The sequence below is a fragment of the Arachis duranensis genome, chromosome 2 (assembly GCF_000817695.3).
Source record: "Arachis duranensis cultivar V14167 chromosome 2, aradu.V14167.gnm2.J7QH, whole genome shotgun sequence".
NCBI lineage: Eukaryota > Viridiplantae > Streptophyta > Magnoliopsida > Fabales > Fabaceae > Arachis > Arachis duranensis.
The window spans coordinates 9,971,713-10,026,756 of NC_029773.3; the positions used below are offsets into that span (position 1 = coordinate 9,971,713).

Genomic DNA, 55,044 nt, shown 5'->3' on the forward strand with positions numbered 1-55,044 from the left:
GAAAGAGTTTCTATGTTGGAAAATGTTCTATCCTCTATGGATGAGCGGTTCCAAAGGATAGAACATGACAAGGAGACCCTCGAGGCTCACGTGTTAGGAGAACTAGATGCTTTCAAAGAAAGCATGCTCCAAATTGAAGAGAAGCTTGAGAACTCCTTAAAGCTATTTGAGGAAGTTCGAATTTGGTTCGAGGAGGCAAAATCTCGACCAACCATTATAAGGGAGATGACAAAGATTGATCTCCCAAAGCCAAAGGAGTTCAAGGGTGTGAGGGACGCTTGAGAGGTGGAGAACTTCCTATGACAAATGGAGAGGTACTTTGAAGGCCAAGGGGTGGTCGAAGAAGTAATAAAGGTACGCACTGCAGCTCTCTATCTTTCTGATAATGCTACTTTATGGGTAAAGGAGTTCACTACTCTCACGCTTCAAATCCCCAACTTAGCATCAGAGGATGCATTGTTCTTCTTCATTGATGGACTCCAACCTTGGGCAAAGCAAGAACTACAAAGAAGGAATGTTAAGGATGTCGATGAGGCCATCGTGGTGGCCGAATCACTCACTGAGTATCATAGGGGAGACTCTAAACCCAAGTTTTCCTCTAATCCTAGTTCTGCTAAATGTGGGGGAGACAAGGGGAAGAGTTTCTCAACCAAGAAGGAAGGAAAATACTCTTCAAAGAAAGAGTACGAGGAAAAGAAGAAGGCTTTCGTACCTAAAGGAGGATGCTTCGTGTGCAAGGGGCCACACCAAATGAAGGACTGTCCCAAGTTAGGGACTCTGGCATCTATCGCCGAGGAACGAGAGGCCCAAACTCAAGTAACTGAGTGTGTTGGATCCATCCAACACATAAATGTTGTGAAGGGCAAAGAGGCAAGCACTGCAGAAAAGAAAGGCTTGATGTATGTCAAAGCCTTTATCAATGAAAAACCTATCATGGCTATGATCGACACTGGTGCTACACACAACTTCATCACGCCTGATGAAGCAAAGAGGCTTGGGTTGAAGATCTTCAAAAAGAATGGTTGGTTCAAACCCGTGAACACCAAGGGTGAACCCCTTAAGGGAGTAGCAAAAGGGGTTGAGATGACTCTTGGTTCTTGGAAGGGCCTTGTAGATTTCTCAGTAGCACCCATGGATGATTTTAAAATAGTCATCGGGCTCGATTTACAAAGGAAGGCAAATATAATACCTATGCCATACTACGACGTAGTATGCGTCATGGAGAAAGGGTCTCCATGCATGGTCCCTACATTCTCTAAAGTTGGAGGACCACCGATACTCTCTGTTATGCAACTCAAGAAAGGGTTCAAGAAGGGAGAGATTACATATTTGGCTCTATTACAAGAGGAGTCAACATCTGAAAGAGAAGACGTTCCTCCCAAAATCAAGGAAGTCCTTGAAGAAAATAAGGATGTGATGCCTCCCGAGTTACCAAAACAACTACCACCTAGGAGGAAGGTGGACCACAAGATTGAATTGGAGTCAGGAGCAAAGCCGCCCGCCTCAACACCTTATAGGATGGCATCGCCAGAACTTGCAGAGTTGAAGAAGCAACTCAAGGATTTGCTAGATGCTGGATTCATCCGTCCATCGAAGGCACCTTATGGCGCACCCGTCTTGTTCCAAAAGAAGCATGATGGTTCATTGAGACTATGCATCGACTATCGAGCACTGAACAAGGTAACCATCAAGAACAAATACCCCATTCCTTTCATAGCCAATTTGTTTGATCAACTTGGTAGAGCCAAGTGGTTTTCAAAGCTAGATTTGAGGTCAGGATATCACCAAGTGAGAATTGCTTATGGTGATGAGCCTAAGACCATGTGTGTCACGAGGTATGGATCGTATGAGTGGTTGGTAATGCCTTTTGGTTTGACCAATGCTCCTGCGACCTTTTGTACCTTGATGAACGAGATCTTTCGACCTTACCTTGATCGGTTTGTAGTGGTCTACTTGGATGACATTGTTGTCTATAGCAATACTTTGGAGGAACATGTAGAACACATACGAACCATGTTCAAGATCTTGCGAGAGAATAACCTATATGTGAAGAAGGAAAAGTGTTCCTTTGCAAGGGACGAAGTCCACTTCTTGGGTCACATCATTAAAGGTGAAACTCTCTGCATGGATCAAGGAAAGGTGAAGGCTATCAAAGAGTGGGAGCCGCCAAACAAGGTATCTGAATTGAGGTCGTTCCTTGGGTTGGCCGATGCAAGAAGGACATCCTATTGCCTTTGAGAGTCTCAAGTTGAATGATACAGAGAGGCGATACACTGTCCAAGAGAAGGAGATGACCGCGGTAGTGCATTGTTTGAGAACTTGGCGTCACTACTTGCTTGGTTCACACTTTATCGTCAAGACAGACAATGTGGCTACAAGCTACTTCCAAACTCAAAAGAAGTTGAGCCCCAAACAAGCTAGGTGGCAGGATTTCTTGGCTGAGTTTGATTTTGAGTTTGAATACAAGTCAGGCAAGACTAATGTGGTAGCAGGTGCGCTGAGTTGCAAGGCTGAATTGGCGGCCATTTCTATGGTTGAAGGAGATATTGTGCACACCATCAAGGAAGGGTTGCATCACGATCCATTAGCCAAGAAGTTGGTGGAGTTGGCTAGAGAAGGTAAGACCAAAAGATTTTGGTTAGAAAACGACCTTCTCTACACAAAAGGGAGAAGACTATACGTTCCTAAATGGGAAAGTCTGAGAAGGAAGTTGGTAAGAGAATGCCACGAAACCAAATGGGCTGGTCACCAAGGTCAGCGAAGGACCTTAGCACTCATTGAATCTTCTTATTATTGGCCTCAAATGAGAGATAAAGTGGAGAGCTATGTGAAGACTTGTCTTGTGTGCCAACAAGATAAGATTGAAAACAAGACACCAAGCGGGTTGTTGGAACCTCTGCCTCCATCAGAGCGACCGTGGGAAAGTGTCTCTCTAGATTTCATCTCTGCCTTACCGAAGTCCGAGGGGTTTGGATCTATTCTTGTGGTAGTGGATCGATTTTCGAAGTATGATACCTTTATACCTGCCCTTACTGACTGCACTGCAGAGGAAGCAGCACGACTATTCTTCAAGAATGTGGTGAAGTACTGGGGATTGCCTAAGAGCATCATTAGTGATCGAGATCCACGCTTCACAGGACGACTATGGACAGAGCTGTTCAAACTCCTTGGGTCGGAACTTCATTTCTCAACAAGTTTCCATCCTCAAACCGATGGGCAGACTGAGAGAGTGAATGCCTTACTTGAGTGTTACTTGAGGCATTTTGTAAGCGCTAATCAGAAGGATTGGACAAAACTCCTAAACATTGCTCAATTCTCATACAATCTACAAAGGAGTGAGTCTACAGGGAAGAGCCCATTCGAGATTGTGACTGGACAACAGTCGCTTATACCTCACTCTCTTTCTTTCTCTTACTCAGGGAAGAGCCCTGAAGCTTATCATATGATTAAGTCTTGGGAAGAACAAGCAGATGTCACTCGTTCTTACCTTGACAAAGCTGCAAAGAGGATGAAGAAATGGACAGATAAGAAGAGGAGGCATGCAAGCTATCAAGTGGGAGACAAGGTAATGATCAAACTTCTTCCACAACAATTCAAAGCCTTTCACAAGGTTCATAAGGGCTTAATCTGCAAATACGAAGGGCCATTTGAGATCATTGGATGTGTTGGGGAGGTTGCTTACAAAGTACAACTTCCTCCCTCTATGAAGATTCACCCGGTCTTCCATGTGAGTATGCTTAAACCATATCATGAAGATCAAGACGAACCGAGTAGAGGTGACTCAAGTCGTGCTCCGCCTGTGGTAATTAGATCATTTGATAAAGAAATCGAAGAGATCTTAGCTAATCGCATCGTGCGACGAAGAGGGGTGCCACCAAGTATCCAATATTTGATCAAGTGGAAAGAGCTCCCGATAACCGAAGCTAGCTGGGAAACTCGCGAATATCTGTGGCAATTCCAAGAACACCTAGAGCACTATCATGAACAGAACGCGACGAGGACGTCTGCGCATTAGGTGGGGGAGAATGTCACAAAAAATTTTAGAAGGTTAGATTTAACAGTGTTTGTATAGTTTTCTGGAGTGTTTGAGAATACTCTAGATGGTTCCGGAACGTTCTAGAATGTCCTAGAAGGTTCTGGAATACTCTAGAAGGTTCTAGAAGACTCTGGAAGGTCATAGAGTATTATAGAAGAGTAATGTATATAGAAGTTAAAGAGTGGTATGGAATAATCTAGAAACATTTAGAGAGTTGTGGTAGGATAGATATTTGTAAAGAAGATTCTGGATGATTAATCTGGACCGTTGATTAGATTTAATCATAACCATCCATTAAGGAGGTGGATGGCTATAAATAGGGGTGAGAGTTAGAGTTTGGGGGTGTGTGAATCATTTGTAACCACACTTGAGCAATAAAGTGTTCTTCCACCAAAGCTTCCTTTCTCTTGTGTTCTCTTGTATTCTTAGCTTTCTTGCTAAGTATTGAGGGTTAGGCTGACTTGGTCTTAGCTCAAGAGGTTGAGTAAGTTCGAGTACCAGCACGGTAGCGTTGGAGTGTGTCCAAGGCCGTGACATATTGGTGACTGCCATTGTGTGAGCCTGGAAGGAAAATATACAACTTATTAGAATAACAAGAGCTTCCCCTTTAAATTTTCTGTTTTATATTTTTTTTATCCCAATTCAGTTCTTAAAAATAATTAATCGAACAATTTAATGTTAAATAAATTTTAATCACTAAATTAATCTATAAATATAAATCTCTAAATTTGTCATAATTTCTTTTTTTAGGATTAATTATTAAAATAAAAAATATATTAAATCATATCGTTAATAATATAAATAACATTATTTATCTTTAATTATTTCTGTATCGTTATTAATATCTATGATTTATATTAATATTATAACTACTAGTAATAAGTGTCCCCAAGTGTTAGAGTTAGAAAATGTTTTAAAGTAGTGTAAAATAATTTTATATATGAATAGTCCATTAGGATTATTTGTAGTGTCCACTAGAGTTTTTTTCACTTTTCTTTTTAAATCTGAGTATCTCTAATTCCTATATTGTGACTAGTAAACATTAACAATTTAGTATGGATGAGAGACGTGAAAATCACCACGTGTTTGAACAACAATTAAAGGAGCATGGTGAGGCGATTATCTATCTTAGAGAAGAGGATATATTTGAGGGAGTGCAATCTTATGCCAATAGCTTAAGAGGGAGAGTGTTTGCAAATAAATCCTTTTTAGTAGGCTCTATAAAGAATGCTCTAAGGGTCATATGGAGAAAATCGGTTGGAGTTCGCGTAATTAGAATTGGCCACAATCAATTTCAGTTTTTTTTTTTATTTGAAAGTCGAATTGATAAAAATTGAGAAAGGCTTTCCATAGTCATTTAAGAATTATATTTTACACGTTAAAATGTGAAGTGATTTAGAGGAAATGAGGAGAGTGGTTATCACAAAATTTTCAGTTTGGACATAATTCTAGGAATTGCCAAAAGGATTCAAAACTTTAGAAATAAGAAGAAAAATTGGTGAACGATTGAAGAGAGTTTATGACATGGAATGTTTTAAGGTTCGTGACAAGGAAATAAGGATTCTCAAAACAAAAATTTTTATTGATGAAGAGAAGGAGATCCAAAATAGTGTTAAAATTGCTGGCCTGGATAAGAAACTAATTGAAGTGGGACTGCAGTATGAACGATTAGGGAATTGTTGCACTTATTGTGCCAGGTTGGGACATGAAGCTAAGACATGCCCAATTTGGATCATAGATTCAGCAAATAATCAGATAAAACAAAACAAAATCGGAGGTTGGATAAAGGCAGATCAAGTAGAGAAGAGGATTGAAGGAAAAGAGGATGTGAATTCCTCCAAATTCAAGTCAGCACATGAGAATGTTCCTGAACCAAAAATGAAACTCACAGCTTCTTGGCTTTTGGAGGGCTTTTTGAAACTAAGTATGAAAAACATATTCTAACATAGGGAATAATAAGGATGACGCTGCCAAAACTAATTCAGCTACTTCAGAAGCTTCTATTCCATCTCTCATGGATGAGCTTAGACTGCCATTAAAGGAGATCGCCCCGAAAAATACCATTGCTCCTATCACTATAAAATAGATTAGAGCTATAAACGTGAAACATTTAGCACGACAGAAAAGTTCAATAAAAAAGTATGTGGGAGACAAAAGAAAGTTGACAAATAAGGAGAATGAAGGTATTCAAAAGAGATTCTGTCCGGATGACAAATGTGTTGCTAACTCTAAGGTGGAGGGTGTCAGTCATCAAATAGCACCCAAGGAGACATGAAGCTATTGATATGGAACTATCAGGGTTTAGGGAGATCCCTGACAGTCCATAATCTTAAAGGGATTATGCGATCCCACTCCCCCCAACTTGGTTTTTTCTGCGAGACAAAAAACTAAGCTTGCTAGGTGGAAACTAAAATACGGTTTGCAGGTTTTAAAAACTGGTTCTTGGTGGACCCAGATGGTATGGCTATTGGCATGGTATTGACATAGAAGGAAGACGTCAAGATCCAAACCTTACCAGTTTTATATTGCGGCTAGAATAAAGGATCCGATTCTAGCAAAGAGCTGAGAGCTAATAGGAGTTTATTTGAGCACAAATGAGCAGATTCGCTATCTCAATTCACGCATTTACAAACTATAATTCAGCAATTCAATTCTAAAGTTGTGGTTGTGAGTGACTTCAATGCCATCCTTTTCCAATCTGAAAAACAGGGTGGTAATGATAAATCTGAATCTTCTATTACTAATTTTCAGGATTTCATTAATGATACCTCTCTCTTGGATTTAGGCATGTCGGGAGGTCGTTTACATGGTCTAATAAACGTAGAGGGGCCAATCTTATCCAAGAAAGATTAGATCAGGTTATTGCTAGTGCTGATTGGATGAATCTATATCCCTCTTCAGTGACGCTTAGATTATCAGATTCAGGTTCAGATCATGCGCCTCTTTTTATGAATTCCAAACCGAGTGTTGAAAGATCTAAAAGAAGATTTAAATTCAAAAAATATGGTGCTTTATGCCAGAGGTTAAGAGATTGTTTGTGATGTTTGGAGGGAGAGAATAGAAGAATCAGCTATGTTTATTCTGGCGTAGAAGATTAAAGTATGCAGACATAAATTAGTACAATGGCAGCAATCTGGCAACCAGAACTCAATAAAGGCAATTGAGCAACTCACTAATCGCATAGAGGAACTGAGATCAACTGGGATTTTTTGTGACACCGAACTGACCGAATTAGAGAGAAAACTTGAGGTATCTTATCATGATGAAGAAATGTACTGGAAAGCCAAATCCAGAGTCAAGTGGCTCAAAGAGAGGGATCAAAACACAATTTTTTCATCAAAAGTTTAAAACCATAATGAAGGGTAATAAAATTTGGAGGCTTGTGAGTCCTGAAGGCGAGGTAGCTACTTTGAGTGCGGATATTGCAGTAGTGGCTAAAAACTACTTCCAATAAATTTTCACCTCAATTTGCCAAGCTGATCCAGATTTATTTTTTACAAACTTCGAACCTAAGGTTGCAACTTTCATGAACTGTTGGTTACGAGGCCTATCTCTTTTGAGCAAGTGAAGAGGGCTATTTTTAGTGTACATCCTCAAAGTGCTCTAGAGGATGACAGCATGACTACGAAATTCTTTCAGCATTTTTGGAATTTGGTTGGTGAGAATGTATTTCGGGAAGTATGTAGTTTCTATGCAGGTGGAAGAATACTGAAAAGTTTCAACCACACACATATATGTTTGATTTTGGAGATCTTAGATGCGTCTAATATGACTTAGGTGAGACCCATTAGTTTATCTTCTGTCATTTACAAAATTATATCTGAAGTTCTTGTCCATAGACTTCAAGGTATAATGAATAAACTAATGAGTCTTAATCAGAGTGCATTTGTTAAGGGAAGGCTGATCTCAGATAATATTCTTATAGCTCACGAATATATGCACTACCTCAAGACTAAAAGACAAGGTTATGAAACTGAAAATGGCTGTGAAGTTAGACATGAGTAAGGCTTAGCACAGAGTAGAATGTCATTTTTTATGGTTTATCCTAAATAAGCTGGGATTCAATGATGCTTTTGTTGGTTGGATTCGAGAATTGGCCACTATTGTTTCTTATTCTGTTGTTGTGGAAGGACAACCCTATGATTTTTTCAAACCACATAGCTCTTTTTCCATATCCATTTCTTTTTTGTGTAGAATGTCTATCCTTCTTGCTATACAAGGCAGAACAAAATAGACTAATTCAGAGCATTCAAGTAACAAAGAAATGTCCTAGGGTGAACCATTTATTATTTGCTGATGACTCCATTTTTTTTTGCAAAGCCTCTTCCGAATCTTGCTAGAGAATTTTGGAGTTGTTGGATTCTTATGAGAGCTTTAGTGGGTAGCAAGTAAATTTAAATAAATCGGCTATATTTTTTTAGTAATAATACCTCCAAGCCAGTTCGTTTACAATTGGCAGCATCTCTAACGATTGGTCATATTAGCGCGTAGGATAAATATCTTGGCTTACCTTCAACTGTTTTTAAATCTAAAAAGGCTACATTTGGAGAAATAAAAGAGAAGGTGCATAAGAAAGTAAATGGCTGAAAAAAAATCTTTTATCAACATGAGGAAGACAGGTCCTTCTTAAGGCAGTAGGAGAAGCTGTTCCAATTCATACTCTCTCCTGTTTTAAACTCTCTGATGGCTTATTGTCTGTTGTCCCAATTCTGGTGGGGTCAAAAGAAGAATGGTTTGGATTGGTTGGAACACTATGACCCAACCTAAGAAGGAAGGAGTTTGGGGATTAAAGATCTCATGACTCAAAATCTGGTTCTATTGGACAAGCAATTTTGGAGACTGGTGACACAAATCAATTCTCTTCTAACAAGGATTCTTAAAGAAAAATATTTCAGATATACTAATGCTCTAAAAGTTGAAGTTGGGAGCTTACCTTCTTGGGGCTAGCATAGCTTATTGAAAAATCAAACAGTTGTTGAAAAAGAATTATTCTGGAGTGTTGGCATGGGCACTGAGATTAGAATTTTTGAGGATCCTTGGCTTCCTACATTTTCATGGTCCCTCCAATTTCACTGTCCTACGTTGCCCAACATCAGTTGTTTTGGGTAAAAGACCTGCTCGATGAATGCAAAAAATGGAATAAATCTTTAGTGTTAGAACATTTTCTCTAGGATATTAGTAGCAAAATTTTATCCACTACAATTAGTGATGGTGATGATAAATTGTAATGGATAAAGAATAAGTCACAATGTTATGATGTTGCTTCTAGTTGAGCCAATTGAATTGTGTCCCCTACTATTGCAACAGAAGGAAATGTGAAATTGCCTTTAGAAACTCTAAATTTTCTATAAGATCAAGATTTTTTGTGAAAAGATCTCCACGAATAACTCCTAGTCCTTCAATTGCTCCACTAGAGATTCTTATCAACTAGGGACACTTGCCCTTCTTTTCATGAAAATCTAGAGAGTAGAGACAATACTTCACTGCTTAATATATTGTAATTTTTTCAAGGAGATTTGGGTGTGTTCTCCCCTGAATGGGTTTCTCCCAGCTATGTCCCCAACTTGCTTTTATTAATGGCGATAAGCGATGGTTAGAACACTCAAATTTAACCCAAATGGTGAAGATTCTGCTCTCTTGGTGATCCTTTTCTAATATAGCTGGAAAGAACGTAACTCCTGGATTTTTGAGAAAATAAGAAGACCCCATCAGAAGTGATTTCCGCCTCCACCAAACTGCTGGTCGAGCTCCAGATGTTACACGCTCCATCAAGTCTTTCTTTCACTTGATTAAAGAATTGTTCTTCTTAAGTTTATTATTTCTTTTCGCTGTAGTGATGTATTTGGGAAGACACCCTTTTTCTTTGCTTGTTTGGTCTATTGTCGCACAACTATATTTTTTTATTAACTAATGAAGTACTCTTTTCTTTGGAAAAAAAGTGTACCTAAGTATTATTATTGCTGTGAATATAATTAGTAGTTCTAGCAGTTGTAACTGGATCATCTTTTTATTCTAAGATGATACAAAAAATAATTAGGGTGCATTTGGTTTGCGTTTTCATTTTTAGTGTTTTCTATTTTCTAAATTTTATGAAAGAAAAAGTGAAAATATGAGGTGAAAATAGGAAAGAGGATTTTATTATTTTTACTATTTTTATTTTTTTTCACAAAATCCAAAAAATAGAAAATACTAAAAATAAAAATAGAAAATGAAAACGCAAATCAAACGCACCCTTAGTAATTCTAGTAGTTATAACTGGATTATCATTTTATAGTTGTTACAAAAAAAAATGTAAGCCCATTTACAAAAAAGTTTTACATTGTTCTAAGGTGTTAAGACTTCGAATGTCCAGCCCAATAAAACATAAATGTGCTCAACTGATAGCTAATGGTACAGTTTCTAATTAATTTAATCAACCTCTCTTTAATCTCAAAAGTCACACCCCATCCACTACCCCATCCACTGACTTCTGCTGACATTGGTACGGCTGCCACTGAATGATCCTCAAAACTTGTTTCTTTAAATAGACACTTGTCAATCAGATGCTCTTCCAACACAAATTTACATGTGTAGATTTATCCTTGCATCTATACCGAAAAATTGGCCTTATCTAAGTATCACATGTGATAATGTTATTTGTTCATATGTTACTAACAATTCATCGATGAAACAACTCAAATTAGCGTATTAGCCCTTGAGTTTTACTAAATGACTTAGTTTAATTTTTTAAATGAAAGGGTCGTGAATCAAATATTCAAAGTTTGGTGGCATTGAGATTGCTCTTAGGATTGTAGATATAATTGACATTTCACAGGATTTTTTTACTTAAATTAAATAAATATAATATTTACAAACATGTATAATATGTAGAAGAATTATAAATTTACATATTACACATTTCGGATATAGAGGCATAAAATTTAATATCACAAACCGAATACTCTATATCCAAAATACACGAAAAAAAATCGAGTGCACCTGAAATATAACATAACTATGGCATAAATCTGATGTATAGTATTTGGGATATAGTCATAAATAATTATAAGACACTGTATCTGTGAGATACGTGCATGAATATATAGGAGTCTCTGCACCCTAAATAGGTACATAAAAAAGAATTTTTTCATAAGTAGTTTCTTGGCTCAACTATTTATCACACTATATTCATTTCAATCCTAGATAAGTACGTAAATTTTTTTTTTCTATAAGTAGTTTCTTGGCTCAACCATTTATCACACTATATTTATTTCAATTTATGAATAGTTATCAAAATTGAATCGATAATTAACCTGGCTAAACTACTGAATTACTAGGTTAATAGTTCAACTGATGGGTTATTAATTGAACCGGTTGATCCGGTAATAATTAAATAATATATAAAATTATAATAAAATGCATAAATTGTCATTCAAAACAATAAATATAATTAGACAATTGTATAAAATATTATATAATATTATTAATGAAGAATAAAAATAATGTTTTATATTATAAAATTTCATTGCTTTAATATAATATACATAATTGATTAATTATTAGTCTTTAGTATGATGAGTAAGTTGTTGGTAACAAAGGGTATTTCTTTAGTTATATATGTAATTATTAGCCTAGCATATAGTAAAGAATAGGGTTAAGTACTTTTTTTCGTTCTTAAGGTCTTGGGTCTAAATCAAAATTATCTCCGACCTTTTTTTCTTATTAAAATCATCATCAACATTATAAAACGTTATCAAATCATTCTTTTGTCCATAAACAATATTTTTTGGACTAATAATATTGTTCAAATCATGGTAAAGGTCCATTATAGAGGCGTGTGTCCCACCGAGTCAAATCAGTTTTGTCCGGATCGATAGTAGAAGTGGTTGGAAGTGTCCCACCGAGTCAAACCGGTTTTGTCTGGACCGATAGTAGAAGCAGTTGGAAGCTAAACTCGGACCGGTTTAGGATCTGGTGAACCGGTCCGGGTTTGATAACTATGATTCTATGTATTCTTCCTCTCCTTGTTTCTCATACAAAGAAGTGATATTTGAGTGCAATTCACCTGTGATGCTACGCACTTGCCGTGTTGATTCTTTAGATGCGTTTAAAAATGTCATCTTGAGCAACATGGGGAAATTGGTTTAAAGAAAGTTGGCAAAGTAGCATATAGATTCCTATCAGCGTTGCCTAGTGGATGTTTTATTAACAGGAGGTTTTGGGTTGAAGCCAATAAGCACGTCAGTATAATGTTCGATGTATATATTAGGCTAATGCCGCAACATGTTATGGAGTGGTATGTTGAGGCTCGTGACGTAGGTGGTGGTTTTGGGTCATCTTCTTCAATACCCATGCAGTCTTAATAGCGAACGAGGCCAATTCACTTCATTGATCCTCGAGATAGTGTTGACATAGAGTTGAGTGAGTTTGATTCAGATTATGTTGCGGAAGCCCAGTCGTCCAACAAGAGTGAGTCGTCTAGAGAGTATGTGACGGATACTCCACCTTGTAGGGTTGCTCAATTTTTTCTTCCTTCTCCATTGGCTATTCCACAATTATAAGAAAATCCAAGCCATTATCACATTCTTAATTTGGATGCGATGTAATTAGAGGACCTTTTCAATCTTGGCAACAGGGAAGATTACAACACGGATGGTGGTGTGAAATTTTGAGTAGGCCATTTAGGAATAGAGATGCTGTTTTGATGGCAGTGAAGAATTACAACTTTCAAAGAAATGTTGAATACAGGATTTTGGAGTCAGATAGACTGAAATACCATTGTCAATGCAAGTCAAGGTTTTAAAAACCGGACTGGATTGACCGGTCAAACTGGGTTAACCAATAACCGATCACTTGGCCAATTCGGTTGACCTAGAACCGTTCTAGAAAATATCGGTAAAAAAACTGATTAAACCAATGGTTAATTGGTGAACTGGCCAAACCGGCCAATTTTTTAAAGGTGTCATTTTTTACCCTAGGTCCTAAACGGCATCGTTTTGAGACGAAAAAAAAGAAACCCGCATAGCTAACCGCCTGACTTGGTAACCCAACCCAACTCCTTATGTAAACTGGAGACCTCAGTCCCCTGACCCCTCACTCCCTAGCCACCGCACCTCAACCCTAATTTCACTTCCAAGCTCCAATATTCATCGAACAACGAAGGCCACCGTCCCTCCCAGTCTACCACAATCGATGTTTTCACTGGACAGAAGGACCTCCAACGGGCGGAAGGAAGTCAGCGTTGCAGATTGAAGCTGCTGCAGCAGCGTCGTCGTCTAAACTCTGAAGTTGTTCTGGTTGTCTGGTCAGCGTAGTCTACTTGTCTGGTCGGCGAAAGTTGCTCTGTCAACGTCATTGGAAGCTACTCTGTTCTGCCGCCGTGACCTAGATGCCTTTTCTGCTCTCTGCCGCGGTGAGTTGTGCTGGTTTTTCAACTAATTTTTTTTATTTTGTTAAGGAATTATATGAATTGATGCAGAGTTCTTTATCTGGTTAATTATATGAATTGATGCAGAGTTCTGCTTCTATATGTAATAGTTGCTGTATGTAATTCAATTTTGGATTATTTGGTTAATTATATGTAATGGTTAATGTATCTAATTCAATGTTGGATTTTGAATTTTGTTGGAATTGTTGTAATGGATGCTGTATATATTATGTAATTCTCTGAATTTTACTATATGTAATTCACTAATTTCAGTAATTTGTAATGGCTGGCCTACTGTATGTAAATTCAATTTTGATTCCTGAATTTTGCTGTAACTGACTAATTATTGTAATGGTTGTTGTATGTATTTCACTGATTTGTAATTTGTGTATATTTTGTTCGAATACTTATAATGTATCTTTTAGTTATAAATTTTGATATTTGAAGTTGTTTATGAACTTTTAGTGATAAATTATGGATAATTTATTATGTGAAATTGTCAAATTTTGAATTTTATTAGTTTAGAAATTACTAAATTTAAATATTTAAAATTATATAGTAAATTTCTTTTATAATTTTACTCTATATTTAATTAAATCAGTTCAACTACGGTTCAACTTCTATTGAATCATTGAACTATTGAACTAGTCACTCGACCAGTTCAATGACCGGTCTGGTTCTTGCAACCTTGATGCAAGTAATTCTTTTCTAGGTGTCCATGGAGTCTTCATGTAGCACTTTGATAAAGTCTAAACTACTAGTAAATGTCGTATTTTATACTTTATATAATTAAAGTAATGTTCATTAAAGTATATCTTAGATGATGAAATTTGAGTTCTTTTGTAGGAAGGTGCAAAGGTTTGCGGAGCCATATACTTGTTTAGCACCAACAATGTCTCAAGACCATGCTCAGTTGGAGGATAGCAGTCTGATTTGTACTGATTCTAACAAAACTTGTAATCACTACTCTAACTAACATTTTTAATCAAATACTCTATGTCACTAAGTGTTGCCAACATTTCTAATCTAACTTGAAGGAAAAAAATTATTTATTAACCTCTTCATTGATGCTATCAGCAATATGGGCAACTCCATCCAATCGATAGATACGATTCGGATCGTCCTCCATGTCTGCAATTTTGAACTTTATTGTTTTGTGGTCTGAGAATTCTCTCTTGCGTGGAGTATGGTGGGAGGAGTAAAATGTGGTTGTAAATCATATCAAGATAACTTGAATCCTTATATACAGTATACCAACATGAAATCGAATCAATTGGTTTCAATTTATATTGGTGGTGTTAGTAATTCGAATCTATTTGATTTGATTTACCTTGAGGATCTGTCTTGTAAACCGAGTTTAATGGATTCGATTTACTATAGGTTATCTATCTATGGTTTACTATGTGCTACCAATATTATATAAATCGAATTTAATGATTTCAATTTATCATGTGCTTCCAACATATTGTAAATCGAATCTAATTGATTTGATTTACATTGAAAAAATATAAATAAAATTTATTTGATTCAATTTACATAGAGTTAAAAAAGACATGCATGTAACTAAATTCAGTTTAGGATATTTATGTAATTTTGATCCCCATTCAATTTATCTGTAAAAATTACATAATATTAATAACACCAACTTGTTTTTTCAGATCTTGTTTGTTTTGCACAAGGTAGTAAAATCGTAGTTTTTACTTCGACCCGAAAAGCTAATGCAAAATCGTAATTCGTAAAATTGTTAGACGAAATGTAAATCTAAGTCGTAAATCATAAAATCTGAAAAAATATAAGAAATATAACAAAATTACACATAATTGAATATAACACTAATTAAAGAAGCTTCATTAAATAATTCAAAGAAGATATTTATTTAACCATTTAAAAATGTAATCAGATTCAGAATATTATAATAGAGTATATATTCATAAAAAGAAATGATTTGCACATTCAAACCACACATTAGCAAATTCACTAATTTAAATATTTTAGAACAAGCAGATTTACTAGGATTCTATTTTCTTTTTTTTTTTTTGGACATAGGTTATCCATCCCCATCAGACACCCTTTCCCATTACCATCAGACACCCTTTCCCAACTTGGTTCCCCCAACCTAGATCCCCAACACTCACTGCAACCCAAATACTCCATGAACACGCTTACGAAACTCCTTCCAATGGAAAATCCATCTTCTTTGGCGTGTTGAGCATATTATCAATAAAATCCCTCTGGAATATCTTCTTTGCACTCCCCTCCTAGGTTTTGGGTCACTCAGTTTTCATGAAGAAACACCACGAAACTGCCGCATGAATGAGATGTTGGTGTTGCATTTTCTTTCGCCTTCCTCGCTTTTCCATTCAAGCTCCCGATTAGCCCTCATCCACAGAGGAGAAAGACAGCGCCAGTCGCCTTGTATGTGATGCCTCGGCTTCTCTCTGGTTTTGGTTTGAAGAACGCCCTTGTTGTAACTTTATTCCATCCTAGGGTTCCTTTTCAGCTTTCTTCTGTACGCGCTGGGCCTGGATTCGGGCAAATTTTAAACTGGGTTAGGAAACAATGGAACACCACTTATAGATCAGTCTTCTTTCTCTCACAAGGGTCACCAACAAAATCATGATTCCAGTAATTTTGTAACTTTTCTTGGCGATTCCACGCAAACAGCACTGCTCACACTCGAACAATAAAATCGGAACGGAGAGGGGTGCAAAATCGCAAAAGCGTGTGATTTTCCAAGTTAAGTCACAATTTTGACTACCTTAGTTTTGAAGACCATTAGCAAAACAACGTTTTCATCAATTTGAAAAGTGATAAACCAATAGCAAAAATATAGAATAATTACCAATCATGTTTTAATCAACTCGGGTTAATCAAGTTGTTGGCTCGCTTGTCTACTTATGTAAGTGTCGAGATTTGAATATCGCTTTGTGTATCCAGCAATTCATCAACTAGCAATAAATCTTTAAATAGAACTAACATCCTTTAGTCCTTGACCTGTCTAAATGAAAATATCATAATAACAAAAAAAAAGCAATATTATTTGTTCACATTTTAAAATATGAAAATGAAAAATACTTTTTAATAAATAAAAAAATAGAACATATTTTCTGAATATAAATACACCTAAGTAGTTACTAAAACTCACACAATCTTTTTTTTATAATAGATATAATTAATAAATACAGATAGAATTTTATTTTATTTTTAAAATGGGAAAAAATACAAATAAGTTCTTAACCTTTTAAAATTCTGACAAATCGGTCTCTCACAAACTTTAATTACAAATATGTCCTTGACATTTCCATCCATTGGCCTCTCCTAACACATGTGTTCATAATGGAATTACATGTCTGTTACAGTGCTATAGTGTAATCTCCCCAGAAAAGTTAAAGGGCATCAAGGTCCCTGTGCTTCTAAAATGACATCGTTTTGAGAACTGTCTTAAATCTTCAAATTCTAGTCAAATCCAAATCTTGCGTGACCCGAAGATGGAGATTCCGTCACCATCGGAGACTCCATACCACCATTGGAGGGCTTGTAATGGTGGACGTGGATGTTTTAAATGATCACATTCAAGGCGTATTGGAGCGTGATGTAGCCGTGATCGGTGACGTGGACATTGGTGCTGCAGTCGTCCACCGTCTTGTAGTTGTTGAAAGCTTGTTCAACTTCAGAAAAGAATTTCTTCTCAAAGACGATCCACGTTCCAAGGGTGAACGCAATTGTTGTTCTGTAGTGATACGGACTCGACCCGCTCTTACCCACTCCGGGGCAGCATAGCCAATTTACCCATGAAGAAGGACTGGTCGTCTGAAAGCTTTGGTTTCGCCGCCCTTATTTCACAAGTAGATCTGGCCGCCTTTCTGCCCATTGCGTTGCACCCGAAGCCGATGCCACAATCGGCGAGCTTCTGCCATTTTGTTGACTAGTTTGGGTCACACCGCCAATAGTCGTCGACGTAATTTTCGGTGAGACAAGCGAATGATTGGTCTTTTGAGAGAAGCTCCCTTCTTGAAAGTGAAGCATTGACATTATTGCAAAATGCGAGGATTTAATTCCATCCAATACATGAAAAAAAAGTTGAATTTTTTAGTGTTTGGATTACGAGAAAGCAGCTAAATATTAAGTTTTTATAAATGAAATTCTAGTTTAGCATAACAATGACAATCTTGTTCATGTGTTGAGGTTGAATTGAAAAAGGGCTTATCTTTGAACTTGATGAACGACACTGCAATGGAGTTTGACTAGAATTTGAAGATTTAAAACAGCTCTCAAAACGGCGCTGTTTTGGGAGAACAAGGACCTAGTTGTCCTCTATTTTTTTTAAGGAGATCACACTTTAGCATTGTAACAGACACATAGCTCCGTTATAAATACGTGGGTGATAGTTCAACCATCTCTGTTTGTTTTAGGAGAGACAAATAGATGGAGGGACGTATGTGTCTGCCATTTACAAATATCAAAAATGTATTTATAATTAAAATTTGTGAAGAATCTATTTGTCAAAATTTTAAAAGGTCAGAAATCTATTTGTATTTTTTCTTTTAAAATGTAAAGCTCATGGATGGAATCTTTAATAATGAAAGATGTCGACAAAATAATAAAATCACCATTACAAATAACTTAAAATCGAAGCCATATAAGCATAAATGTGTAACACAAGATATAGCTATGACTGTTCTTCTCTTATTTTAGTATTCAACTCTGTCTTTTTTTTTTCCTTCGATCCCCTCGTCATCCTCAACTTGTGTTGTTGTCTTGTTCTGCGTGGACAAACCAAAAAGCCAATAGTCAAGAATAGAGATGGCAAAAAAATCCTCCAAAATGAATATTTATAGGAATCATTTGGAACTGAGGATTAAATGAAGACCTGTCAAATATTTATATGGACAAGAACTTGCTCCCGCAAATAAATGAAAATGAAGATGGAAGGATAGGTATTCGCCTCATGGAAACCCGTCAAGTCAATGCGAACGTAAAATTATTAGAGTATCATAAAAAATTATATTATTTTATTATATTAAAAAAATATTTTTATGTTATTCTTTTAAAATTATTATTTTTTATAATAAATATGTTATATATTTTTAGTGTATAAGTTAGATTATGTTAAATTGTGTTAGATTCATATTTAATTGTGTTGAATTGACTTATTATGTTATGTTATTTTTCTTAAATCTTTTTTAAAAGATTTTAAATATAATATCTATGAATATTCGCAGATACTCATTTTTTTGTGTGAAATAATTAAATAGAGACCTATCATAAAAATATTACGAAATCAAAAATATTTTTTTAAATGAGAATAAAAAGTAGAAAGAAAATACTCATTTTCACATATATTCATTGTCATCTTTAATCAAGTATCAATCGTCCCTAATAAAAAGATCTCTATTAGTAAAATTTAGTGGGACAAGATTGATATGGAATGAAAACTAATGATAAACAAGAAGATAAGAATTAAAATAGAAAAAGTTGAATTGAAATTAAAAATAGAAAATAAAAGTATGGGTTAAAATTGAATACAAAGAGAATCATGTTGTTTTCTATTTAATTTCTTGATGCAATAAAAAAGAAACTCCTTAACCTAGTTTGAGAATTGAATTGAAGGGGTTTTACTCAATTTTCTACCAAATTTTCTGATGTAATATAATAAGAGAGAGTCACTCAATCTTACTTGTTCATACCATGATTTCATCATAAAATTAAAAAGTACTTTAGCACTCCTTTAATCACTCTCAATATCGACTATTATAGTTTATAAGATATTTATAATCTATTATTAGATTAAAATAAAAAAAAATTTAAGCTACTAACATAAAGTTCAATATAATAACTAAATAAATAAAATTAAAATACATCAAATTAAATTAAATATTATAAATATAAATTAATAACATTTAAATAAAATTTAAACTCTTTTCTATAACAAATATTTAAATCACGTATCAAAAACTCTAATTAAAAAAAAAGTACTCTTCTATAACACACATTTTTAAGATTTATAATTAGAATCTTCTATATGATATATAATCAATTTGAATTGATCGAATGGTCAGCTTATTTGTCAATGTTAAAAAATTAAATTCCGTTTTATACATATAGCAATTTATTAATCAACAACAAATTCTTAAATAGAACTCAATCTTTGACCTGTTAAACTAAAAAATACTGTAAACAAAAAAAATAATAAATATACATTTCGTTAGTATAATTAATTCACTTAATTGTGTTTTTGTTTGGATTTTTCTCTTTGTATTTTGGAATCCAATACTTATTTATCAAAAAAAAAAGAAATATTTTTAACTATTAATTTAGACACTATCTTTAATATATACTTTGTAATTTATATATAAAATAATCGAGAATTATTGTAATAAACTAAACTAACGGATGCAAAAGAAGAGGAGGGGGAGGGAGGATAATGGGCCAGGGATCCCCTATATATATTGGGTGGCATTTAGTAATTATTTTTAGTGTCTCCTACTAATTGAATCAATTTTTATAAAAGTTATTCAACCTGATTGAAATAAAACAAAAGGAATTTTTCCTTCTTCTCTCTCAATCACAAGCTTTCTCAATCACCATTGTGAGCCACCAATGAGAGGTGGTTATGTTAGGGGAGGACACTCCCGTTCCCATGAACCCCCAAAATCATCGAGACGCAATCGAAAACAACGCTCAACTAAGAAGGTAAGGAAAGATGGTGAAGGTATTGACTTTTCTGGAGACATGTCACTAGTTCCAAGAGAAGAAGATTGGATGGTGGTAGAAAGGGAAGGTTACTCCAGTGAGGAGCAGCCATCCAAACGCTCCTTCAGTGAGGCGGTGAAAGGAGGGCAAGAAGCCAGTAGCCATAGAAGAAAAAGAGAGTTCAGAATCACTAGCTGAGTCTGATGACGAGGAAGGGGAATGCTTGCATCCCAAGATCCGTGTTGAGAAGGTAAATGGTATCTTTAACTTTGTTGTTAATGAAGCTGCAATGAAGAGCTTAAGGAAGCTCTGGTGGAAAACACTCATTGTTAAGCTCCTGGAAAGAAGGATATCCTTGCCGGTGCTTACTAGGAGGCTTGAGGCAATGTGGGGGAAAGAGGAAAGCATTGAAGTCATTGACATAGGGAATGAGTTTTCATTGTCAAATTCTTCTCTCAAGAGGATCTTGACTACACTCTCACTGAGGGGCCGTGGAAGATATTTGACCACTATCTCACTCTGAGATTTTAGAAGCCAGACTTTAACCCAACAGAGGATACCATTGACACGGTGGCGGCGTGGATAAGGTTGCCCGGCCTTGCTATCGAATATTATGAAGATAAAATGCTGAAGAAGATCAGAAATATAATCGGAAGAACACTGAAAGTGGACACTAACACAGCTGACAAGTGTCAAGGAAGGTTTGCGATGTTGTGCGTTGAGCTAGACCTTTCACAACCACTGATCTCCCAATACTCCATCAATGGAGTCCGTTACTTGGTTGAGTACGAGGGCATACACAATATATGCTTCTCTTGTGGGATTATGGGGCATGAAAAAGTAAACTGTTCAGCTAAGAAAACTAAAGAGAACGTTGGCCAGAAAGTCACAGAAGAGGTACAGGAAGAAGGAGAAGTTCAGGCGAATGGAAGAGGAGGAGACAAAAATGGAAGGGATAAAACAGGAAATGCCAATCTCGACAAGGACAAAAGCGTCATGGACAGACCAGAAGAGCCCTTTGGACCATGGATGGTCGTACGAAGGGAGATGCGTGGCAGAAATACGAAAAAAGGGGGAGACATAGGCACGAGTAGTGGGGTGAATGGAGGCGAGGTAAGGAAAGGAAATGTAGCAATTGCTGGTACGAGGTTTGCTATCCTCGATGATTTGAACAATAACGACCCCAAAGCCAATCACGAAGGCACAGGGAATGTCCCCAATAATACGACATGCACCCTGGCTTTTGCATCTATAATGGCAAAAGAAAAGAGAACCAAGCATCCAAAAGTAATGATAAAGCCTATAACCAAAAAAGCCCAATAATAATCATTTTAGCCCAACCAAAGTCCAATGCCAATGTAGGCTAAGCAACCCAACCAGTTTTTAACTCCAGCAACCCACCAGACCAAACTAAGCACCCACAAAAAGAAAAAACCTTGACTCAAATAAAAAACATAGACCAAGCACCCCACAACCATACCAGTGACCCAAACATGAAGAATCCGGCAAAGAATATCCCAAACCTTAGTCCCAATGATGCCCCAAAGTCGCAAAACTCCGAACCTACCTTGAATTCACAAGATACACAAATGGAAGAGTCATTTGTCCCTGAAACAGGGCAAGTTGATGAAGCAATAGATGAGAGCCATGAGCCAAAGCCACCAGACATGAACACCATTGATACAAAGATAATGGTTGAGGCTGCTCTTCTCTACAAAGCCAGGGGTGAGAGAGCTGGCATGGTGGAGGAGAACCAAAATCAATGGTTAGAGAATGGAGAGGGAAGTGGCCCAGTAAAGGAAGGAGAAGAGGGCGAGAAAACCATGGAAGTGGAAGTGCCTCACCGGAAGGATGCTGCAACTATGGAGCAATGAAACCATCCTTTCTTTTCTTTAGATCTCATGATTATTTTCTCATGAAACTGTAGAATGGCAACGAGCCAGTCCTTCACTCGCACCCTCAAGGAATATATGAGAATGCATAAACCGGATCTGGTCATTCTTCAAGAAACGAGGAGTAGCAGAGATACTGCACGTCGCACTATTGATAGAAGTGGGTTTGCTTTCAGTCATGTGCAAGAGGCCAACGGTTTTAGTGGGGGAATTTGGATTCTTTGGAATGATCCAAATATCTTTGTTAAAGTGGTTAGATCTTATACGCAATTTATACACATGGAGGTAACTCAAGAAAACAACCATAACTGGATGCTAACGGCAATCTATGCGAGTCCACAAGAAAAGACTAGAAGGAGTTTATGGTCAGAGCTGAGAACTATAGCGACAGGTATGTCCAAAGCCTGGCTCCTTGTAGGGGATTTCAATGAGATTATGTATGCCTCAAAAAGGAAGGGTGGGGGACGTACAGACTTAAATGCTTGCGCAAAATTTAAAAAATGGATAGATGATCACTGTTTGATAGATTTGGGTTACATTGGGTCCAAATTTACTTGAAAGGGCCCTGTTTTGAAAGGAATGGAACGTGTTTTTAAAAGGTTAGATAGGGCGATGTGTAATGTTGACTGGAGAACTAAGTTTGAGGAGGCAAAAGTTGACATGTTAACTCGAATACGCTCGGATCACCATCCCCTTCTTGTTACTCTAAATCTCCAATTAGCAAGTAAGTACGAGAGACCCTTCCGCTATGAAATAATGTGGATTACACACCCTGTGTAAATGAAAACTGTTAGACAGAACTGGAATTACGAGGAGAGCCTTGATAATACTCTCACAACCCTGTCTAGCAATCTCTCTAGGTGGAACAAGAAAGTCTTTGGCCATGTTGGAAGGATGAAGAGAAGACTTATCAATCGCATTGGAGGCATACAGAGGGCTCAGGAAAATGGTAAGAATCATTTTCTTGAAAGGTTAGAACGTCAACTTCATAAAGAACTGGCAGATATCCTTGATAGAGAAGAAATTTTGTGGTTACAAAAGTCGAGGAAGAAGTGGATTACTCAGAGAGACCGTAACACCCGCTACTATCATACAAGAACCATTATTTATAGGAGGAAGAATAAGATTCTTAAGCTACGGAATAATGAAGGGACTTGGGTGGAAGACCAAGAAGAGTTGGCAAACTTAGCCATTAATTTTTTCACTCACTTGTACCAAGAACAAGGTGATACAACACAACTCCAATCCTCTAGATCCTACCCAATGATTCAAGAGGATGTAAAATAGAATATGGATGTGATGCCCACTATGGAGAGATTAAAGATGCTTTCTTTAGGATTGGGTTCCTCAAAGCACCTGGGTTGGATGGCTTCCTAACCATTTTCTAGAAAGAGAACTAGGATGTTATAGGGGAGAGCATTATCAATCATGTTAAAAGTTGTTGGAAAGAGCCAAGTAAAATTAAAAGTCACAATAAAGTCTTAATCACTCTTATTCTGAAGGTAACAAGGCCAGAATTCATCACTCAATTTTGCCCAATCGCTTTATGCAATGTTAGCTATAAAGGACTGTCCAGGATTTTGGTGGATAGATTTAAACCAGCCTTAATTGATAGAATTGCTCCTCATTAGGCAAGCTTTGTTCCAGGGCGAAAGGTACAAGATAACATTTTGATTGCTAAAGAAACATCTCATGTGTTGAAGAGGATGAAAGGGCGAAAGGATTATATGGCTATTAAAGTGGATTTTGTGGAGGCGTATGATAGACTTAATTGGTCATTTCTCAAATCTTGCCTGGTGGAATTTGGGGTCCATGAGAAACTGGTTAGTATTAGTATGATGAGTGTGACTTCTATTACCTACAATGTGCTTTGGAACGGTGGAAAGACAAAAGAGTTCAATCCTGAGAGGGGAATTAGGCAAGGTGACCCGATCTTTTCGTATCTATTTGTTATAGCGATGGATAAGCTCTCACAACTCATTGAGGAAAGTGTGGAGGCTAATGTTTGGAAACCAATGTGAGTTGGAAGGTTTGGGCCAATGATCTCACGTCTTCTATTCACAAATGACTTGCTCATCTTTATGGAGGCTGATCTTGATCAACTAAAAAATGCTATCTCTATCTTGAATGTCTTATGTCCTAATCAAGAAGAATCCATACGTCACAGATGTCCTAATCAAGAAGAATCCACCTTACATGTGCTGAGAAAATGCCCGTGCGCAGCGCTTGTTTAGGATAAGTTATTACAGCCGAGTACTCTTGTTACTTTCTTTACGGTCGATTTTAAGAGCTGGCTAAATTTAAATCTCACAAATGGCATAGGTCGCGGTAGTTCGACTGCTTGGACTGATATTTTCATGACGACTTGCTAATGGCTTTGGAAATGGAGAAACAAAGAAATACATGAACCTACTTTCAGCAAATCTACAAATGATGGATGCATTTCGATTATAATAGAGAGTGCAAGGAGGATAGAGGAGGCCTTCAAGAAGAGCAGATTTGTAGAAGTAAAGCGAGATCCAGTCATCTCAGCTACAGCGTGGGTACCCCCCCAACTGGGATGGGTGAAACTGAATATTGATGGCTTAGTTCAAGAAATTAGCAAGCAAGCAAGTTGTGGAGGGCTAATCAGAACTAGTAAGGGGAAATGGGTCGGAGGTTTCAGGGCGAATCTGGACTATTGCCAAGCCACCCAAGCAAAGCTCTGGGGAGTTCATTATGGTTTACAGACAGCATGAAGTTTAGGGATAAGAAGGGTTATAGTAGAGTTGGATTCTCTGAATGCAATCATGTGCATTAAGAGAAATCCTAATGACTGTCATGGCCATAGTCCTATAATCCGAAAGATAACAAAGTGGATGAAGCAACGTTGGGAGATTATATTTAAACATGTTTATAGAGAGGCAAATCGGTGTGCAGACTGGTTAGCTAGAAGCATTGAGAGTCAATTAACAGGTTATAGTTTTATAGACTTGCCTCTTTTAAATCTGCAGAGCTTGCTTAATGATGATTTAACGGGAGCCCTTATCTCCCGTATGGTCTTTACGTAGTTTTTTGCTTTTGGACTATTGCCCTATACCATTACCAAAAAAAAAAAAAAATCATTTTTTCAAATCTATTAATAATGAAATTTTTTTTAGATATTTGGATTTTAATTAAAAATTCCTTTGAAAAAAGTCGAATAGGGAATATCAATATTTATAATCACAAATCAATATCACTTAGCCAACTTTTTAGATGTATATTTTTTCTAATTATATATACTAATACACAAAATTATAAAAAATTTGAGAGGCATGTTATAAATTTTAAGTTGTACATGTAATATTGAACTATTGAATTCTGGAATTATTTTAATATTTATGTTTTAATATTTTAGATGAATGTATTTTTCACTTTAAATTTTGAGAAACTCTTTTTCCTCATAGTTTGCATAATTAGAAACTTCAAGTGAAATAAAAATTATCGATTTAAAGATGAAAATCTCCGCTCTAAAAATTGTGAAGAACCAAATTGAATTTTATATGAATATGTAGATTATAAAGACTTTAAATGAAAATTTGGTTGAAACTGCATTATGAGTCAATCACATTAAAATGTTTATTATATGAATATAATAGTTATACTCAGAACTAAAAGCAATTACAATAGTAGTTGATTACATGCCTAAATATGAGAGTATTTTTTTATTGTCAGCTTTTAAATTATTTTTAATTTAAAAAAGAGGTTATTTATTTAATATTCCATTTTACTCAAATATAATAACAATAGTTACTATTATTTATTTCATTCTTTATTTCTAAAAAAAATCCCGTCATTCTCAAAACCTTTTTTTTCTATTTTCATTTGTATTCTTCCCCCAAAACCCTAATATGGTTCTTGTAATACAGTAATAAAGTTTATGTCATATTAAGCAAACACTATTAAGAAATTCACAATAATAAATATTTTGATGTTACCAGAAAAAGTAATTATAGGGTAAGCCTAAATATCAGTTTTTTAAATTACACAAAGTATTTCAAATTCTAACAATGCAACAAATTTATTTGTAGTTTATCACTCTTCAAATTGGATACGCAATTAGAAATCAATGTACAAATCATAGTCTTCTAATATTTTCTTCTTTTTGTTTTTAGGGGTATACTTGCAAGATTTTTCCATTATATCGAAGAAAGCAAAATTAAACATGAACAGTAGTGTCATGGATGAACTTATAACATTTACAGTATGATAAGCCTGATTTAACGGATGAGGGTGACAAACCCTATAAATTCAAAGATGATACTTTTCAGTCCATTGATGAGATTGAGGAGCAATGGCGCCGTACTAATGTTGAATCTTCTGCTGATAAAGAAGACAAAAAAGGTCACCAAAAATTTGACAAGGTAATGTATTTTATGATAGTGATAATGATGATGGAATTTCAATTGTGAGGAGCAAATATAAAATTACATATATAATGCGCAAAAGGATCATTTTTGGGAACTAGAAAATATGACTACATGCATGAAAAGTATTTTAGGCACCACTTTATGAGAAGAGAAAAGAGAAAAGAGAAAAGAGGTAAGGTATTTAATGTTATTGAAATTTAAAACTCTTTTTTTTTTTCAATAAAAAGTTTTATCTTTCGTATTCTTAAAGTGGAATTTTAAGATGTTCGATACCAACACTCTGATTTTGATGTTCCTTTTTAAATTTAACTGAAATACAAAAAATTATTCGATATAGAAGTGGGCAAGTGGCTGCTAATTGCTTCTAGTTTGGTTAAAAATTTAGGTGATGTTACATGACCAAGCCATTTTAGTATCAAATAGGTCCAATAGTTTATTTGCACAATAAAAATCAGTTGAAAAAAAAAAGAGACACATTATCACTATCATTAGTTGAGCTTGTTTACAAAAATAACTTTTTACCTAGCATTCTATAAAAATTTTACTTTTTTTTCTTTTTTTGGGATAACTATATATTATTCAAAGTAGTGTAACACATTAACTGCGCGAAAAATGGTGTGAAAGAAATGGTGGTGAAATTGCTGAATAGTGGTAACCCATTATCAATGAGGGCAATCCACGAAAAAAGCTCAAAGGGGAAGAACATAGTGCTAGTGGCATTAGAGAACAGGCAAACTAGCATAGTTGAGGAGTTGAAGAAATTCAGTGCATGGGATAACATGATACAATCAGTGGATGATGAAGGTAATAATGCACTGCATTTGGCAGCCATGTACGGAGTACGGACACACAGCTATACCTTGGTATGTCTCTAGTGCTGCCATGCAAATGCACTGGTATGTCTCTGGATTCTTGCACTTAAATATTAAAATTGTGAAAATTTGTCTGATGTATGAATTTAGAGAAAAAGTTGTCAATAAACCCGATTCTAGTTGTAATTTGTAGAGTTTGCCATGTATTCCTCTGCAATTTTGACAACTTAGCTTTAGGAATTGTAGACACACCTTTATTACTTTGGATTTGAATCTTCTAAATTTTGAATTTGTACTTTAGAAAATAAAGTGTGATCTTCTATCCTTGAATAATTTATCTCTCATATTTATTTTTGATCCCACCTATGATATAAATGGTAAGAGATAACATTTTACCCTCTAAAGTAAAATTCAAAATTTAAAGAATCCAAACTTTATCTAAGCTTAATTATTGTGAAACCACTCTTGTAGGTAGTGTTTGGTTTCAAATATTGGAACTGAGAATTTGGATTCAGCATTGTGTTTTGCTGTTAGGATTAGAGTTTCAACACAATTTTAATCCCTTCAATACATCCAAAAAATAGAGATATAAAAAATTAAAATTTTTTAGAACAAAAACTAAAATTTTAACAATATTTTCTTTAATAATTAAAGATATTTTAGTAAATATTCTTATTTTATTTTTATATTTATCTTGAACCAAATATGATATTACGACATAACACAATCTGTGCATTTTATGCCAAACTTAATATAAAGACTTAATTTAAGAGTAAAGTATCGTTTTTGTCCTCAACATTTGGGATAAGTCTAGAGTTGTTCCTAACGTTTCAATCGTCCTATTTAAGTCCCTAACATTTCAAAATTGACTCAAAGTTGTCCTGCCGTTAAGGATCCGTTAACAGAATTGACAGCGAGACAAAATTGAGACAATTTTAAAACGTTAGGGACTTAAATAAGACAAAAACGTTAGGGACAAAAACGATACATAAAAATAAATTTTAATTTAATTTTATCTTTCAATAATATTAATTTTTTACTGTACATAGTATTCAATTATTTTTTAATTACCTCTAAATAAATTACACTTAATCACATTACTTTTATCTAAATAAATTTATTCTACAAATATTTCATGATAACTAAGAATCTTTAAGAGTAAAATTATAAAAAAAATTAATTTATTTAAAACAAAAAAATATAATTAAATATAATTTATTTAGATGTGATTAAAAAATAATCGAATAAAAACGATACTTTACTCCTTAATTTAATTTGAATCTCTATCTCCGTTCCAAACGCAATTATAGTATTCATGTAGTGCTACGAAGTACTAACCTTTTTAATAGCTTTCTTCCTATTCCATGCATTTTTAATTTGAAAAAGCAGTATGTGAAAGAGAAATTGTACCGACAAGCCTAATTTTCAAAGACAACAACAAAGGTGAGATCTCAGGTGAGAACTTCATCGAAAGCCACAAGGAACTTGTGCGTAAAGGCAGTGAATGGCTAAGAAACACGGCGGAGTCTTGCTCTGTGATGGCGTCACTCATAGCAGGCGTTTCCTTCGCCACATCAAGCAATATATCCGGCAGCAACAACAATAACGATATGCCAAACCTAGAAGGACAACTGTCATTTGACACATTTGCCATGTCGTCATTGGTTGCGCTTTGCTTCTCCATCTCGGCGCTGATCGTATTGCTTTCCATCCTCACATCAAGGCAACAACCAAAAGATTATTCGAGATTTGGTTTGCCACTGAAGCTCCTTTGCGGGTTGTGCTCCCTCTTCTTGTCCATATTTTTCATGCTCATCTTTTTGTGCCTTTTATCTCTTTGTTCTCCAAGATCGGATACATGATGTGATGTTTGTCACCTATGCCGCAACCTGTGTGCCTGCTTTTTTTTTGCCATCATACACAGTTCTCATTATCTCGGGATCTCGTTTTAGCCATTCCTCGCAAGGTTCCAAGGCGAGAAGAAATATAATTGTTACATCTTCCATGACCAAAAAATAAAAAAATTGGTACATCTTCTATTTTATCTAATTAGTAATTACGGAGTGTCTTAACACGTGTGTTGTAGTCTAAGTGTGACTTTGTAAGTTTTACATCTACGAACACTAAAATGCGTTCAGCACAATGCGCGAACCATAAATTAATAATAATATATAATAAATAAAAAATGACTATATTTTGTAAAATTAAATTAAATAAGTGTAAACTAAAGTTAAATTTAAAAGTTGTTTTGTTTAAAATAATTTGTAGTACAAAAGATTTGGATATTAGAGTTATATAAAATGATATTTTTATTTGGTAATTTGATTTTTGCGTTTGTTTTAGTTGATAGACTTAGTCTATTGTTAGAATTGTTGCTTTCTTCTTTTTATGTAGGTTCTTTGAAAGCATGTTTTTCATAAATTGTTGAGTTGTATACACTTTCTATTATGTTGTTTGTTCCATCTTTGCATATATATTTTTCTTTCGAAGATGTGTTTTAAATTTGTATGGTTTTCTTTTTCTTAATCTCTTGATGTAGTTTTTTAGTATTTTTCTTTGACCTACTCTATCAGACAATGCCTCAAGTGATGCAAATTCAAAATAGTCTTGGAAAATGTTCAAAATTGGATATTTAATTTCTTTCACAACAGTTATGAGTAAAAAATTTGCTTTCATTGTACCTTTAATTGGCCTATACAAATCATTTGCATCTTCTATTTTTAAAATTTTTTTGTAGTATAGACTTTTCCTTCTTTCAACAAATGTTTGAATTTGTTCATCATATTTCTCTTCACAATTATATGAAGATGTGTTCCCTGCCGTGTTAGTAAATCATAGTTAATAATTAGTTAAAAAAAACAATGAATAGCATATTATAAAAAGTATAATTTTAACGATATTAAAATACAATTATATATAAAATATTATAAAATAATATAAAATGTATAAAAAGCAAAAATAATTAAAGTATTTTTTTCGTAAATTCAATTTAAAAATATAATAAATATATTTGTTTTGTACATTTTTATCTAATATAATAATTTCTACGCAAAGAGACTCTTTTTCATTTGTGAGTGTTAATGTATTCTATAGATGAACCATGCGAACTTTGATAAACCAATTGCCTTTTTGTTTGGTGATATTGTCCAAAGAATGATGCTCCATTGAATAAGTTTGAGATGTATAATTTGAAAATAAACTTTTTGTGCTAAATTTGATGTCATTTGAAAGAATAGTGATAAGAGACTTTATATAAGTAGTTCAAATAGTACTGAGCTCCAAACCCTTAAATGGAACTCAGTACCGCGACAGATTAGTCCTTGACCTGCCGAGTTAGAGGATACCGTAGGAAACCAAAAAATATTATTATTACATTTATAATATGAATGTTTATTATATTCAATGAGTTATTTATAGAAATTAATAAATTAATTATTAGAGTTATAAATTTATTGTATTATTTATAACGGTGTGATATAATAAATATAGGGATATAGATTCAATGTTTTTGTAAGTTACAACTTACAAATTTGATTATAAATTTTTTTTTGCTGATTTGAAAATAATAGTTGATTTGACAAAAATAGAATGGCTGATTCTAATATTTTGCTGATATTGCTGACGTCGTTAGTTGAAAGTAAAAGATGTTTTAAAAGTAATGTGGTAAACTTATGTAGTCACCAAAAATAAAAGTCACCAATATGTATCTACTTTTATATATTAAGAATAGATAGATAAGAATAGATAGATAGATAGATTGTCGCTTTTTCTTTTTTTTTTTCCTTTTTTTAAAAAGGCGAGGTCGTGGTTTTTCATTTAATCTTTGGAGTTGAATTTCATTATATCCGGATTCTTTCTATGGATTCATTATGCGCGCAACTGTTAAAAACAACAAAATATACAATGCTATAAATAAAACGATTTGGTGGATATCATATTAAGGTAAATGATCGTAATTCCTCTCACTGTCAATACCATTAGTATTCTATTGAACTCAATAGCCTATAAATAAAGGATACGGGTGACACTGGTGGTTACGCTTTCTGATTGAAATTTTCTCTTTTTACTTTCCTACTCTTCTCATCTCTTACCGTAATATTCATATTATACAACACTTTGTATGCAGCCACCATAACTTTGTATGCAGCCACCATACCTCTATTGTAAATTCCTTTTATCCATAATTTTGCTTCATCCAAAACTAGATATCTCAAGAAAACAATCTTGTCTATGTCTCAATGTACAATACAGAAGTATGATAAGCACAAAATGATTTTCGTACCTGTTAGTAGTCATTCTGGCTTTTAGTCGTCCTTTTGTCAGGGTTGATACATGAACATCGTTTATGTATTTGCACAATTCTTCTTCTTGCACCATCATCTATTTCCGTTGGATGGGTCAGTGATAGGAAACAAAGGATGTTTCATCCTCTAGATTGAATATTTTGAAGTTGTTTCCTGTATGGCCTCATCCATTGGCAACTTTCAGATTAGTAAGTTTAAATAGCTCAAGAATGAAATAATATCATGGGTAGGATATAAGGTAGTTTTACCCAACAAATCATCCTCTCGGGGGAGGTTGGAAATAGGGATGCTGCAATGCCTCATCAACGCTTATCCGGTCCTCCTACAATTTTAACACCATTAGATACAGTAGAACCCAAAAAAAAGGTTAAAACATTCTCAGGGTAGTAAATAATCATAATAAAGAAAAGAATGCTTCATTCTCATCTTATTAGCAATAGTAGCATGATAGGCTTCTACTCCTATCATAAAGAGTTCATAGAAGAGCTTAGTACCACTCGAAACAGGCACCTGGACTTAAATGTTGAGAATAAGGTAACGACAATTTAAACACTTTTGATAGATCGGGGTGAGATGTGATACAATCCTTTCCATCATATAGTGAAACATCACCCTTAACCTTATCAATTGAAAACAAAATTGAGAGGATCTGTTTTCTTTTGACGGTAATTAAAAAGAAGTGATTGCTATGGTGTCTAACTTACTAAAAAAAGTTAAAAATTAATATTTAATTTAAAAAGTATCAAAATAAATAATTTTTAAAAATTTAAAACTTGCTACAAAAAATAAGTTAAGCAAAATTTAAACACTAACTCATAGGTACTATAGAATTGGCCTTAAAAAAGATCACAAAAGTAAAAGAAGCAAACTTAATCAAAATACTCACTGGGTCCCACTGTAACAGATGGCGCACTAACCGCAACGCCCAGATATTTGAAAAACTGAAAGGATTAGAAAACATTATGACGAGAAGAAAACAATTTCATCATGAGAGAAGACTAGACAGTAGACATTGGTCTTGTTTGTTTGTGCTTCGGGGATAAAAGAAATATTGTTACATTTACAAAAATAAGTATTTATTTTATTTTTTGAGTTCTTTGCTTGTTCTTAAATAAAAGAACAGAAGCAGGAAAATAAGCAGTTTTTCTCTAGGTTCTAAAAATCGATCAGTAACTAAATATATAATTAAAATATTATACATTTCATTTTTTAAAAAATTGTTATGTAAAATATATATTTAGTCATGACCATAATTGTAATTTTATACAAAAAGTTACTTATTATATATTTCTCAAATCCAAATAGCTTAACTGCTTCTGATATTAATAAAAAATGCTTTATATTTATATCAAAATACAAAATATTTTTCTGCTATTTCTGAAACACTTATCTCAACGAGACCATTATAAAATAAAATGATAAAATATAAGCCTCAAAAGAAATCAAGCTAACCCTATTTTAAGAGGATCTCGGCTCTTTATTTGATGAGAAAAGAATTCTTCCGAGCATTTCCAAGATGCAGGTGAAACGCCAGCCTACATGACCAATCCAATAATTTGATCGGTGCAACAAAAATGTTATGTGTAGACTAAAATCAGCTTCCATTCTTGTATAAATATTATAAATATATGTACTATTTCTCACATTTTGAACGTGTATTTTGTATTCTAACATATATTCTATATGAATGACTAATTTGGTAGCTATTTTTTTGTGTACCCTTAGTATCGTTGATTATGTCGGAGAGTTGGAAGACATCGTCTTTCCAACAATAATAAAATTGGAAAGAATCATATAGAGAACTTCATTTAAAGGTCCATCTTCCCTAGGGAAATGAAATTCTAATTTCATCCATGTAACTATCCGCCACCTAATAAAACAAGACTTAATTGTGATTATCATTTATCATTGTCGTCTTCATGGTCTATGGATTTATAAGCAAACCAAGTTCTCTGTTCAATTGTTTTCTTTTGTTTTTCTTTTGGTCCACAACAAAGATATTCCCCATGGGTGGGATAGCTGGCCTGGAATTTTAAGGTTTTCCATGCCCAAGGTTAGAATCGGATCCTCCACACTTGGTTAAGGGAGGATAACCAGATGAGCCTTTTTCACTCAACCACATCCCCTGGGTTTTAAGCAGACCATTTCTGTTAGTGAATAGTTTGTGCATTTTTCTATGTGCTTTTCTTATATATATATATAAGAAGTAAGATCTTGGTAGAAGAAACATGGCCTAATATGACCGGAAATTAAATCGTGTGTTTATTCCTTAAGTGAAAATCAGAGGTTGAGATTCTATAGAGACTCTCCAGCTGTAGTTAGTTAGTAAGCTCTGGAATAAACTAGCACAAGATACATATTCAAATTCTTAACACTGAAAAATGAACATGAAATCAAAAGTCTCCAAGGTAGTATAAGATTTCGTATATATGCTATCTGAGTCCAAGTACATGCTATCAAAGCCTATGTACTAAGCCGAGATGCAGGTTTAATCTCCACTTATTTTTTTCCTTAACTTATGGGGAAACCAAAAGATGGATACTTTTCTTGTTATATGAATGAAATACAAAAATGTTAGCCTATGTTGGATAGTAATCTAACCTGGTTAGCTGTGTGATACTTTTTTGAGGAACTTCTGGATATCTCAGGGATTAAGATACACAATTCCATGAATGATCTGAGTCTGTAAACGCATTAATAAAAGAAAGAGTTACAATATAGAGTCGAGAGATTCAAAAGAATAAATGAATATTTAATTCCTTCAGGAGCAACCTATTACATAAGAGCAAATACTAAAGTCCTATGTTTAAGCCATTAATTATATTTTGGAACCCACCCCCAATGCATGAAAAAACTTCAAAGATATAGGTATGACAAATGATTTGAGGAAACTGTACGAACCTTTTAGTTGTCAGACAAAACTAGGCCTATTAAAAACTTGTGAAGACTTTTTTGGAGCAAATTCCTGAGAGGTTTTAACAATAAATACCTAAGACATGTTCCCAATATACAAAAATGCAAAGAGCGAGTTTCCCAAATGGCTAAAAACATTTCAAAGAAAAATGAAAAGTTGTTTAGCTCAAACCAAAGCAGAAGGCAACTCTACAAACAGACAACCATCTAAAGGGAGATCATTCATTTTGAATTTGCCACTTCCCATTAATATAAATTTGCATCTTTTGTGCATAACAGGAAAGAAAAGAAAAAAAAAAGAAAAAAAAGCGACAGGTAACCTATCAAAGAGGGTCATTTGAAATCATGGTTACTACAAAAGGTTAGGACATAAGACATAGGACTACAGTCTTAACAATCACTTACTTGTAAGCCAGCTCCTTCACACCCTCATTCCAGCCGTCAAGATGCTGGTCCAAAAGAGTTTGTGTTAAAGCATCGATCTGGAAAACATTTGGTGTCCCTAAGACCAACTCTAACATTACAACACCAACACTCCACATGTCATATCTGTGATAGAAGAAAGGTTGAATCAATAGCCGAAGGAAGTAGTGCATAAATTTGTCAAATTAAGAAGCATCCATCCTTTGAAAAATGATCAAATGAAATGAAGATGCATGTGGACGTTCCTCTTAAAGAAGAAAGCTTTGAATAAAAGATGTTGCCTTCATGCAAAACATGACATACTTCAAAGTTGAGCTTGTTGGGCCTTGATACCACGTAGCATTTAGCAAAGCTTCAGGAGGTGTATACTCATAAGTTTGTTCAGCCCTGAAGAAACACAGGCTATATTTAGCACAATCACAAAATTATATAAGCAATAATCAGTATGCAGAGAGAGAAGTGAGATACCTAGAAGGCCCAGTTGAACCATATAAATGCTTCAATGTGAATTCATCAATTCCACTGCCAAAGTCTATAACACGCCTGAATCAGAAAAAGGGAATCAAAATCATTACGCAAAACCAATAAATCAAGGAGAAATAGACAAGCGCCCAAATAGTTGGATATCGAAATCAAATTTAGAGATAAGCACTAAGCAAGTCTTCTTGCCACTGCAGCTAATCAAACGACCCTAATAATTATTGATTAGCAAAATTGTTAGTGAGAGAACAGACATTTGAGCATATCAAACCATCTCCAAGTGGCCTTAAATACTTATATTTACATTTGCTGAAATGTCGGTCAGACAGCCAGTCAGCCACCAAACATACCTTATTCTGGGATCAGGTGAACGGTAAATATGCATCTAAATGTATAGAATTGAAATGATCACAACATTAGTAACGCAATGGAAAAAGATCTAATTCTTCCAAAGCCAAAGAGAATCAAGAAGACATAAGCTTAACTTGCATTAGGTTGGTAACAGAGTTAGAGAAGCTAGAAGATCAGTCTTCCAGTTCTCAGCCACTTAAAAGAGAATTATCACAATGAATTAGTGCATTGTTCGCAAATAGCAGAGCTGTAGAACTTAAGCTTCTTGAAATTTATGATAAATATGTGATTTACCATTGCTGTCCAACCAACTATAAATTGTGGTGGAAAGAGAAAGAAGGGCTGACATATAAATTTAAATATCATACATTACAAAGTGAACTTCAATAGCCAAGAAGTGTTTGAGATATACCAAAAATATGACAGAAGTAAAGATCAGGCAAGACTTTATCATTCTGTTGGACACTAAAAACTACGGTTAAAGTGCACAATATTGCTTAAACATTAATTGATCCAATCATATTATAAACTTAATTAACTAGACAAATCTGAAGTCCATGCATTATAGCATATAGAGTAAAAATGTTTCCTATCATTTAAGAAAGAAAGCGGTCAAAATAAAAGCAGAGTACTAAAATTGAAGAAAGATACTTTACTGTACATTTTGGTGGAGAAACTATTTAGTTTAGTCGGTATATCTTTCAAACATCTTCCAGTCTCCTGATCTTCAAAGCATATCACCATATTTTCTTCCAAAAATCAAATGACCCAAGTCAGATTTTACAGAGAAACAAAATTTTCAATTTAACACTGCATAACAATAAAAACAAAATTCAAATATGTACATAAAAGATGGCATGCTTGTATGGACTATGAAAAATGGGCAAACAGAGGCATTGTGATTACGATTAATTACCAATCAGACACTAAAGAGATCCTCCAAGTTTGAGATGAAATTTGTTCCAATTTTCCCAGATATGATTTGAGCTTAATTTTTGAGGGAAAAAAGGAATGAAACAAAATGCAGATACACGAATTACAAAGAGTAGATCTATTGTACAGTAAGAGCTTAGTTTACCGTAAAAGGATAAAAGCTGAACAAAAGAAGCCACTTAAAACAATCATACATGCTGCTTAAAAAGTATCGACTTCCAATTTAACAGTGAAAAACTAATTGGTATTATTTAGATTCATATCTAAATTAACACAAAAAATACTTCAGCACAACAAATTAACCCCATACTTACCAGGTTTAATGTCCCTGTGTGTAATATTGCGATCGTGACATGATTTCAGCGCCAGAAACTGAGGAAACAAATAACAAAATAAGAAAATCTGACGAGATTTCAACATAGCCAGAGAAACAGAACATGCCCACCTTTTTTGTGTTGACAACAAAAAGAAAATTTATAAAAAAAAAAAAAGCAACACACACCACCAAAACATTAAAAAAAGAAAAAGAAAAAGAAAAAGAAAGAGGAAGAAGAAGATATGGAGATATTCAAATATGTAGCCTCCAAAGCTTTCCACAATTGAGCAATAAATGGTGTGACCATATGACCAAAGTAGGAGCACCATAAATATTTTTGAAATTGAGAACTGTATACTTCTGAATAAAAAACCGATTTTTCATATTAACCACAAATTTCACACCTGAAAACATATAGTGCAGGGGTTTATTATAATATAACCACAAGAAAAAGAAAAATGCATGTGTCAGAATAAGGAAAAGTTAATAGTTCAACAAAGATATATAATATGCTAAAATATTTCTGCAAAAAATTGAAAAGCATACTAACAAGACTGATCTTGCTCTTGTATTACTTTTGCATTCTTTTCTTCTTTTGTTTATTCTTTTGTTCTCTCCCAAAAACAATTTATTTGTCCACATTCTGTGTTTATACAAATCACTTATGCCAAAAGACCAAAATAGCAAATTAACAAAAATAGTAATAGCAGAGAATAAACATCTTTGTTTTGTCCTTGTCAGGGTAAAAGAGTTGTGTAGTATCTATTAAGATTTTGTAGTGTATTTTAAATGCCAGTATAAACCATAAAGGCTGCTAATAAAACAAAACCCCCTTGGAACCCACATTAATGACATACCAGCTGCCAGATAAGGTTGCGCATTTCCTCTTGCCCTTCTTCTGTTGTTTTCAACCAATGCCACCACTTCGATGGACGCAGTATTTGGACATGTTTTACTTGCTCAGTCTTTTCTTTCTCAGCAGTATCATATGGATCTTCCACAGTATGCAAAAGTTTAGACAACGATACGCCTTCAAAACTGAATACAAGCCAAATTTCATTGGACCGAGATTCAAAAGACTCCACATATCTTACAATATGGTTCAAGCCTTCTTCATATACAGATCTTTTTGACCTGTTTGAAAATGTATTCTCAAACCCAAATTGTGATGTTTCCAAGAGACAGTTTGGTTTTTCAGCTGATAGCAGATCTTCAAAGCTTGAGGAGGCATTTAAAAAAGTTTCTCCAAAATATTTCTCCCTCAGGCCACTTAAGTAAACAGCAGACCCTCTCTCTACCTGTTTAGTACATCTACATGTTATTTGTGTTACATGCTTACAACGTGTAATTATACAAAAATGCCTCTTTAAAATAAAATATTGCACAGGTCAAAGTTGGAAAGATAAAAAGCTTCACAGTGGATATCCAATCTGACATAAAAATAAACAAGTCTCCTTATAAACAAAAACTAGTGTGGAAACAACTTCTAATTTCAGAAACTGATTACTCATTGGACAGTGCAGACTTCATTAAGACTAGAAGAAACCAACTTTACTTCGAGTGGAAATATTTATTTTATCCCAAGGTCTTTTTGACTTATGATGGGTACAAATTAGAGCATGGGGGCTGGAAGGAGATAAATGTAGGCTACAGATAAGAAAGGACAAAGTTCAATTGATGTGCCATGAGAGAGTTTCACTTAAAATAAGTAGAAAAGGAGGAAAGCAAAGAAGGATGGGGCATTAGGTGGGATTCAATGGGAAAACAAAAATAAAATAGAGACTAAGTGAGAGAAGTCACAAGGTATTGAACACACACAATAACTGACTGTACAGAAATCACAATTAGGAGATAATAATATAATATTTCTTTTTCAGTTTTATTTAGATATAATTGCAGAGAGAAATGAATTGACCTATAACACGATCCAAAGCATAAAATATAAGTTCAAGAGGAACAAAAATCATCAACTACAAGAGTTAAGTAAGCATCTGCCTCTCAGGCTAAATAATCAACAGAGCAATAAAGAATGCATATGATATGATAGAACTGGGCTTAATTGAGCAGAAAAAGAAAGTATATCTTGTTATTACTAATCCATAAGCAGTGACAACGGAATTCTCAAGAGATCCCATGCTCCTCAACAACATCACCACCAGCAAAGCCTTATCCCAATAAGTGGGGTTAGCTACATGGATCAAACAACGTAATTGCACCCTATTGTGTATCATGTCTGAACTCAGCCCATACATGCTTAGAAGATTCCTTACTCTTTGGAGATCTGAAATTTCTATCTAATCAGTAGATACCCTCTTCCTCCCTAAAATTGTGTTCTACACATTTCATATTTCTAAATACAAAGGCCCGTGCATTTCAAATTGCTGAATACAGAGGACCACCAATCATTACCAGCTACCTATCAGCATATTGACAACTAAAGAGATCATAATGCATTCAAACCATCAAAACGGGTGATTTTTTGCTTCAAGTTATTACCATTATACGCTTCAAAATGTACAGAGTATAGTTAGTGGAAGCATCCTGGAAATCATTGGTGTTTGAGCTGTCGTTTCTATTATTGTCATTGTTGCTCATTTCTGCAGCATTAATCCCTTCATTACAATTCCAATGAAAAGCTAACCATACTTCACCATATGATCCACGACCGAAACTCTTCTTTAGTTTGTACCTAAGCACAATATGCAAATTGGCTAAATTGTCAGACTAAAAAAAAACACTTCATAGCTCAAAGAACCAAATTTGCACAAAAACAAATGCTCTAACTTTCCACCATAAGAACACAATGGTAATCATATGATAATACAGACCTTTCTTATAAAATTAAAACAAAGGGGATTCTCAAAACTGTATGAATATATAAAGTAACTCTTCCATTAGAAATGAATCCCCCTAATCTTTTACTAGGAACTATTTTGGCTTCTACATGTGTCAATACACTGGGATCCAAAGCAGATTTACCTTGATTCAGGCATTGAATAACCAGAGGATCCATTATGTGAACCAGTATCATGTAAAGGAATTGATTCAAGAAGACCAATAAAATTTGCAAATGCTTCAGGATTTATGCATTGTTCCTTAGATTCATTAACAGTCGGACCAAGTTGTAAGCAGAAGTTTTGGTTATCATACAAATATACTGGACCATTTACTGCAGAAAAAAAAGGAAAGAACCAAACAGTATTTGAGTGTCTATAGATAAACTGAAACTTGATAGCAATCATAATAGGCTGACAAAAAAGTGCACCACTATGATATGATTAAGGAATATGACATGGTTGCTTACCAGAATGTTGATGTGTATCTGGTACAGGCTGAGGTAGTTCATATAAATAATCTTCCCAGTCAGTACTTTTGGTAGGCTGCTTAGAGTCCACAAGTTCATCAAGATTTTCAGACAAATAAAAACATCCAAAATCTCCATGTTTCACTTCAACCTATCATAAAAAAAATGAAGACATACGTAGTCATTTAGATTAACTTTGATCATATGGAATTTTATTTTAAATTGAATGAATGATTACTTATAGATCGTAGTGAATTCTATTTCAAATTGAAGCAACTTTCAACCAACTTTACTTATAGATTAGCCTTGTATACATAATAATACAAAAACAAAAAATAAGAAAGAAAAAAGTCGAACACAAAAGAGCAAGAAATTGGTAATCAAACTCTACATAAACAATACCTAATTTTCTCCTCCTTTTTTTCGATTGAAAAATAAAACCTTAATTAGGCTAAGGTAAAGAAATGTAATTTTCTTGTCTAAGTAGGAAGGTGCAAACCTTCCCACTCACTTCATCCCAATAATATAATAAAAATGATATCAATTAACATGAGAATACACCTCTATCTTTCTTTGCTGCTAAAATGTTAAGTACCTAAAGAAAGTGAGAAACCACACCTTAAAAGCTAGCTGTTAAAGGAGAAGAACCCACTCTCCTTAAATACAAGCATCCCATACTCCCCGATGTGGGGCTTTGGGCACCCCATAATACCCAAGTCCCTAACATAAAATTACAGCCCGGTCTAAGCTTCAATTTCTCAATTTCCTGTTTCCTTGGAAAAATCAGTTTGCAATTCTTGTATCATGATTTCAAGTTTTCCAGTAAAGCAGGTTGGTCCTCTTCAGACAATTTTAAACATATAAATCAGTCCAATGACAGTAAATTTTGTATGCCAAGATTTCTCTTCCAATGCAAAAAAGTTAACAGATCCACAACTGACTCAAAACACATTTTTGAAGCACATTTTTCAAGATTACGGCATGAGAGTCCACTAATTAGCACACACAAACAATCATCCTGTAAGATGTTTAAACAATATCAATCTGCTCACAAGAATCAATTCATTCATTATTCCATCCGGCAACTTATACGAGAAAGACAAATTAAATATGGAAGAAAATAAAAAATAGTAAATTTCCATGGTGTCAGCCATACCAATATACGCTTAAACTTGGTATCCACCGCATGAGGATGCCTCAAGTGCATTACATCAGATATGACGTCATTAGCTGAACAAGATCCAAAATAAAATTAGCTGATACGCATCAGTTCCAGGAGTACAAGTTGCCTACCTAAAGGCATAACCAAATCAACCGATGTCATAACCAATCAAATTTGTTCTATAAGTTTCTGAGTATATACCATGGCAACTTTGATTTTTATTAAACAAGGGATACTCACAATGCACACCAAAATTATTTACAACTTAATCTAAGTAGAACAACCACGTCTAGCCAATGAATATGTGTTAGTATATGCTACAACAAGCCACAGATTTCTTTTACATTTGTATATCACATAACATGAAGATAATTTGAACAAACAGAAGGAATGAGTTGTGGCACGAAGTATCATTATTTGAATTAAAAATATATACCTAAACTTCTTGAAGCAAGTTCCTGCAATGCAAGCAGAGGATAATCAGCATCCCTCTTCTCAATATAGCTTCTCCTAAGCGAGTTTGCAGAAACTTTGGCAGATTCCAGAGGAACAACAATGGCGGCCACATTATCCGTACTGGCATGCTCATCTTCTCAAAAACACCATCGGATGCAGCCACTAAATAGCTATCATTGGCAGTCAGAGGCTGCCAATCAGTCACTTCTGGCACAGATATAACACCGTACCTGTTGGCAATTTCATCAAGAAATGCATCAGAATTTCAAAATATATCTCTAGACAGTACAGATACCAATTACTTTAAGATCTAACAACAACCCATTTGTGATTTTAGTTTAGTACTTTATCTCTAAAGATTGGAATTAGCATGTACTGAGGCCAAGTTTACCCTTACTATTTTTGTTGAAAGTTTTAACACAAAGGGCAAGTCTACCCTTACCGAGAAGTCAGGACACATTCTGATTTTAAATTTTTGGGATAAAAGATTAACAATTTAATTATGAACGAGCAACCAAAGTTATTTCTATGCAAGATTGGGGTTCATGTAAAAAGGATTTCCACTAAACCTACCTTTTAAAGAATACATCACCAATTGCCCGTGTAATAGCCAGCTGGCCATTTACACGAGGCACTCCCCCCCAATTTATAACTTGCCCACCAGCTGCTTCCACCCGAATCCTTTCATCATCTCTGTCTGGGTGATGATCACTGGTCAATTCTTTTACAGCAAAATGAGTCAGTCCATGGGAGGAAGCTAACTTATACTTTTCACGATTCCACACAGCAACAGAACCATCAAGCTCTTTCTGCCTATATTGCTTCAGTAATAAGTCTACAAATCATAAGAAAGCAAAATTAATTCTATTCATATTTCCATAAAACAAAAAAGTTAAGCTTGTTGCTTTATCATAATAAGTGCACCCATCATTTTTCAACTCTATAAAAGAACAATAGAATAACAAAGAATATCCTATATTTCTATTTATGCTTTTAAAAACTTCCATCTTGGACTTGCAAGTTTGGCTACATTTCCCTAATCTTTCTCACCTTTGGCCTCTCTAGGAGACTGAAAATTTTCAGAGCACAAGAAAGCCTTAGAATCTCCAATATTGGCAACTAAAATGTTATCATCTGCCATCAATATAATGATTGCCGTAGACCCTGAATGAAGACTATTTCTGAAGGCTTCCTTCATAGTTCAATTGAAAGATGTCAATATGAGAACAAAGATCATATAAAACTTTTACAACTGAACATGAAGTAAATTTTACCTCAGAAAATTTTGCATCAATATCATGGATAGCTCTCAATAATGCTTCCTTCAAAATTTCCAAGTGAAAAGAATCATCAAAATTTGCAGAAAATGTATTTTGGAACCTGGAAAAATAATCTAATTGAGATAAACATAATCATACAAATGCGAGGAATAAAACAAATTTGTATATAATATCTGAAGCCCTTATAGCATGCTTGGTTTAGCATTTAAAACTCCAAAACCATGGTTTGAGCAAAACCAACATAAGACATTTTCTGAACAAACCACAATATGGCCTTCCATTAGAGAAAACAAACCAATTGTAAAGCCAAGCCAAAGTAAGCAGCAGAATGAACACTCTAAAACTCATTTATAACAGACAGATGCTTGTTGTAAGTCCTTCAAAGGAAACATCATCATTCATGTAACTTTGACATTCATTTCATTGTAGAAACCAACCCTTCTCCAAAACGATGATGAGCAAAGCATAACAAACTACAAACTTGATTCTCAAATCAATAGGACTAACTATACTATTAGTGTGCATCTGGATTAGCTGATTTAGCATTCCAAACAACTTATAATCCAAATAATGCTAAGAGAACATCTAAACACAGAAGCATGCACTTAGCAAACATTAGCTTTCAAGACAAATATGAAATATTATTTGATTAATAATAAAAATCAGCTTTAATAGACAAATAATGTTAATAAATTATTATTGATTTTCACAAATAAACAAATAAATAAAGATAAATTAAAGGTACTATAGGAAGTAGGTACCTTTCAAAATGCAGCTCATGCCAACCTAGAATCTCCTTCCACCTACGCATCATGTTCAAACGATTGTGCTCTCTCTGGTGATGCACTGCTCCCCTTGTTTTTGATATAACAGAAAAAGCTGCATCAAGTAAAAAATAGGTGTGCAATACAAAATACTCCATCAGAAGCTTTGACGCCATTTCACTAGCTTCAGCACCATTGTGCCCGTCAAAAACTGCCACGAGTCCCACCGCAACCTCCCTGATCCCATCCGCATCTGGTTCAACCACCACCATGTAATGAGTATAATTATACTTAGCTCAATTACTGTAAATAGCATTAGATATTAGATAATATTAAAATAGTATAAATATGACATACGAATTGTAATAATAATAAGCCAATAAGTGAAATGTGAAATGTATTTAGGATTTGGAAATCTTTTCTCTCTGAATTATCTCTCTTCTCTATCCCAAATTCCCAATTATGATTCTACATTCACCCTAATTCTCGAAATTACAATAGTTCAATCAATACCATTACAAACCAAATCAAAAGAAAGAAAAAATCGCAGCCAACACTTCGAATTAAAGCTTCTCTGGAAACACAACAAACTTTCAACCATCGAATTAAATAAAATAGCGTCCCACATTCATTGCCATAAATTCTTACTTCTTCCTGGAGACAATGCTGGAAAATTTTAATCCATGGTTTTAAACCATACATTACATCCTTTGGGTGCGGCTCTTCCCCGAACCCTGCGTTAAGGCGGGGTTTTTTTTTTTGTGCAATCACAAACACAATTGCATGTTGTGATCTCCGCAGTCACTTAGCAGCAGCAATTGTGGCAGCATCAGCTGCAGTTTTTCTGGAATTACAATAATCCCAATGCAACAGTAACTGCAATTCCAATTGAAGATTTTTTCTAGAAACACACTTATTGCCTTGAATTGTTACTTCTTAGTAGTTTTGAATTGCTAATGACAACATCAATGCTACTGTTATTACATGCAAATGTAATTTGCTACTATTGTGGACTCCACAATCGATCGCGGCTGCATTTGCTGCGGCATTTCCTTTAATTTCAATCATTGCAACTGCAGTTGCAATTGCGGCTTGCAACTCAGGTGCAGCTTTTTTTTCCCGAAATTTCAATCTCAACAAACAATCGCAATTGCAAATTAAAATAACAACTGTGAAGAAGCCGTTAGGAATCGGCGTTACCGGGAAACGGAATCCGGAGATCGAGGACGCAGAGAGTGCGGTCCTCCTGGGAGGAACGGCTGCCCTGGAGCATGGCGGACTGGCAACGCGGCGTCGCATGAGGCGGAGATCGGCGACTACGGTGGTAATCGGAATCGTCGTCTTCACCTTGGCCTTCGGGAAGCTTCCATCGGGGACATTTCGGGGATTTAAAGACCGCGGGAGCACCGCCGTTTCTGTAAACCGTCAAGCAGGTGGAAGACTCTCCGCGAACGCAAGGGATTTTGATTATGGAAAGAAGAATAAGAAACCCTAAGAAGGAAACGAAGAGAAGCGATGATTGTAGTGGAGCGTGAAGCATGTTTTAAGTGTAATGAAAAATTGAAGTGTAGTTTATTGCCATTGAAGTGTTGCTAAGTTAGTTTCTGCAAGTTTCATTGCTTGTTGCTTCCGAGTTCCGATATCCTAATGTTTGTTGGTTCTACGCGCCAAATATCTTCCCTCAGATACTAAATACAACTATGAGTTAAACTCAAAATGGTTTCAAGATTGGCAATGTGCACTAAAATGTTATGACATTTTACTTATATCAATTAAGTATTTGAGATCGACAAAAATGTATCATATTAGTCTTATATTTATTTTTTATTAACAACGTAATGATATAGTGTAATGACGTAGGCTGTTAGTGACACATGTCACCTCATAATTTGGCCACGTATAATGGTATAATGATGTGGTAACCAATGACACATAATATACTAATGTAGTTAGTTGTATCACGTGTCACAATGCTATTTGACCACGTATTCATTTGTGCCATGTGCCGCAACAGTATTTTTCTACGTGTTGTTTATTATGTAATCATCATTGCAGATGCACTAAATTAATCTCTTACTTTATATTAAGTGACTCATTTTAATCCTCGAAATTGAATGTTGTGCCTAAATTAGTCATTTTATTAGTTTTTTCTCTTTTTTTTTATAAATTCAAAATTCTCAATATCTTTAAATACATTAATTTCAATTCTATTTTTTCACATATTATTCAAATACAAGTACTTTTATAAAATACTTTTTCTCTTGCGATACCCCTAACCACAGTATTGGAATTGACGTGAAGACATTTCAAGCATCCTAACTATCATCTCCGACCTCTTTCAGTGCTTTTATAAAATATTTTTTTCTTACAGATACCCCTAACTGCCGTCTTGGAGTTGACGTGAAGGCATTTCAAGCGCCCTCACTACCATCTCCGACCTCTTTCGTCTAGACTGAAAAGATCGAAGATGGTAGTGAGGGTGCTTTAAGTATCTTCAGTCTAGCCCATTTACACACAATGGAAACGTGCATTTCATAAGAACCACAAAAATGTTTATTTTAATTATCGATTTCTTATTAAAAATACATGTTTTTTGATGAAAAATGTGTCTAATTAATCATATAATTTTTTTTTATAATAACATACTTATATATTATAAAATTTACCAATGTTAGATTATTATAAAAAATTATATAATTAAAACTAAAATCTTAAAAATTTGTATAAAAACACTTGTATTTAAACGACATATGAAAAAATAAAATTGAAATTAGTGTATCCAAGATTTTGAAAATTTTAAATTAAAAAAAAACAGAAAAAACTAATGGAGGGACTAGTTTAGTACACGACATTCAATTTCAGGGACTAGAATGAATCACTTAATGTAAAGTGAGGGACTAATTTGGTGCATCTACAATGATGACATAATAGACAACACGTGGACGAATACTGTTGCGACACATGGCACAAATGAACATGTGGCCAAATAGTATTGTGACACGTGGCACAACTATCCACATCAGCATGCCACGTGCCACTTGTCACCACATCATCATACCATTAGACGTGGCCAAACCATGGAATGACACGTGTCACTAACAACCCACGTCATCAAGCTATGTCATCACGTCGTTAATGAAAAATGAATCAAAGGCTACTAACATAGTGCAAACTTTTGTCAATTTCAAGGATGTAACTAGTGCAATTGAAATTTTAGGGATGTTTTTAGTGCTCGATGCCAATCTTAGTAACCATTTAGGAGTTTAACTCATACAATTATACTAGTTTGAAAGCAAGTTGCAGTTCCTTCTTTGGACTTTGAAAAATCTAGATCCTTTAAATTTTCACTTCAAAAAAATAAAGTATAATTTGTATAAATATAATAAATAGTAAAAACTTATATTTTATTTCTAAAGTAAAATCTAAGATTAAAAAGATTTAAATTTAAATTAAAGTATAATCCATAATGTCATTTTTATTTGAGTATCAATAATATTACAAATTTAATTTTGATGACTAACAGTGTAAAGTATTTTTTATAGTTGTACAATTATATTCGTTCTTTTAAATGACTATTCATATGATTAATGTAAAAGATAATTATTTTTAATAATATGACATTATGTAATTAGATACATCTATAAAATTATTTTACATTCACAGTACATCAAAATTAAATTCTAATTTTAATAGAAAGATCATACCCGTCAAAGAAAAACAAAGAACATATAGGAGAGAGAGATGAGAGAGAGCGAGAGAGAGAGAGAGAGAGAGCGAAAGGGGGTGGGAAACACTGGGAAGGGTAGAACTAGGCATATTAGTAGAGATCCGAGGATTTGGAATCAAGAAGAGTACTGTCGTTTGAAAAATGAATCATTTTCCATTTTTGTAGATTATCTTCCTGAAGATATATCAAAGAGGGAGTTGTACCACCTCTTCAACTGGACTGGACGTATAAATGATATTTATCTCTTACAAAAATAAAAAACAATAATTTGTACGTTTTTACGTTCATTCGATATACAACAAGAGGTGGGGCTATGAAGGTTACTGCGGAGATGAATAGAATGAGGTTACAAGGGAATGTTGTTTCAGTAAAAGAAGTTAGGTATCGACGTACGAATGAAATGGATAATAGGAACCGACATAATGAGGCGGGTGACGTCCAGAAATTTGTTAAGCTTCAATCTCAACAGGAGGAAAGCCGCAGGTTTCCAAAGAAGAATGTGAAAGAGATGAGACAAAATGGATAAAAAAAAAAAGAAGATCCACATGGCAATGGTTGGATGAAGAATATGGAAATTCCGGTGGCAGAAGAAAATCTGGACTGGTTACAGAGGAGTCTAGTAGGCGGGACGATGAAGGCTATTAAGTTCATTTCTTTGAAGTCCATGATTGGGAAGAATTTTTCTCAAGTTGTGCAAATATGAGAACTAGGAGCGTACAAAGCACTCCTGACTTTTGACAGTGTCTTGGGTGCAGAAGAAGCTTACACGTTCAAAATGAATAACCTGTTGCAATTTTTTCATAGCGTCTAGAGATGGGATGAGGAGGAGCGTAGTAAAACTCGAAGGGTATGGTTAGAGTGCTTTGGGGTTCTTTTGCATACGTGGTCAGCAGAGACTTTTACGATTATAGGAAGCCAATGGGGAGAAGTTATCGGGTGTGACAAAGCCACGGAATCATGCCTCTCGTTCAGTATGGGACGGGTGCAAATTGATACTTGTTTCCTGGACATCATTAACAAGTGGGTTTACGTCACAGTTGGTACTAGCGGATTTGATGTCCTGGTTAAAGAGATTGGTTGTGAGAGTTATGGAGCGGAGTGTAAAATTGAATATGTATGTTATTTTTGTATCCCGAAGGAATGCGAGAGGGCTACAAGCAGTTCGAGCGCCATAGCACCGGCGAAAAGTAGGGATCCGGTGATTGAGTTGATAATGGCGGAGACAAGAGAGGAAGAAACGGATAAGGGTAGAAAAGTAATTTTAAAATATATTTTGAATGAATGGAGTAATTGCAATTCAATTCATATTCGTACAACAAGAAAAACGGTTGATCCTGATTTAGAGGCAAGTGATGATCTTATGGGATATAATGATTTATGTATTAATGATGTTAAATCAGAAAAAATAATCAACTGTGACTTTGATAACGATGGGCTGAACAAACGGCTTTCTTGGAGAAAAAAGGAAGCCAAAAACAGGCTCTTAAGTAGGCCCACTACTTATTTTTGTTGCACTTGTGCCAATGGTGGGCGTTTGGGCCTCATTCCTTTTCTTGGAATTCCCAGTGCACGCTGATGCTAATGGAGGAGGCGAGCTTGTGAGACCGGGTCGGGCAATGGTTGACCGGGTTGAAGTTGCTCCTCGTCCAAAGTTATGCGCCGTGGTCCAACAGCAGATTAAAGGGGAGATCTCTCTCTTGGATGGCGCTACGGTTCGACGCAGATTCAGAGAGCTCCAAGTCGGCAAGCAGAGACGGGTTAGGGGAGGTAAGGGAGCCATCGGGCGTGCAGCGGTGGTCGCTGGGCATGAGCTACGACTGATGGGGCGCCTTGCTATGGAGATTGAGTAATCGACCGGGTGCCACTCCAGGCGGGCGATGGCTGGGCCACGTTCCTCCATGGACAGTGTGTGTGAAGAGGATGTGGTGGTAAGTTGTTTAGTGCCTGGAGAACAAGCTGCGACCCTGCAAGTTAGTCTGGCTAGAGATGGAGAAGATGCTATTGAAGACGGTCTAATCTTGGACGGTACGACACTTGATAGAGGTAGTGTCAGGACGGGGCATGGCATGGACATTAGCATCAGAATTCCGGAAAATAGTGATGCACATGCTTTGGAACGGGAGGAGCAGATGCTGGAAAATAGGAGGGCGTGGGAGTTAGCGGTTGAATCAGGAGCCGTGCAGTACAACAATGAAGATGATATAATGGCAATTCTTTAAGAACAGAATGAAGTACCAACACAGAAGAGGATATTAGCAGAGCAGAAAGAAAAGGCACGGAGATGCAGACCCAAAAAGCAAAAATCTCAAAAAGGTGTGTAAAATATTTTTTAAATGATTTTTAGCTCTTGGAATATTAGGGGGTTACGGGGTGTTAGAAAATTGAGTATGGTGAAAGAACTAAAAAAGAAGCAAAAAGTGAATATGCTAGGCTTGGTTGAAACTAAAATGCAAGTTGTGACTAAGTTTGATATAATACAAATTTAGGGGAGCAATGCTGTGGGGTGGGAGTTTGTTGGGTCGAAAGGCGCATCCGAGGGACTGTTGTTAATGTGGGATGACTTGCTGTTTAAAATGAATAATTGTTACAAAGGGGAGAGATGGTTATGTGTTGAAGGAGTGCTCTTAAAAAATGAGTTCAATTGCGCATTTTGTTTAGTATGGTGCTCATACTAGAATAGAGAAACTGGCTGTGTGGGAGGAACTGAGCTTCATATCTGGGTTATGTCAAGGTCCGATATGCTACATGGGAGACTTTAATGAGGTTGCTCAGGTGGAAGACAGAAAAGGTCAGGACAGGTTAACAGTGTCGGCAGAAGAGTTCAAGCAGTGGATTCAAGACATGCAGTTAATAGACTTACCGCTGAATGATCGAAAATTTACATGGTTCAGAGGCCGCTCCTGCAGTCGTATTGATATAGTACTTTTAAGTGTAGAATGGCTTGAGGAGTTTCCAAAAATTCGATTAAAAGGTGGACCGAGAGGCTTGTCAGATCACTGCCCGATTATAGTTGAGAGCTCCAAATTCAGAGTTGGTCCACGACCTTTTTGGAGTCTAGATTCTTGGTTTACACATGAAGGTTTCTTAAGAATGATTAGAGAGGAATGGAGGAATCTTGGTGAGTTACAATTCACAGAGAAATTGAAGGCTCTCACATTGTCTTTGGGGAGATGGCATAAGGAGAAAGGCTGGCAATGGAGTTTATGATAGTGCAGTGGAGGCTAGAAGAAAGGCTCTGGTAAGCTGCTGCAAGCGGTGGTATAAGAGAAAAGAAATACATTGGAAGCAAATGTTGCGGTCCAGGCATGCGAAGGATATGGATAAAAACAATAGATACTTTCATAACTTGGTGTCGGCAAGAAGGAGGAACAATAGAATTGATGCATTGGTAATTAATAGTAGGTTGATAAGAAATCAAGCTCGGATCAAGATTGCTATCAGAGAGTTCTATAAGAATTTGTATCGTCAGGAGAGAGCGCCGGTTGTGGGGTTTAGGGATGGATTGGTAAATCGGATTGATGAAGAAGAGTCTACAGCTTTGGAGAGAATGTCGACAATGGAGGAGGTTAAAGAGGCGGTATGGGACTGTGAATCATCTAAAGCTCCAGGAAGTGATGGGTACAACATGAACTTCATTAAAAGGTGCTGGGATGACATCGGTGCAGAGTTTACGTCAGCTGTACTGGAATTTTTTCAGTCATCAAGGCTACCTATTGATTCGAATATTACGTGGGTGGCCCTAACACTTAAGCTCACTGGAGCCAAGGAGATTAAGAACCTCTGGCCAATTAGCATGGTAGGTTGTGCATACAAAGTTATCTCTAAAGTGATGGTACGAAGGATGCGATCAGTGATGCCAGGTCTAGTAGGTGAGACTCAGAGTGCCTTTGTAAAGGATCGAAAAATACATGATGGGGCGCTTATTGCATGCGAAACAGTACAATGGTTAAAGTTGAGAAAAAAGAAAGCGACAATCATTAAATTAGACTTCCAGAAGGCGTATGATCGAGTTAAGTGGAGCTTCGTGGATATTATGCTACAGAAGATGGGCTTTGGTTGGAGGTGGAGGGAATGGGTGGAGGAATGTGTTGGTACAGCTTCTATGTCAATTCTGATAAATGGCTCGCCAACAAAACCTTTTAAGATGGAAAGGGGTCTGAGACAAGTTGATCAATTGTCTCCATTTTTGTTTGTTCTTATTGTTGATGTTCTGCATAGGATGATAAGGGAGGCAGTCAGAAACAAACGAATTTCACCTCTGATGGTTGGTAAGGATAATATAGAGTTATCAAATCTCCAGTTTGCAGATGATAGTATACTATTCTGCTCACCAGAGGAGGAGACCATCAGAAACTATGCCAGGTTGCTAAGGTGTTTTGAAGTGATGTCAGGATTAAGTATCAACTTCGATAAATCTAGTTTGATCCCAATCAATTGCGAACAGTCGTGGACCGTCAATATGTGCAGCTTATTGGGATGCAAGGAGGCTAACCTACCAGTCAAATATCTTGGCATTCCTTTAGGAGCAAACCCAAGGCGGGTCAGCACTTGGAGACCGATAATTGATAAAGTGGAGGAGAAGCTTAACTTGTGGAAGGCAAAAGTGCTCAATAAAGTAGGTAAGCTAGTCCTTATCAAATCTGTACTGAATAGCTTACCGATATACTATTTTAGCCTATATAAGATGCCTAAGGGCAGTGGTAGAAAAGTTGATTTCATTGCAGAGAAAATTTCTATCGAGTAAGGAGGACGGTAGGAATGGTTTGGCATTAGTTAAGTGGGAAGTGGTTCAGGCTCTTAAAAAGTTAGGTGGATTGGGGGTGGGTGATGCCGTGGTTAGGAACACAGCCCTCCTATTCAAGTGGTGGTGTCATTTCTCAAAAGAGGAGTGTCCATTATAGAAGAAAGTGGTATGCTCTTGCCATAACTTGAACCCCAATGTGATGCTATCATCTCAGATATTGCCTAGTAGAAGGGTTCCATGGAAAGAAATATGCCAATTGCAGTTCAAAGATCATAATACGAGAGATAAGACGATTGTTGGGTTGTCTATGGAGGTGGGTGATGGAAGGAGGACCAGGATCTGGGAAGATATTTGGCTATAGAGTGATTCGCTAAAGATTAGTTTTCCGAGGCTCTTCTCTATTTCAAACCAAAGGGGATCTGTCATAGGGGATTGTGAGTTTTGGGACGGGTTAGAGTAGATTTGGAACTTTTAGTGGAGGCGAGACTTGTTCCAATGGGAGTTGGAATTAGTCAATCAACTACATGAGACTTTAAGGCCTGTTAAGATAGCATGTGATACGCAAGATAAAGTGATATGGAAGTTTGACAAGGAAGATATTTTTTCAACTAATTCTTTTGTGCAGGTGATGCAGTCAGAAACTCTTTCGGAGAATATTACTAGCTATAACTTCACCTAAACATTATGGAAAGGTTTAGTTTCACCACGGGTGGAATTATTTGGCTGGTTTATTTTGATAGGAAGAGTGAATAACAAAACAAGATTGTATAGGCTAAGAATTATTAGCCACGGTGATAACATGTGCGTTTTGTGTAAAAAAGAAACTGAACATATCTTCCACTTGTTTCTTGGTTGTGAGTTTACTTGGCAGGTGTGGTGTAAATGGATATCCGACTTTGGGAGGCTATGGTCTATTCCAGATTCGCTGAAAGAATATTTTGAGGGTTGGACAGGGGTTGTCAATAGGAAAGAGGAGCGGAATAAGTGGCTCATATGTTTTTTTGCAGTTATTTAGAATGTTTGGTCAGAGAGGAATGATGGATCTTTAATAACTAGGAGGGTGGAGTGGAAGAAGTGTTTCACAAATCATTGACCAGCTATAGAAAATAGGGTAGTTTGGATCCTTTTTTTGTTGATGACAATGCCAGAGATAACACTTTAGGATTGTTTTCATATATTTTATTCGTTTTGACTTTTCAAAATCTGGTTAAGACTCTGTCGCTCCACTTGATTGTATTGAGATTGCTTGTTCAAAAAAAAAAAAACAAAGAACATATAATTATGACTTATGACTCAGTTAATCGAGAACCGACTACAAATAGATGTGATTTAAAATGAAAGCCATTTGATAGTAAATTGATTAAGAACAAAAAAAAGGTAAAAAAAAATCAATTATCAAAAGAACCGATTTAATTTTTGGTAGTTAATCTATTTAAAATAATAAATAAAAAATAAAATTTATTTATAAAAAATTAAACATTTTGTTAAATATATTATTTTATTATATTTAATTTATTTCTAATTAAATATTTCAAATTTAAATTTATTGGTTTGATTTTGGAAATCTTAGACAGATGTAAATTAATAATTTGTTATTTATAGAAAATTAAATTATTTGACAAAATATTCAACAATAAATTTATATTTTTTATTATTAAAATTATTAATGCTCAAATATATGGTTAACAATGATAGTTTTCTTTTAACAATTATTTGATAATCTGATTTTATGATTTGATCTTAGGCTAATCGATAACTAGAAAATAAAGCAGAAGAGTTTGTTTGCCAATAGGCCAATACTTCTTTTCTCAGCTTATTAACATATCAAACTTTTAACTTTCTATTAGATTTTGTTCAAGCGTATGTACACATATGTTTAACAGAATATGAACATTGTCCATATATTAACCAAAAAACTGTGAGTCGCATAGTAAGGCTCTAATTTTCATGTTAGGAAAACATAAAGAGTAAAACTCCAATTTGTTTTAGTAACTACTTTAGTTTCTAATATTTATTTGTCAGTTGCTAGTATGTTAGATTTTAACCTTATAAATTATTGTCAGATATATAATAATTTGTTGATGACTTTTTCCATTTTACATAAACTCTATCTAGTTCGTATTTTCTAGATATTTATATTTTCTATTTATTTTTATAAATATTGAATTAAATAAGTTATTATTATTTTTTATAATTAAATAAAAATAAAACTAAAAAAATACTATTTATTTGAGTTTTAAAATTTAATGAGTTTTATATTCAAATATAAATAGTGGCTTTAGGATTTTTATTTTCAATACATTAAAATCGTTTCTACAACCCTTTTCTCTATCATCAGAGTTGCGATTCAGATTCAATTCTTTTAGATCTATAAAAAATTTTGATTGAGAAATATAAGAAAGTTAAATTATTTCAATCATATTCATAAATTTAGGTATGCTTTCGTTCTCAAATGTTTTTTTTAATGATTTAATATGGATGATTCTAAAATTAAAGAATATAAATTAAAAATTCCGATATGTGGTATCATAATCTTCTATGATTGAATCATTAAAAGAGATCAATTTTTATTATTTTGATCGTTCTTTTGTAATTAAAACGATAAGATATGTTTTTTCTATTCATATTTGGTTTAAAAAAAAAAAACTGATTTAATT

The 55,044-nt window shown here is 34.9% G+C and overlaps 2 protein-coding genes across 2 annotated transcripts; one reads left to right on the forward strand and one right to left on the reverse strand.

Moving 5' to 3' along the window:
* The first annotated feature begins 306 nt into the window (after positions 1-306).
* LOC107473521 (uncharacterized) lies at positions 307-2,238 on the forward strand. The gene has a single exon (XM_016093094.1). It carries the CDS (start codon positions 307-309, stop codon positions 2,236-2,238), a length of 1,932 nt encoding a protein of 643 aa, XP_015948580.1.
* A 28,922-nt stretch (positions 2,239-31,160) lies between these two features.
* Positions 31,161-45,564, reverse strand: LOC107473490 (uncharacterized). The gene is given in 22 exon segments (XM_052257415.1): positions 31,161-31,687; positions 31,783-31,856; positions 32,421-32,475; positions 32,987-33,069; positions 34,136-34,217; positions 34,853-34,996; positions 35,174-35,257; positions 35,339-35,413; positions 36,363-36,450; positions 36,949-37,006; positions 37,808-38,248; positions 39,447-39,639; positions 39,930-40,119; positions 40,255-40,405; positions 41,411-41,484; positions 41,853-41,994; positions 41,997-42,102; positions 42,446-42,707; positions 42,923-43,064; positions 43,147-43,252; positions 43,914-44,169; positions 45,117-45,564. Coding segments are annotated over 21 exon segments (3,138 nt in total). The 5' UTR covers positions 45,457-45,564; the 3' UTR covers positions 31,161-31,687; positions 31,783-31,790.
* Between the last annotated feature and the right edge of the window lie 9,480 nt (positions 45,565-55,044).

Coding starts and splice junctions, on each gene's coding strand:
- LOC107473521 (XM_016093094.1), top strand. CDS start 307: ATGGAGAGGTACTTTGAAGGCCAAGGGGTGGTCGAAGAAGTAATAAAG.